Source organism: Callorhinus ursinus, unplaced genomic scaffold, assembly GCF_003265705.2.
Source record: "Callorhinus ursinus isolate GAN/ISIS: 27379988/994484 unplaced genomic scaffold, GSC_fseal_2.0 scaffold116, whole genome shotgun sequence".
Classification (NCBI taxonomy): domain Eukaryota; kingdom Metazoa; phylum Chordata; class Mammalia; order Carnivora; family Otariidae; genus Callorhinus; species Callorhinus ursinus.
Window position 1 is genome coordinate 948910 of NW_027397178.1, and position 72089 is coordinate 1020998.

At 37.2% G+C, this 72089-nt stretch overlaps 2 protein-coding genes across 2 annotated transcripts; one reads left to right on the plus strand and one right to left on the minus strand.

Moving 5' to 3' along the window:
* The first annotated feature begins 25762 nt into the window (after positions 1 to 25762).
* Positions 25763 to 26784, plus strand: LOC112833307 (olfactory receptor 4K15-like). Its single transcript, XM_025884387.1, is given in 3 exon segments — positions 25763 to 25848; positions 25851 to 26063; positions 26066 to 26784. Coding segments are annotated over 3 exon segments (963 nt in total). The 5' UTR covers positions 25763 to 25817.
* A 16231-nt stretch (positions 26785 to 43015) lies between these two features.
* Positions 43016 to 48809, minus strand: LOC112832883 (olfactory receptor 11H6-like). The gene is made up of 2 exons (XM_025883730.1): positions 48761 to 48809; positions 43016 to 43995 (listed from the first exon to the last, which is right to left on the minus strand). Exons 1-2 carry the CDS (start codon positions 48807 to 48809, stop codon positions 43016 to 43018), a joined length of 1029 nt encoding a protein of 342 aa, XP_025739515.1.
* Between the last annotated feature and the right edge of the window lie 23280 nt (positions 48810 to 72089).

The following is a 72089-nucleotide window of genomic DNA, read 5'->3' on the forward strand; positions in this document are numbered from 1 at the left end:
GAAATAACTCACCTGATCCACATGTAACTTCACTGACTAAACAAAGACCACTACTTTTGTAGAAAGACAGAAAAAAAATCCAACGTTCAGAAATGTAAATTTTAATGTCTACTATTCAATGATGACTAGAAACAAGCATAAAAATTTGAACCATACCAGAAGAATTTGAAATGAATAGAAATAGGTTCAGAAAATACCAGATGGTGGAAGTGGAAGAAAATAACTCTAAAAGAATTAGTATAAATATGATGAAGTATATAAAGAAAAATATGAACATAACAAAGAGAGAAATGGAATATATTTAAAATAACAAAATGGAACTCCTAGAGATGAAACATATATTATTGGATGGAGTATCAGTGAATATTATTATTAGAATATTAATACAGATTAGGTACTACAAAAATGATCAGTAAAAACATAGCAAGAGTCATTCTCGAAACAGAAGTACAGACACAAAAATACAAATCGAAAAACTGAGCAGGGTCACAGTGATATGGAGGATAATATCAACTGTTCTAACATATATGAAGTTCAAGGTCTAGTAAGAAAGGAGAAAATGAAGTTATAAAAAAATTATATTTTAAGAAATAGTGACCAAATTTTTCAAATTTGACATAAAATTTTAACAAATAATAGTCAAAAAGCCCTATAAACCTCAAGCAAGATAATTCAAGAGAAAATCATGGCAAGACATATCATAATCCATACTGGAAATCTGCCATAAAGAAAAAGTCCTACAGTAGTCATAGATAAAAGAAAGATCATAAATTGAGGAACCAGGGTAAAATAACTGAAGATTTCTTATTAGAGGGAAAAGAATAGGATTGTTAAAAGTGGAAAAGCACCAAGATACTAACTAATTGTTGATGTAGGAAAAACAAAAAATTAAGGTTCAATAAAGATTTGTTAAGACAAATAAAAATTGAGCAAATATATGGTTGGTAAACTTTCACTATAAAAACACAAAACTAGATGGAGGAGGAGCAAGATGGCAGAGGAGTAGGACACCTAAATTTCATCTGGTCTCAGGAATTCAGCTGAATAGGGATCAAACCATTCTGAACACCTACAAACTCAACAGGTGATCGAAGAGAATAGTAGCAACTCTCTGAACAGAAAAACGACCACTTTCTGGAAGGTAGGACGTATGGAGAAGTGAATCTGAGACGATATTCCAGAAGATAGATGGTGGGGGAGGGGGCCTCCATTAGCCACTACTGGTAAGTGATAGAGCAACAGAGCACAAAATCAGAACTTTTAGAAGTCAGCTCCGCTGAGGACAACGCTCCAGTGGCTAAGCGGGGGTGGGGTGGGGTGGGGGGTGGAACCCTCACTGGCAAGTGTGGTCTCAGGACCCTCGGGGTCACAGAAAGACCGGGGTGCCTGAGTGTGGCAGAGCTCCCAGGTATTGGAGCGGGGAAGCCCGCTGCAGAGACGGAGCCAAGGAGTGGGCTCTCAGCTTGGGGTTGCCATAAACCATGATACACGGCACAGTCAGGCCACTCCAGCAGGGACCCAACAAGTGCCAAATCTGGGGAGACTCCCTTTCCTCCCCCAGGAGGAGCAGCGCAGGAGCACACCACAGGGATCTGTGGAGATCCCTGGAGACTGCACACGGGGTCGTGTGCCAGAGATAGAAACGCTTGGTCATAGGCTGGGTGAGCATGGAGTGAGGCCGGAGACCGGGCAGACAGGAGTGATTGACTGCTTTTCTCTGGGGGCGCACTGAGAAGCGGCACCTGAGTTCTCGGATCTTCTGGGGCAGAGATTGGGAGGCCGCCATTTTCCCTCTTGTCCTCAAAAGCTGAACAGAAAGCTTGCAGGGAACAAAAGCTCCCGAGAGCAAACCAGAGCAGATTACTTAGTCTGGACCAGCAAGGGCAGGGCAATTCCGCCTCTGGCAAAGACATTTGGGAATTACGGCAGCAGGCCCCTCCCCCAAGAAGATCAGCAAGAACAGCCAGCCAAGACCAAGTTTATTGATCAATGAGAATAGCAGAACTCCAGCACTAGGGGAATACTGCACATAGAATTCATGGCTTTTTCCCCATGATTCTTCAGTCTTTCAAAATTAATTTTTTTTGTTTCTTTTTCTTTTTTTTAAATTTTTCTTTTTTCCATTTTTCAACCAACATATTATCAACCCATTTTTTTTAACTTTATTATGTTATGTTAGTCACCATACAGTACATCATTAGTTTTTGATGTGGTGATCAACAATCCATTGTTTTTGTGTAACACCCGATGCTCAATCCGTTTGTTAAAAAATCTTTTTTATTTTTCATTTTTAGAGTCATATTCTATCCCTTCATAGTAGTTAAACTTATTTTTGGTAAATATATAAAAGTTGTTCTGTCTTTAAAATTTTGGGATAGAGTTTCTTATAACAGACCAAAATATACCCTAAATCTCTAGTGTATGGCTTTGTTCTAGTCTCCTGTCTGATCACATTCTCTTTTTTTTTTTAAATCCTCTTTGTTCTTTTTTCAACCAACTTATCAATTCCTTTTATAAAAATCTGTAATTTTCATCTTTACAGTCATATTCCAACCGTTCATCATATTTACACTCATTTTTGTACGTATATAAGTTTCTTTCTTTAAAATTTTGGGAGGCACTTTCTTCTAACAAACCAAAGTATGCCCAAAATCTAATGTGTGGCACTGATCTATGCACCAGCCTGATCATCTTTGATCATATTCTGTTTTTTTTGTGTGTGTGTTTTTATCTTTATCTTTTTCCTTTTTTTTTCTTTTTTCTTTCTTTCCCTTTCTTTCCCCCCAGTTTCAGGTCTCTTCTGATTTGCTTAGTGTATATTTTTCTGGGGTTGTTGTTACCCTCTTAGCATTTTGTTCTCTCATTCATCTATTCTCCTCTGGACAAAATGACAAGATGGAAAAAATCACCTCAAAAAAAAGAACAAGAGGCAGTACTGACTGCCAGGGACCTAACCAATACAAACATTAGTAAGATGTCAGAACTAGAGTTCAGAATGATGATTTTAAAGATACTAGCTGGGCTTGAAAGAAAGCATGGAAGATATTAGAGAAACCCCTTCTGGAGAAATAAAAAAACTAAAATCTAACCAAGTCAAAATCAAAAAAGCTATTAGTGAGGTGCAATCAAAAATGGAGGCTCTAGCGGCTAGGATAAATTGGGCAGAAGAGAGAATTAGTGATATAGAAGACCAAATGATGGAAAATAAAGAAACTGAGAAAAAGAGAGATAAACAACTACTGGATCACAAGGGCAGAATTCGAGAGATAAGTGATACCATAAGACGAAACAGTATTAGAATAATTGGGATACCAGAAGAAGAAGAAAGAAAAAGAGTGGCAGAAGGTATATTGGAGAAAATTATAGCAGAGAACTTCCCTAATTTGGGGAAGGAAACAGGCATCAAAATCCAGGAGGCACAGGGAACCCTCCTAAAATCAATAAAAATAGGTCAACACCCTGACATCTAATTGTAAAACTTACAAGTCTCAGAGACAAAGAGAAAATCCTGAAAGCAGCTTGTGAGAAGAGATCTGTAACCAACAATGATAGAAACAGATTGGCAACAGACCTATCCACAGAGACCTGGCAGGCCAGAAAGGACTGGCATGATATATTCAGAGCACTAAATGAGAAAAATATGCAGGCAAGAATATATCCAGCTAGGTTGTCACTGAAAATAGAAGGAGAGATAAAAGCTTCCAGGACAAACAGAAACTAAGGAAATTTGCATACACGAAACCAGCCCTACAAGAAATATTGCAAGGGGTCCCCTAAGCAAAGAGAGAGCCTAAAAGTAATAGACCAGAAACACAGACAATATACGGTAACAGTCACCTTACAGGACTACAATGGCACTAAATTCATATCTTTCAATAGTTACTCTGAATGTAAATGGGCTAAATGCCCCAATCAACAGACACAGGCTATTAGGCTGGATAAAAAAACAAGACCCATCAATATGCTATCTGCAAGAGACTCATTTTAGACCGAAAGTCACCCCCAAATTGAAAGTGAGGGGGTGGAAAACCATTTACTATGCTAATGGACACCAAAAGAAAGCTGGGGTGGCAGTCCTTCTATCAGACAAATTAGATTTTATTTTATTTTATTATTTTTTTTTAAAGATTTTATGTATTTATTTGAGAGAGAGAGAGAGAGAGAGAATGAGAGACAGAGAGCACGAGAGTGAAGAGGGTCAGAGGGAGAAGCAGACCCCCCGCCGAGCAGGGAGCCCGATGCGGGACTCGATTCCGGGACTCCAGGATCATGACCTGAGCCGAAGGCAGTTGCTTAACCAACTGAGCCACCCAGGCGCCCCGACAAATTAGATTTTAAACCAAAGACTATAATAAGAGATGAGGAAGGAAACCATATCATACTTAAAGGGTGTATCTGACAAGGAGATCAAACAATTGTAAATATCTATGCCCCAAACATGGAAGCAGCCAATTATATAAGCCAATTAATAACAAAAGCAAAGAAACACATAGACAATACAATAATGGGGGAATTTAACACACCCCTGACTGAAATGGACAGATCATCTAGCAAAAGATCAACAAGGAAATAAAGACTTTAAATGACACACTGGACCAAATGGACTTCTCAGATACATTCAGAACACTCCATCCCAAAGCAACAGAATACACATTCTTCTCTAGTGCCCATGGAACATTCTCCAGAAGAGATCACATCCTAGGTCACAGATCAGGTCTCAACTGGTACCAAAATACTGGGATCATTCCCTGCGTATTTTCAGACCACAGTGCTTTGAAACTAGAACTCAATCACAAGAGGAAAGTTGGAAAGAACTCAAATACATGGAGGCTAAAGAGCATCCTACTAAAGAATGAATGGGTCAACCAGGAAATTAAAGAAGAATTAAAAAAATCATGGAAACAAATGAAAATGAAAACAGAACTGTTCAAAATCTTAGGGATGCAGCAAAGGCAGTTCTAAGAGGAAAGTATATAGCAATACAAGCCTTTCTCAAGAAATAAGAAAGGTCTCAAATACACAACCTAACCCTACACCTAAAGGAGCTGGAGAAAAACAGCAAATAAAGCCTAAACCCAGCAGAAGATAAATAATAAAGATCAGAGCAGAAATCAATGGACTAGAAACCAAAAGAACAGTAGAACGAATTTCATTCATTAATGAAACAAGTTTTATTAAACCAGGAGCTGGTTCTTTGAAAGAATTAGCAAGATTGATAAACCCCTGGCCAGACTTATCAAAGAGAAAAAAGAAATGACCCAAATCAACAAAATCATGAATGAAAGAGGAGTGATCTCAACCAACACCAAAGAAATACAAACAATTATAAGAACATATTATGAGCAACTATATGCCAACAAATTAGATAATCTGGAAGAACTGGATGCATTCCTAGAGATGTATCAACTACCAAAACTGAACCAGGAAGAAATAGAAACCTGAACAGACCTATAACCACTAGGGAAATTGAAGCAGTCATCAAAAATTTCCCAACAAACAAAAGCCCAGGGCCAGATGGCTTCCAGGGGAATTCTACCAAACATTTAAAAAATAATTAATACCTATTCTTCTGAAACTGTTCCAAAAAGTAAAAGTGGAAGGAAAACTTCCAAACTCATTTTATGAGGCCACCATTACCTTGATCCCAAAACCAGACAAAGACCCCATCAAAAAGGAGAATTACAGACCAATATCCTTGATGAACTTGGATGCCAAAATTCTCAGCAAAATACTAGCCAATAGGATCCAACAGTACATTAAAAGGATTATTCACCACGACCAAGTGGGATTTATCCCTGGGCTGCAAGCCTGGTTCAACATCCACAAATCAATCAATGTGATACAATACATTAATAATAAAAGAAAGACCCAGAACCATATGATCCTCTGAAGAGATGCAGAAAAAGCATTTGACAAAGGACAGCATCCTTTCTTCATCAAAACTCTTCAGAATATAGGAGGCTACATACCTCAATATCATAAAGCCATCTATGAAAAACCCACAGTGAATATCATTCTCCATGGGGAAAAACTCAGAGCTTTCCCCCTAAGGTCAGGAACATGGCAGGGATGTCCATTATCACTACTGCTATTCAACACAGTATTAGAAGTCCTAGCCATAGCAATCAGACAACAAAAGGAAATTAAAGGCATCCAAATTGGCAAAGAAGAAGTCAAACTCTCACTCTTTGCAGATGATATGATACTTTCTGTGGAAAACCCAAAAGACTCCACCCCAAAACTGCTAGAACTCATACAGGAATTCAGTAAAGTGGCAGGATATAAAATCAATGCACAGAAATCAGTGGCATTCCTATACACCAACAACAAGACAGAAGAAAGAGAAATTAAGGAGTTGATCCCATTTACACTTGCACCCCAAACCATAAGATACCTAGGGAATAAATCTAACCAAAGAGGCAAAGGATCTGTACTCAGAAAACTATAAAATACTCATGAAAGAAATTGAGGAAGGCACAAAGGAATGGAAAAACATTCCATGCTCATGGTTTGGAAGAACAACTATTGTGAAGATGTCCATGCTACCTAGAGCAATCTACACATTCAATGCAACCCCCATCAAAATACCATCTACTTTTTTCAAAGAAATGGAAGAAATAATCCTAAAATTTGTATGGAACCAGAAAAGACCCTGAGTAGCCAGAGGAATGTTGACAAAGAAAAGCAAAGCTGGCGGCATCACAATTCCGGACTTCCAGCTATATTACAAAGCTGTCATCATCAAGACAGTATGGTACTGGCACAAAAACAGACACATAGATCAATGGAACAGAATAGAGAGCCCAGAAATGGACCCTCAACTCTATGGTCAATAATCTTCAACAAAGCAGGAAAGAATGTCCAATGGAAAAAAGACAGTCTCTTCAACAAATGGTGTTGGGAAAATTGGACAGCCACATGCAGAAGAATGAAACTGGACCATTTCCTTACACCACAGTCAAAAATAGACTCCAAATGGTTGAAAGACCTGAATGTGAGACAGGAGTCCATCAAACTCCTCAAGGAGAACACAGGCAGCAACCTCTTCGACCTCAGTCACAGCAACTTCTTCCTAGAAACATCACCAAAGCCAAGGGAAGCAAGGGCAAAAATGAACTACTAGGACATCATCAAGATGAAAATCTTTTGCACAGCAAAGGAAACAGTCAACAAATCCAAAAGACAACCAACAGAGTGGGAGAAGATATTTACAAATGACCTATCAGATAAAGGGCTAGTATCCAAAATCTATATAAAGAACTTATTAAACTAGAACTGCTGTCCCAAAAGACACTCAGTAATCCTTAGGTCTACCTGCCTAAGGTAGCCCATTGAGTGTCTTTTGGGAACATGAAATCGTGTCACTCAATCCCCATCACAATTCCATGAGGAAGCTAGAAATTCTGTCCCTGTTTGACTAATGAAGAAACTGAGGCTTTAAGAAATTGCCTCCTTCCTTTCCCCACAATGAGGCAGAGGCAGGAGTTGAATCCAGGGCTTACCACCCCTGTGGGTCCCACCTCTCACGAAGGCTGCATCCAGATGCTGCAAAAGGGACTTCTCAGCTCTGAGGTTACATGAACCTTTACTCCTGGTACCCAGGGAGAAATCTCCTCCTGCCCAGAAGAAGGCTGGCTTGTACTGGGAGAGGCCCTGGTGCCAAGGCCTGCCATCATCAGACAATAGGCCCAGGCCAAGCCCCCATCGTAAGGGCCACCACTGCCTCCTGACTTCAGTGAGGTCTCCAGGCCTGGGGGTTTGGCTGTGGACCAGTTGCACACCTCTGAGTTCCAGGGAGGAGCAGTGTGGATGGAGCACAGAATCCAGTGGCAGAGAGACAGCAGTTCTAGTCCCTGCTCAGCCTCTTTGTGGCTGGGTGACCCCAGGCGGGCTCTGAGCCTCTGGACCCCATCTGTAAATTGGGGAACGTAACGGGGGGCTGCTAACTGGGTTGTAGGAAGCAATGACTTGTACAGTTCCTGCCTGGTACCTGGAGCACATGGGGGGCCAAGAGGAAAGACAGTCATGTTGGGGACCAATTTATCCTTGTAGCTGTTTTCCACTTGTTGATTTTGGTGTCATCCTTAAGAAACAGATGCCAAACATAAGGTCAGGAAGATTTCTTCTTATGCTTTCTTCTATGAGTTTTATAGTTTTAGCTCTTCAATTTAGCTCTTTGATCCGTTTGAGGTTCATTTTCTGTCTCATCTGAGGTGAGGGGCCACCTTCATTCAGTCATTTATAATTTTATGTATCTGCATGTGTAAGAAGGGACATCTTTGAGTCCGTGTAGTACCTTAGGTTGTCACTTGTAGGGAACTGTCAATAGGTCCCAAAGAAATGGAAGAATAAATAATCCTTAAAGCATTTCACGAAGATTATAAAGGAAGCCCTGAAGGAGATGAACTTGTGTCTTCTGTTGAGGTTGAGAAAGGCCACGCTGCCCTCTGGTGGCCACAGGAGACATTGCAGGAGTGCTGCCTGGCTCCCTGATCTCTCAGCAAGAGAAGACACACTCAACCCTGGACATCTTCAAGGAAACCCAGACAGAGCAAAAACGATTCTGTAAAACTCAGGTTTGTTTTTTTTTGGGGGGGAGGGGATGCCTTCTAGGAAATCTACAAAAAAACAGGCCTCTTCCCAAGTGCAGTATTTTGAGAGGTATTTACTGAGCAGCTGAGTCAGGCCCTAGGCTCCGGGACAGAATAATAGAGACAAGAGGGCTGCCTCCCAAGACACCCAGGATGGAGGGAGAGAGAGTGTTGGGAATAACTGGTCTATGCCACAGCTCTGTATATCCGGTTTAAAGAAAACAGTAAATCAAAACAAACCATATTTATAGATTCCTTTGATTACATTCATCACATACCATTTTCAAAAAAATTTGAAAGCTATCACTCAGCATATCCATATTCTTTCATCTAAACTAGATGGCATCATCCTATATTCCCAGTTACTTTTTTACTTATTAGCAGAACATGATAGGATATAGAGAAACCTTAATGACTACAAAATTCCTTGTAGAACTAACAGATGGGAGGGAGGCAAAAGGAGGAAGAGTAGGGGACCTCGTGTCATCTGGTGCCCTGAATTTAGTAAAATAACTATCAAATCATCCTGAACACCTATGAATTCCACCTGAGATATAAGAAAAGAAATGGCTGGAATTCTACAAATAGAAAAGCGACTACTTTTTGCAAAGTAGGAGTGCGGAGAAGCGAACTGAGGAGAGATATGGGAAGACAAAAGGTGGGGGGAGGGAGCCTGCATCAGCCATCTACCAGAAGGTGATATAGCTCTGGGGGCAAAATCAGAACCTTTAGACATCTGTTCCAGTGAGAGATGGCCCTGCCTGAAAGGTGCTCAGTGGTGAAGAATGGCAGAATCCCAGGTGGGACAGTGTGGTCTCAATGAAATCCCCAGACTCACAGAAAGAACAGGGGTGTCTGAGCCAACAGAGTTCCCAAGCATTGGAGGGGGGAAACCTGTCAGGGTCAGTGAGCTCTGGAGGTGGCTCTCAGCTCGGTTCAGCATCAACTGCAAACGGAGGCCCGATATGGTGAGGCCCAATCTGGTGACCTCTCTCCATGTGGGGACTCTGCAAAGTGCAGGCAAGGGGTGACCCTGCACCTTCCCCAGGGAGGATGTGTGTGGGTGCACACTGCAGGAGTCTGCAGAGTTTGACATACACTGGGATCTTTCAGTACTAGTAATGGAGATCAGGCTGGCCATTTTAATTTTCACCCTCTAAAGAAGTGAGGAAAGACATCAGGGAACAAAAGCCACACAGAGCAATCAGCTTACACTGAGCCTAGCCTGGCTCCCTGGCAAGGGGCAGTGCATCTCCACCCAGGCAAAGACACCTGAGAATCAGCATATCAGGCCCCTTCCCCGAAAGACCAGCTGGAAGAACAGGTGAACAGCAAGTTTATGGACCAAACGGGACTGCAAAACTGCAGTGCTAGGTGAAAACGGTATATAGAACTTGAGGTTTTTTTCTCATGATTCATTTATCTTATGGTTTAAATTTTTCCATTTCTTTTTTTCTCCTTTTTTCCCTTTTCAACTAATTTCTTATCTTATCAACTCTTTGTTTTTAGGTCTTTTTTTAACTTTCATTTTTTATATTTACATTTTATAGATATATTCTTCATTTTTGGCTTCCTTTCACTGTATTCAATTTTATCTATCTATATCTATCTATCATCTATCTATAAGTTTTGCTTCCTTTAAAATTTTGGGATTTATACTCAGGACCAAGTGGATCATGCTGTTTTGCCCACCCTCTGAGATCATTTTCTCTCTTTCCCTCATCCATTCTTCTCTGTGCCCACCAAATGGCTAAGAGGAATTCGGAACAAAAGAACCAGAGGTAATACTCTCTGCCACAGATCTAATCGACATGGATATAAGTAAGGTGTCAGAGCTGGAATTCAGGATAACAATTATAAAGGTACTAGCTGGGCTTGAAAAAAACATAAAAGACACTAGCGAATCTCTTGGTGCAGAAATGAAATCTAATCAGGGTGAAATAAAAAATGCTCTGAGATTCAGTCTGAATTAGATGCTCTGACAACTAAAGTAAATGAGGCAGAAGACAGAGTCAGTGACATAGAATACAACTTGATGGAAAGGGAGAAAGCTGAGAAATAGAGAGAAAAACAACTAATAGACCATGAGGGGAGGCTTTGAGAAATCAGCAGTGTCATAAAATGAAACAATATTAGAATTACTATGGTCCCTGAGGGAGAAGAAAGAGAGAGAGTGCGGGGCAAATCATAGCTGAGAACTTCCCTAATCTGGGGAAGGAAACAGGCATTCAAGTCCAAGAGGTAGAGAGGACACCTCTCCAAATCAATAAAAATAGATAAACCCCAACATATAATAGTGAAGCTTGCAAATTTCAGAGATAAAGAGAAAATCCTGAAAACAGCTCGAGACAAGAGGTTCTTAACTTACAGGGGTAAGAACATTAGACTGGCAACAGACCTATCCACAGAGACCTGGCAGGCCAGAAAGGGCTGGCATGATCTATTCAGGATACTAAATGAGAAAAACATGCAGCCAAGAACACTTTATCCAGCAAGGCTGTCATTCAGAATGGAAGGAGAAATAAAGAGCTTCCAGGACAGAAGGAAACTCAAAGAATATGTGACTACTAAACCACCCTGCAATAAATATTAAGGGTGGTCCTGTAAGTGAAGAGGGACCCCAAAAGTAACATAGACCAGAAAGAAACATTCTATAGAGAGATTTTACAGGTAATACAATGGCACTAAACTCCTATCTTTCTTTTATATATATATATATTTATTTATTTATTTATTTATTTATTTATTTATTTATTTATTTGACAAAGAGAGACACAGCGAGAGAGGGAACACAAGCAGGGAGAGTGGGAGAGGGAGAAGCAGGCTTCCCGTGGAGCAAGGAGCCCGATGCGGGGCTCGATCCCAGGACCCTGGGATCATGACCTGAGCCAAAGGCAGACGCTTAATGACTGAGCCACCCAGGCGCCCCTAAACTCCTATCTTTCAATAGTTACTCTGAATGTCAATGGGTATATGCTCCAATCAAAAGATACAGGGTATCATAATGGATAAAAAAGCAAGACTTCTCCATATGCTGTCTATAAGAGATTCACTTTATACCTAAAGACACTTCAGATTGAAAGTGAGGGGGTGGAGAACCATTTATCATGCTAATGGACCTCAAAAGAAAGCTGAGGTAGAAGTCCTCATATCAGACAAACTGGATTTTAAACTGAGGACTATGGTAAGGGATGAAGAGGAACACCATATCATACTTAAGCGTCTTTCCAACAAGAATATCTAAGAATTATAAATATATATGTTCCTATCTTGGGAGCACCCAATTATACAAACCAATTAATAACCATATAAAGAAAACATTGGTAATAAAGAGGACTTTATCACCCCACTCACAGATCATCAAAGCAGAAGATCAACAAGGAAACAATGGCTTTGAATGACACACTGGATCAGATGGACTTTATAGATATTGACAGAGTATTCCATCCCAATGCAAGAGAATACACACTCTTCTCGAGTGCACATGGAGCAGTCTCCAGAATGCTTGATACTTGGTCACAAATCAGGTTTCAACCACTACCAAAAGATTGGGATTATTGCCTGCATATTTTCAGAGCACAATTCTTTGAAACTTGAACTCAATCAGAAGAGGAAAGTGGAAGGAACACAAACATTTGAAGGTTAAAGAGCATCCTACTAAAGAATAAATGTGTCAATCAGGAAATGAGGATGTATTTAAACAATTCATGGAAATGAATGAAAATAAAACACAACTGTTCAAAACCTTTGGGGTACAACCAAGGAGGTCCTATGAGGGATGTAGACTGCAATATAAATCTTTCTCCAAAAATTACAAAAATCTCAAATACACAAGCAAACATTACAACTAAAGGAGCTGGAGAAAGAACAGCAAATAAAGTCTAAACCAAGGAGGAGAAAAGAAATGAGAAAGATTATAGCAGTAATCAGTGAAACCGAAATCAGAAAAACAGTCGAACAGATCAATGAAACTAGAAACTGGTCCTTTGAAAGAATCAGTAAGATCGATAAACCCCTAGCCAGCCTTCTCAAAAGAAAAGAGAAAGGACTTAAATTAATAAAATCATGAACGAAAGAGGAGAGATCACAACCAACACCAATGAAATACAAATAATTTTAAGAACATATTATGAGCAACTATATGCCAACAAATTAGGTAATCTGGAAGAAATGAATGCATTCTTGGAAATTTAGAAACTACCAAAACTGAAACAGGAAGAAAGAGAAAACCTGAACAGACCCATGATCAGCAAGGAAATTGAACCAGTAATCAAAAGCTTCCCCCCACCCCCCAAAATAAAGAGTCCAGAGCTGGATGCCTTCCCAGGGGAATTCTACCAAATATTTAAAGAGGAACTAATACCCTATTTTTCTGAAGCTATTTAAAAAAAATAGAAATGGAAGGAAAACTTCCAAACTCATTCTATGAGGTCAGCATTACGAAAATTCCAAAACCAAAGACCCCACCAAAAAGGAGAATAAATGACCAATATCTCTGAGGAACATGGATGAAAAAATTCTAAAATACTAACCAATAGGATCCCATAGTACATTAAAAGGATTATTCACCATGTCCAAGTGGGATTTATTCCTGGGCTGCAAGGTGGTTCAATATTTGCAAATCAATCAGCATGATACATCACATTAATAAAAGAAAAGACAAGAATGATAGGATCCTCTCAATTGATGCAGAAAAAGCATTTGACAAAATACAGCATCCTTTCTTGATTAAAACTCTCCACAGTATAGTGATAGAGGGAATATACCTCAATATCATAAAAGCCATCTACAAAATGCCTACAGGAATATCATTCTCAATGGGGAAAAACTGAGAGCTTTTTCCCATAAGGCCAAGAACTGGACACGGATGTCCACTATCACCACTGTTGTTCAACATAGTACTAGAAGTCCTAGACTCAGTAGTCAGACAATAAAAAGAAGTAAAATTCATTCAAATTGGCAAAGAAGAAGTTAAATTCTCACTCTATGCAGATGATATGATACTTTATGTGGAAAACTCAAAAGACTGCACCCCCAAATTGCTATAACTCACACAGGAATGCAGCAACATGGCAGGATATAAAATCAACGCACAGCAATCAGCAGAATTTCTATACACTAACAAGACAGAATAAAGAAGAAATTAAGGACTCAATCCCATTTACAATTGCACCAAAACCCTAAGATACATAGGAGTAAACCTAGCCAAAGAGGTAAAGGATCTGTACTCTAAAATCTATAGAACACTTATGAAGGAAATTAAGGAAGACACAAAGAAATGGAAAAACATTCCATGCTCACGGACTCGAAGAATAAATATCATTAAAATGTCTACGCTACCCAGAGCAATTTACACACTCAATGCAATCCCTATTAAAATACCATCAACATTTTTCAGAGATGGAACAAATAATTCTACAATTTGTATGGAATCAGAAGAGACCCGAAATAGACAGAGGAAGGTTGAAAAAGAAAACCAAACCTGGTGGGATCACAATGCCAGACTTCAAGCTATATGACAAAGCCATAATCATCAAGACAGTATGGTACTGGCACAAAAACAGACACATAGATCAACAGAACAGAACAGAGAACCCAGAAATGGGCCATCAACTCTATGGTCAACTAATCTTCAACAAAGCAGGAAAGACTATCCAATGGAAAAAATACAGTCTTTTCAATAAACGTTGCTGGGAAAATTGGACAGCCACATGCAGAAGAATGAAACTGGAACATTTTCTTACACTATACAGAAAGATAAACTCAAAATGGATAAAAGACCTAAATGTGAGATAGGAATCCATCAAAATCCTTGAGGAGAACACAGGTAGCAACCTCTTTGACTTTGGCTGCACCAACTTCTTGCTAGACACATCTCCAGAGGCAAGGGAAACAAAAGCAAAATGAACTATTGGGGCTTCACCAAGATAAAAAGCTTCTGCACAGCAAGGGGAACAGTCAACAAAACTAAAAGGCAACCTACGGAACAGGAGAAGATATCTGCAAATGTCTTACCAGATAAAGGGGTAGTATCCAGGATCTGTAAAGAACTTATCAATCTCAACAAGGAAATGACAAATAATCCAGTCAAGTAATGGATAGAAGACATGAACAGACATTTCTCCAAAGAAGACAGAAATGGCCAACAGACACAAGAAAAAAATGTGCAACATCACGTGGCATCAGAGAAATATAAACAAAACCACAATGAGATACCACCTCACACCAGTCAGAATGGCTAAAAGTAACAAGACATGAAAACAACAAATATTGGAAGGAAATGTGGAGAAAGGGAACTCTTCTATATTGCTGGTGGGAATGCAAGCTGGTACACCCACTCTGGAGAATGGTATGTAGATACCTGAAGAAGTTCAAAATAGAGCTACCCTAGGACCCACTACCACTATAATTGCACTACTAGGTTGTTACCCCAAAGACACAAATGTAGTGATTTGAAGGGGCAACTGCACACCAATGTTCACAGCAGAAATGTCCATGACAGCCAAACTGTGGAAGGAGCCGAGATGTCCATCAATAGATGGATAAAGAAGATCAAGGATAAGGTGGTGGTGTGAATGTGTGTGTGTGTGTGTGTACATACACAATGAAATATTACTCAGCCATCAGAAAGGATGAATATTTAACATTTACATCGACCTGGATAGAATTGGAGGGCATTATGCTGATCGAAATATGTCAATCAGAGAAAGACAATTATCATATGGTTTCAATCATACATGGAATATAAAAATCAGGGCAGTAGGTCAAAGGTGAGGGAGGGAAAACTGAATGGGAAGTCATCAGAGGGGAGAAAAACCATGAGAAACTCTTAACTAATGGAAACAGACTGAGGGTTGCAGGAGGGGAGGTAGGGGTATGGGGTAATTGGGTAATGGGCATTAAGGAGGGCACATGATGCGATGAGCACTGGGTGTTATATGCAACTGATAAATTATTGAATACTACATCTGAAACTAAGTATGTCCTATATGCTGGCTAATAGAATTTAAATAAAAAATTTAAAAAGCAGATAGAGAAAAAACATATTAAGTTTAGAAAAAAAATTTAGGAATGGTAACTAATTTCTCATTGGAAGTAATGCAAGCAGAAGACAGTCAAGGAATATACTTAAAGAATTGCAGACAGAAAGAATTGCCATCTTAGAATCCTATATCCATCAGGCGCCTGGGTGGCTCAGTCATTGAGCGTCTGCCTTTGGCTCAGGTCATGATCCCAGGGTCCTGGGGTCGAGTCCCACATCGGGCTCCCTGCTTAGGGGGAGGCTTGCTTCTCCCTCTCCCACTCCCTCTGCTTGTGTTCCCTCTCTTGCTGTGTCTCTCTCTGTCAAATAAATAAATAAAATCTTTAAAAAAAAAGAATCCTATATCCATCAAACATATTCTAAAAGCATAATACCGTCTTTTTCAGAAATTACAAAACTGAAAGAATTATATTAGACATATACTACAAGAAATCTTAAAGGAAATCCTTGAAAGAAAAGAAAAATGATACTATTTGTGGAAATCTGGATTTACATTAAACACTAAAGGACATTGGAGAAATATGAGGGCAAACATAAAACTTTCTAATTTTCAAGTTTTCTAAATGATAATTGAGTGTTTAAAGCAAAAACAGTAACAAGATAATGTAGGACTTCAACATATGAAGAAGTAAAATACACAATAATACACAAATGCTTGGAAGGGGAAAAGAAGTACATGTACTATTTTAAGGTTCATATACTATGTGTGAAGTGGTATAATACTACTTAAAGGTATATGTGTTGAGTTAGAAACCTACTATTATAAACTTAAAATGATTAATAAACAGTTAAATATAATAAGCCAACTAAGGAGATAAATTAGAATAAAAGAAACTCAAAAATCAAAAGAAGACAAAAAATAAAAAGAGAGAAGGAAACAACAAAACCAATGGAATAAAAAATAAGATGATGGCAAATCTAACCATATCAATCATCACATTAAGTGAAAACAGTCTAAACACACTTATTAAAATTAAAATTGCCAGACTGGATAAAAAAGCATGTATTAAAGTGAATAAAGCTGATAGTGAATGTGGAGAAAATGAACCCTTGTACACTGTTGGTGGGAACATAATTTGGTACCACCACTATGGAAACAGTAAGTTTCCTCAAAAAATTAAAAAGACAGAGCTAGTATATGATCCAGGAACCCCACTTCTGAGGGTATATCCAAAGGAATCGAAATCATAATCTTGAAGAGATATATATACTCCAATGTTCACTGCAGCGTTATTCACAATAACCAAGACAGGGACCTAAATATCCATTGAATAAAGATAATGTGGTGTATACATACAATGAAATATTATTTAGCCTTAAAGAAAAAAAGAAATCATGCTCTTTGCAATAACACTGATGAATCTGGCCAGAGACAGAAGGACAAGTATAACCTGCTACCACTTATATGAGGAATCTAAACTATGCAAAATCATAGAAGCAGAGAGTAGAATGGAGGTTGCCAGGTACTGGGGGGGGGGGGGGGAAGTATTAGTCTAGTCAAAGGTTACAAAGTTTCAGTTATAAGATGAATAATTTCTGGAGCTCAAACGTACCTCATAATGACTAACATTAACAATGTGTTGTACCTTGAAATCTGCTTAGAGAGTAAATCTTAAGTGTTCTCACCACATATCCACAAAATGGTAACTTTGTGAGGTGATAGAGATTAACTAACTTTATTGTGATTATTTTATACATTAAAATCATCACAATGTATACATTTTATTCCTTTTTTAAATTGAATTTTATTATGTTATGTTAGTCACCAATGTATACTTTAAATTCAAAAAATTTTTAAATTATGTTTCAATAAAATTGGAAAAAATAGTGAAGCTTATAAATAAAAAAGCAAAGTTTCAGTTATACAAGATGAACAGGTCCTAGAGATCTACTGTATAGATAGTTAACAATACTGTATAGTATACTTAAAATCCTGCTAAGAGAGTAATCTTATGTTGAGTGTTCTTATCACAACAAAGTAATAATAAATAAAGTTGGGTGGGAAGAAACTTTCAGAGGTAACAGATATGTTTATGGCATACATTGTGGTGACTGTTTCATGGGTCCATAATTATCTTCAGACTCATCAAGATGCAGAAATTAAATATGTACAAGTTTTGTATATCAATCATATTTCAATAAAAAGTTTTTTTAAAAGATTAAAGCCCCATATCTAACAAAAGCTTAAACCTGTCAAAGTAAATTTGATTAAGAAAATTTATTGTAATTATTGTCTCAAAAATGATATTACATTTATTAAATATTTTGAATAAAAACTTTAAATATAAAAAGAATAGTATTTATATGGTTAAATGTTACAGTATAGTTTAATAAAATGGAAAACAAAGGTTATAGAACAATTTTAAAAAATAAAATACAACCAAGAGTGGAAATGAAATGAGATACTAAGGAAAAGAATTCCAACAGAGATAAGGAAGAGTGGGAAAGGAGCAAAAATAGATAAAATAGAAAAACATAGCAAGATGGTAGTCTTAGAGCAATTTAAATAATTACATTACCTGTAAATGATCTAAGGACTCTACTAAAAGGCAGATATTGCCAGAATGAAGCACAAGCAAGACCCAAATATTTGCTGTCAACAGGAATCCACTTTAAAGACACAAACTACCAACATAAATGGATGGAGGAAAGATAAACAATGCAAGCCGTGATTAATAAGAGAACTGAGGGGTGCCTGGGTGGCTCAGTTGGTTAAGCAACTGCCTTTGGCTCAGGTCATGATCCTGGAGTCCCGGGATCGAGTCCCACATGGGACTCCCTGCTCAGCAAGGAGCCTCCTTCTCCCTCTAACCCTCGCCCCTCTCATGTACTCTCTCTCTCTCATTCTCACTCTCTCAAAATAAATAAATACATCTTTAAAAAAAGGGGGAACTGAGGCAGTCATATCAATATTTGACTCTGAAGACTTCAGATCAACAAATATTATCAAAAATAGAGACATGTCATAATGTTAAAGAGCTTAATCCTTCAAGAAGATGTACCGATCCTAATCTGTTTGTACCTGATATCCAAGCTTTAAAATGTATGGAGGCAAACATTTCTTCTTATCAAATTAGATTTCCCAACTGATTTGAAAGCTAAATACATAAAAACCTGCACATGAATGTTTACAGAAACTATTCATCATCCCCAAAACAAACAAAAAAGGAGCAACTAAGATGTCCTTCAAGAGATAAATGGAAAAAACAAGCTGAGGTATATCCATACAATGGAATACTATACCATAATATCAAAGACTGAGCTTCTAATCCACTCAACAAAATGGATTAATCCTAAATGCATATCATTAAATGAAAGAAGATAGTTGGAAAGTCTACACATGCTATACACTAAACATATGATGTCTGGAAAAGGAAAATCTAAGACACAGAGGACACATTAGTGATTGTTAGGGGTTTGTGGGGGGGGGGAAGTGGTCAAATACAAAGGAAACTTCTATGGTAATGCAACTGGATGGTACTAGAATCAGGACTTCTGTGTTATGAATCCAGAGACTCATAAATGTTCAGTCTTGATTCCAATAATTTTACCCTCAAGAACTTATCCTGAGGAAGCAATTAGAATTTTTAAAGATGACTTTTATATAAATTATTTTAAATCACACCTCTTTTCAACTGGGATAAAATACGTTTATATTTTCTACAATGTGGGAATAAGTATTTTATTGATAAACCGGAACATAATGCAACCATTAAAAATCAAGTTTATAAGTTATATGTGGCAACCAGAGAAAATGGTCATGATTCATGTTTATAGAAACGAAACATAAAAAAAGTACATAAACATAGTGTGATCCTATACATTATGATAAGTTGGGGAATTAAATATAGAGATATGACAGAGCTAGATATCATCTATTATATTGATGATTTAAGCCTGGATGTTTCAAAGGATGGAAATGATGACATTAGCAGAGTTGGTATTTACTATAAAAGAAAATGTGTTAATTTTGGAAATATTAAATTTGTGGTGCAGTGATGTCTTCTGATACACATGAAATCTTAGAATTAGAGGTGTATGCTTACATTCTTTTTCATAAACATGTAAAATCATCTGAATGTATTAAATCTCCCAGCAGGAGATCCTCAGGAGAAAGGAAATTCCAAATGACAGATTTTTAGAGATTATCTATACGAAAAGGGTAGTGGAAAGAACAGATAACAAGGAAGGGTACTGGAAGTACTGGCCAAAGAGTCATTTAGGAGTACTCTAAATTCATGTATTTGGGAAGACATTAAGATTCAGCTTAGCTCTAATCATAATTCAAAATATTCGAAATTGTGGAAGATAAATCAAGGAGAGTAGGAGCGGTGTTACACAAAGTATTAGAAAATATGTCCCCAAACTGAATAGTACAATCTGAGTCAAGAAACTAATTCCTCAAGAATTCATTCAACTTATCTAACAACTTAAGATGCTGGACTAGCTGATTTCTAGTGTTCCTATCAGCATCAAAATTCTACATGAGAATAAGAAGAAAACTTCTTTATCCTTTTATATTCTGTCTTAAATATAAAATAACCTCAGGGAAGGAGAACATCAGAACTTCACCCAACAACAATTTCTTTTCCTAAAAATTTCAACTAAAAAAATTCAAATTTTTGTGAGATTAAGTCGCTTCACTAGAACCTACTCTGTAGGATACAGTGTTTCTGCTGTAAAATGGCTTTCACTGCCCTACACTAGAAACCTTGCCTTGGAAACCAAGCATGTGGCTCTTTTAGAACAATTAAAATACCAAGATGTTTGCACTGCTGTGTACCATGCAAAGGAACAAATATCTTCTCACCAATTTTTGACTCTCCTGGGACAGAAATTGTGCTAAAGCTCTCCTGAAGCAGAAAGGAATAACCAACAAAATTATTCATTGCTTTTCTTTCCACCATGTTACATTTTCTCCAACAGGACAAAGCATTTCCAATAGTCCTGCTCCTTTCTCCATTTGTAAAATCCTCAAGGTGATGCACTGTAACTCTTGTACACAAACAAACTCTCTCACATAATTAGCCCTAATGAAGGTGATTTCTACTATCACAACTCTCCTCTGGGTCTCTTGGTCACTGCAATCTAGTGACGTCAAATCACTAATTAGCTTCTAACTACTTTAATGACTTTTCTTAGATCTATGTGCTGAGGATACTTCAAAGTATAAATGGTGGAGATTAAAGTCTGAAAAGACAAGGGTTCACCTACATTTGCACCCCACCCAATGGATCCTGAAGAATGTTGTTTCTCCCATTGAGTGCAATATAAGGCTAGGGACAAGAAGAGCACTGTTGTTCTGCAGCCTCCTAATTTGGTCACAACAGAGAACAGATAGAGACCATTAGCCCTCACCCTTTCGATTAATCTTTGAATATTCTATGTCCATTTTGCCTATTAGCTGCCCAAATATCTAAGTCTGAGAAGCGACTGAAGGCCATATTTCTTTTCTAATAACAGGATGGGTTTAGCCTTTTAATTGAATATACTTTTATTTCAGTACAACTTTTTATACTTCTGTCATTGAATTAACTTTCGGGGATGGGTCATGCTTTCAAAAGCCAGAGAATTAGAGAATATAAGAATTAAGAAGGAGCCTTCTTCCCTCTTTTTTTGGAAGAGACACAGAGCACCTTGAAGGGTATGTGATTTGCCTAAAATTGTGACACTATTTATCGAGAGGCAGAATTTGAACAGCTATTTTGTATAACTCAGGCTAAAATTTCTTTGGATATCATCTGTTGATTTGGACTTCAGGCTATTTTAAACCTTATAATTTAAAACGCTGTTAATTCATGACTAGAAAATACAAGTAACATGAAAATCTAAATATCTTGCTTGATATATATCCTTCTTGTGAGAAAAAAAAAGAGGATAGCCCATATATGATTACTATCTTTTACAATCTTATTAATACTATGGTAAATTCTTTATATTGCTATTACACAAAATGTCTGATTCAATTATTTGATGATCATATATAACACATACCTGAGAAGCAGCGAACAAAGTTATCTACACTTTGAATGAAGGGGAATTGAGATGAAGAGAAGAAAAAGCCTAAATTGTCCCTAAACATGATTTCGATAAAATGATACAATATTCCCATACCTCTCTTTACAGACCCCAAATCGTGTAACAATTACTATCCTAAGTGATACTTCCTAAAAAATATTCTTGCTGATCTTTAAAAGAAAACTTATATGAAATTGTTGTAGACTGTTGCTGAAACTTCCCCTTATAAACAATGTTTAAATCTCTGAAGCATTTCATCCATACTTCTGAACTTGTAAGAGGAAACTGAAAAAAACATTTTCCTAACATATGACAGTAAATATTCTATACTTGAAGCTGCAGTGGAGACTAAAAAATAATCCTCTTCATGTGATCCTGAGTTGCATATGATTGGTATTGATTTCTAGAGGTCTATGAAACTTATTTGTAATCATCTAGTTTATTGCTATTGAAAATAGAAGCAAGATAGCTATAGTTAGGCTGAATTCCTTGCAAAACTGTGAAACAGGAAATTTTTGCTTTAGTATGTCTTTTTTGTCTACTTCTTTGTCTCTTAGATCCTGAAGTCTCCAAGTACTCCCCCAGCTACTCCAGACCCAAATTCAAATACTGCATTCAGCCTTCTCTCACCTCTATGAAGATAGTCCATCCTGGCTACGGACATCCTCAGTCTCTTTCTTTCTTATTTAAAAGCAAACTTTATGATTCATCTCTACAGAGGCAGGTCTATTTTCTTAGGAGATGTGGAAGTAACAACTAAATACCTACTAAGCGTTAATGACTACAAATTATAGGATATGTCATATACCCCATTTCATCTTAGGTAAGTGAAAGCACTTTGTCAGTATCCTTACAAAGACCACACACTAGCATTTGTCTCCAGTGAGTGTTACAACTCTGACCCAGATTTAGAGAGGGAGGATAAATGGAGTGGCAATGCTGGAAAACTTGTGAAAGATGGATCTCTGATCTGAGAGTTTGCTGGCCTCTTGTAAACAACACTTCTACTTTCTTCACTTAATCCACCAGTCATAATATCCAAGATAGAAGTAGTAGGAAAAGATCTGACAGAATTTCAAAAAGGAGGGACCTGAGGGTCACCTAGTACAACCTGTATTCATGCATTAATTTACTTCCAAATACTACAAGAAATGAAAGATTGGTCTTTGCAAGAACACATCTACTAATTAGAAACTCATTCTTGGATGAGTCAGGTCATACTATCTTTGAGCGCATAAAATTATCAGAAAATACTTTGATTTGAAACAATACATTATTTTATTTTATTATCTTTTAAAGATTTTATTTATTTATTTGACAGAGAGAGTGAGAGAACACAAGCAGAGGGAGCAGCAGAGGGAGAGGGAGAAGCAGGGAGCTTGACTTGGGGCTTGATCCCAGGACCCTGGGATAGACACTTAACAAACTGAGCCACCCAGGCACCCCTATTTCTTTTTTTTTTAAGATTTATTTATTTATTTATTTGAAAGAGAGAGAATGAGAGATAGAGAGCATGAGAGGGAGGAGGGTCAGAGGGAGAAGCAGACTCCCTGCCGAGCAGGGAGCCCGATGTTGGACTCGATCCTGGGACTCCAGGATCATGACCTGAGCCGAAGGCAGTCGCTTAACCAACTGAGCCACCCAGGCGCCCAGGCGCCCCTATTTCTTTAAATTTTATTTATTTATTAAGAGAGCATGTATGAATGCGGAGAGGGGGAGAGGGAGAGAAAGAGAATTCTCAAGCAGATTCTGCACTGTGCGTGGAGCCCAATGTGGGGCTTGACCCTACAACCCTGAGATCATGACCTGAGCCAAAACCAAGAGTCAGATGCCTAACCGACTGAGCCACCCAGGTGCCCTTAACATAGGTTTTTTTTTTTTTTTAATTTTAATAGCTTTATTTTTTCACTATTTTATAGCAGTTTTATTTGGTGTAAAAAGACAGCCTATTTCATTTAAAAGGAATGTTCTAGCCAGTGAAGGAAAATGAGGACTCACCAACTTCATTAAATAAAAAAGGGATGAATATTAGTAAGTGATCTCTCAGGAGGCAAGTTACAAACCTAACTGTTCTATCACCAGTGCACAGTTCAGTGCCCTGAGAGAGTGGGCATGTACTTACTTACACTGACCTGGAAGCACAGAGATTTGCAGAAGATTTATTGGGAGGATGATTCCTGTGGTGATTTTCTCACATAAGTGGATTATGGGTACCTAAGGTACCAGAAAGTCTTCTCTGCCACCCCTTTCTGCTGTGTCTCTAGAAGGTCTCCCTGGGAAATTCATTCCCTGTGCTTAATTTAAGGCTTTGCTCTTTCTGACAGGATACATATGAACCCCTATTAGTTGGTCTTGTTGGGTACAATTTCCTTACCTGCTTCTAGGCATTCATTAGAGTATTTGTGTCAAGGAGTCTAAGAGTCAGGGTATTTCCCAGGGAGAATAGGCCGTGCTGTGAACCTAGAGTTAACTTAAAAACAGGCTACAAAGAAATGAGGAGGAAGGGAGAAACACACGGAGGAGAATGTGGTGGTTCCTCAAAGACAAACTTACTCCATTGCATAGTTTTACCTCAGCCTGTTCTGACTTCAGACTCTGCTGTTAGTCTCTTCTGAAAATCCTAGAGCCATAGTTTTGATATAATTGGTGATGATATATGAATTAATTCTTTGGGGGGAATTTTCTAGAGAATTGGAGATTTGAATATAGGGGTGAGTCCCTGAATTTGGTTCCTGGGAATTAAAATTATTCATCACATGCCCTGTCTTTATGTGTAAATCCTCCAGGGAAACTCAAAGAAACACTAGGCAATTTGCAATTAAAGAAGACATTAATATCAAAAAACTGCAGATAACTAGAAATCAGTAAAATAAAAGACACTGTCTTGCAATGACCTGATTTAGATGTAGAGAGAGATATTTCTTTAAATTTCACATTTTTTATTATTCATTATACAATGTTTCCAAGTTCTAGATAGCTTATAAAAGTATAAATAACATAAAAGGGAGAAAGTGTTGATAAAATAGAATGTAGAATAACTGAGTAAAAAAGAAGAAACATTTTTTTTATGGTCTGGATTTCTTACTATGAATACTATTACTGTACAATATAACTATAATTTTTAAAAGACCCACCACCAAATTAAATGTCAGTCATAATTCAATAATACATCCGTGGCTATTAGCAACAATAGCCGAGCTTAATGAAGCTTAACATCAGGGAATAACTGAAAAGAACAAATGCACTAGATTCCCTTATAAAATAGAACCCCAGGAAGAGATGAGGCACAACTCTAGAAAGAGTTCCAATAAGCTCTAGAGCTTTGGGTTTTGCTAGGTTTTGTATTTTAGTTCATACAATTTTAACTGAATAGAGAAGGGAATAAGACCTAATCACTCAAGGCAATGATTCTGCCTATGAACTCTCACACAATGTAATGGTGTCTCTTTATCTCCTGGATTTCTTTTTTATTAATAAATAAAATATGCACAAAACTACACATGAAAGATCTTGCACATCTTGTAAGTTTTCACAAAGCAAACACTTCCATGTACCTATCAACCACATCAAGAAACAGAACATTATCAGCACTTCAGAAGCCCTTCCTGTCACCTTCCTGTCCCTATTCCTCTTCCAGGATAACCACTCCAGGAGCTTTTTTAATACCATAGATTAGTGTATCCTATTTTAAAACTTTATTTAAATAGGTTCATATAGTATACACTTTTGTGTCTAACTTTTGGGGTCAACATTGTGAAATTGTCTTCCTCTGTGTTAGCCATTCAAAAAATTGTTATATAATTTATTGTAGAAAAAAATGATTTATATTTTGTCTCTGTAACTTCTTAGACTGGATTTCTATAATGTCAAGAAGACATTTCAGATTTTCAACTTCATTTGTAAAGTTAGTAGATTACATTCCTCAAATTCATATAACTGGATATACTAGTGTCAAACGTCTCCTCAAAACTCTCCCCTCCATCCTTCTTTATTATTGTTATTATGCTGCTATATAATTTCTAATGATGAAAATTCAGATACATAAATATAAGTAGAAATTAGAATCTCTAAGGAAGGAAGTGGAACTGGGAAATGAAATCCGTGCTCACTGATTGATCTCTGTCTCTCTCCTATTCAGGTAACAAGATAAGTTCCTTCCAAAATCAATGAATGAGACAAATCATTTCCGAGTGACTGAGTTGTGTTGCTGGGGCTTTCTAATTCCCAGGAGCTCCAACCTTTCTTGTTTCTCATATTTTCACTACTTTACCTAGCAATACTGCTGGGAAACTTTCTTATCATCCTCACTGTAACCTCAGATTCCCGCCGTCATACCCCCATGTACTTTCTGCTTGCAAACCTCTCTTTTATAGATATATGTGTTGCCTCTTTTGCTACCCCCAAAATGATTGCAGAGTGGAGCATAAGACTATTTCTTTTCATGCCTGCCTGTCCCAGATTTTCTTTGTTCATCTTTTTACTGGCAGTGAAATGGTGCTCCTTGTATCCATGGCTTATGACCGTTATGTTGCTATATGCAAACCTCTCCACTACATGACAATAATGAGTTGCTGTGTGTGTATTATTCTTGTTCTCATCTCCTGGCTTGTGGGTTTCATCCATACTATGAGCCAGTTGGCATTTACTGTTAACTTGCCATTTTGTGGCCCGAATCAGTTAGACGGTTTTTTCTGTGACCTCCCTCTAGTGACTAAGCTGGCCTGCATAGACACTTATGTTGTCAGCCTACTTATAGTTGCAGACAGTGGCTTTCTTTCTATGAGCTCCTTTCTCCTCTTGTTTGTCTCCTACACTGTGATACTTATCACTGTTAGGAACTGCTTCTCTGCTAGCATGGCCAAGGCCCGCTCCACACTGACTGCTCATATCACTGTGGTCACACTGTTCTTTGGACCATGCATCTTCATCTATGTGTGGCCCTTCAGCGGTTATTCTGTTGACAAAGTCCTTGCTGTGTTTTACACCATCTTTACTCCCATCTTAAACCCAGTTATCTACACTCCAAGGAACAAAGAAGTGAAGGCAGCTATGTCAAAACTGAAGAGTCAGTATCTGAAGCCTGGCCAGGTTTCTTCAGTCATAAGAAATGTTCTTTTCTTGGAAAAAAGGTAAACTTACACAACTGTAACTACTGTAGCCTTGACTCTAAACAATTACAAATGGAATCACTCTGATGTTAAAGTAATCATTTTGACAAGTGGGAAAGGTGGATTAACTTGATTGAAAGAGTAATTATAATGATAAAAGCTAAAGAATGAACCTTACTGATATTTAGATTCTGTGCTTTTTGTTTCTATTTCCTATTTTTTATTTAGAATTTTTTAATATACAGCCTTTGAATAAATTGAGAAATGGCATTTACTCACATATGATAAATAAAGTGTACCTCTTCCTTTCAAAACTGTACTGCTCAGATGCCAATTATGGAGTAGTAATAGGTATAGATCTCTTTACAACAGTGAAAATAGATCTATTAATATATGTATATAATACACCTAGGTAAGACTGCATTTTACACAGTACTGGGTAACTGACAACACATGAAGATGATTCTATGATTGGTGTTAATGGTACAGCAACATGTAAAATAGCAAGGCTATCCAGCGAAGGCTTTTATAGTCAACACTTTCCCAAATCCTTCAATGCTGCTGCTTAATACATATTATTCATGGAAAATAACTCTCTGAATAAATTTATTCACCAGTGTTTTGTGTTCATTTATGTTAATTTCTGTTTTATTTATTTATTTATTTGAGAGAGAGAAAGAGAATGCACAAGCAGGGGTAGAGGCAGAGGAATAGAAAAAGGGAGAAGCAGACTCTGCTGGGCAGGGAGCTCAATGTGGGGCTCCATCTCAGGCCCCTGGGATCAAGACCTAAACCAGAAGGAGACCCTTAACCTACTGAGCCACCCAGGTGCCCCTCAATTTCTGTTTAATACTGATAAAATAATCTGGGGAATTTCAGAGATATAATTCTTTACTGCTTGTCATGATTATGAGTATGAAACTTCATACAAAACACTCTTTTCCCCATAGGTCTTTGTGATTCCTGTCTTTTCAGATAAGGTAGTTTTTTACATATTAATAGTTGGTAGAAATAATCATTTTTCTATGTGGACTTATTTAGTTAAAATTTTATTTTTACATTCCATAGACAGGTCCATAAAATGACAGAACCCTACTTCAAGAACTTTGGGGTAGCCATGAAATTCCTCCTCCATGATCACTCATGAAAATAAGATTTTCTAGGAATCCTCATTATAGGTTATTTTAGGCCTTTACTCTTTTATTGTATTCACATTTTTCCTCTATTTTTCTACTGTATTCTAGTTTCACAATCTGTTATAATGTTACCAGTTTTCTAGACTCCAATCCTTGGAATCTCCTAAAGGAATTCTATAACTATGATTACTGAAAGAAAAATTAAGTTTTCATTTTTGAGCCAGAGGGTACCAATTTATTATGGACCTAAAGGCAAAAAGAATTCTAGGAGGGACATTTATAGTGATACAGGGCTACATATACAAAGTAGAAAAATGTCTCTGCGCTATTCCTTTTGTTCCACATATGAGTGAAACCACACGATGATTGTCTTTCTCTGCTTGATTTATTTCACTTAGCATAATGCCCTTGGGGGGTGGGGGATGGGGTAACCAGGTAACGGGTATTAAGGAGGGCACGTGTTGTGATGAGCACTGGGTAGTTGTATGCAACTAATGAATTGTCGAAAACTACACATCAAAAACCAGTGATGTACTATATGTTGGCTAAGTGAATATAATAATAATAAAAAGTAGAAAACCATCAAACAAGCTAACCTTACACCTAAAAGAACACCAAAGACCAAAGTTAGCAGAATAAAGGAAATAATAAAGATTAGAGTGGAAATAAATGAAATTGAGAGTAAAAAAAAAAGGTTCAATGAAACCAAGAGCTAGTTCTTTGAAAAGATAATTAAAATTGGTAAATGTATAGCCGGACTAATCAAGAAAAAAGAGAGGACACAAATAAATAAAATCAGAAATAGAGCAGTATCAACTGATACTACAGAAATACAAAGGATTATAAGAGAATACTATTAAAAATTATATGTCAACAAATTGGACGAACTAGAATAAATAGATAAATTCCCCCAAAACTTATATCTAACATCCTAAAAACATCTTCCAAAGCTGAATCAGGAAGAAATTGAAAACCCGAACAAACCAATTAGTAGTAACAAAATTGAATCAACAACCCAAAAATTCCCAGCAAATAAAAGCCCAGGACTGGATGGATTCACAGGGAAATTCTAACGAATATTTATAGAAGAGTAATACTGAGGTGCCTGGGTGGCTGAGTCAGTTAAGGGTCCAACTCAGGTCATGATCTCAGGGTTGTGCGATTGAGCCTACAGTGGGCTCCATGCTGTGTGTGGAATCTGCTTAAGATTCTCTCATCCTCTTTCCCTCACCACTTTCATTCATTATAGAACTGAAAGCCCTAGCCATACCAATCAGACAAGAAAAAAAATAAAAATAAAAGGCAACCATAATGGTAAGGAAGAAGTTCAACTGTCACTATTTGCAAATGACATGATGTTATACATAGAAAACCCTAAAGACTATAGCAAAAAATTATTAGAAGTAATAAATTTAATTCAGCAAAGTTGAAGGATACAAAATTTACACACAAAAATTGGTTGCATTTCTTTTTTTATAATTTTTTATTGTAATGTTAATCACCATACATTACATCATTAGTTTTTGATGCAGGGTTCCATGATTCATTGTTTGTGTATAACACACAGTGCTCCACCCAGAATGTGCCCTCTTTAATACCCATCACCACGCTAACCCATCCCCCACCCTCCTCCCCTCTAGAACCTTCAGTTTGTTTTTCAGAGTCCATCGTCTCGCATGGTTCGTCTCCCCCTCCGACTTACTCCCCTTCATTCTTCCCCTCCTGCTATCTTCTTCTTTTTCTTTTTTCTTAACATATGTTGCATTATTTGTTTCAGAAGTACAGATCTGTGATTCAACAGTCTTGCACAATTCACAGCGCTCACCATAGCACATACCCTCCCCAATGTCTATCACCCAGCCACTCCATCCCTCCCACCCCCCACCACTCCAGCAACCCTCAGTTTGTTTCCTGAGATTAAGAATTCCTCATATCAGTGAGGTCATATGATACATGTCTTTCTCTGACTTATTTCACACAGCATAACACCCTCCAGTTCCATCCATGTCGTTGCAAATGGCAAGATCTCATTCCTTTTGATGGCTACATAATATTCCATTGTGTATATATACCACCTCTTCTTTAACCATTCATCTGTCAATGGACATCTTGGCTCTTCCCACAGTTTGGCTATTGTGGACATTGTTGCTATAAACATTGGGGTGCACGTACACCTTCGGATCCCTACATTTGTATCTTTGTGGTAAATACCCAGTAGTGCAATTGCTGGATCGTATGGTAGCTCTATTTTCAACTTTTTGAGGAACCTCCATACTGTTTTCCAGAGTGGTTGCACCAGCTTGCATTACCACCAACAGTGTAGGAGGGTTCCCCTTTCTCCTCATCCCCGCCAACATTGTCGTTTCCTGACTTGTTAATTTTAGCCATTCTGACTAGTGTGAGGTGGTATCTCATTGAGGTTTTGATTTGGATTTCCCTGGTACCGAGTGAAGTTGAGCACCTTTTCATGTGTCTGTTGGCCATTTGGATGTCTTCTTTGGAAAAATGTCTGTTCATGTCCTCTGCCCATTTCTTGATTGGATTATTTGTTCTTTGGGTATTGAGTTTGATAAGTTCTTTATAGATTTTGGATACTAGCCCTTTATCTGATATGTCATTTGCAAATATCTTCTCCCATTCTGTCGGTTGTCTTTTGGTTTTGTGGACTGTTTCTTTTGCTGTGCAAAAGCTTCTTATCTTGATGAAATCCCAATAGTTCATTTTTGCCCTTGCTTCCCTTGCCTTTGGCGATGTTTCTAGGAAGAAGTTGCTGCGGCTGAGGTCGAAGAGGTTGCTGCCTGTGTTCTCCTTTAGGATTTTGATGGACTCCTGTCTCACGTTTAGGTCTTTCAATCATTTGGAGTCTCTTTTTGTGTGTGGTGTAAGGAAATGGTCCAGTTTCATTCTTCTGCATGTGGCTGTGCAATTTTCCCAACACCATTTGTTGAAGAGACTGTCTTTTTGCCATTGGACATTCTTTCCTGCTTTGTCAAAGATGAGTTGACCATAGAGTTGAGGGTCCATTTGTGGGCTCTCGATTCTGTTCCATTGATCTATGTGTCTGTTTTTGTGCCAGTACCGTACTGTCTTGATGATGACAGCTTTGGAATAGAGCTGAGGGAAGTCTGGAATTGTGATGCCGCCAGCTTTGCTTTTCTTTGTCAACATTCCTCTGGCACTCCGGATCTTTTCTGGTTCCATACAAATTTTAGGATTATTTGTTCCATTTCTTTGAAAAAAGTGGATGGTATTTTGATGGGGATTGCATTGAATGTGTAGACTGCTCTAGGTAGCATGGACATCTTCACAATGTTTGTTCTTCCAATCCATGAGCATGGAACATTTTTCCATTTCTTTGTGTCTTCCTCAATTTCTTTCATGAGTATTTTATAGTTTCTTGAGTACAGATCCTTTGCCTCTTTGGTTAAATTTATTCCTAGGTATCTTATGGTTTTGGGTGCAATTGTAAATGGGATAGACTCCTTGATTTGTCTCTCTTCTGTCTTGTTGTTGGTGTATAAGAATGCCACTGATTTCTGTGCATTGATTTTATATCCTGCTACTTTACTGAATTCCTGGATGAGTTCTAGCAGTTTTGGGGTGGAGTCTTTTGGGTTTTCCACATACAGTATCATATCATCTGCAAAGAGTGAGAGTTTGACTTCCTCTTGCCGATTTGGATGCCTTTGATTTCTTTTTGCTGTCTGATTGCTGTGGCTAGGACTTCTAATACTATGTTGAATAGCAGTGGTGAGAGTGGACGTCCCTGCTGTGTTCCTACCTTAGGGGAAAAGCTCTCAGCTTTTCCCCATTGAGAATGATATTCACTGTAGGTTTTTCATAGATGGCTTTTATGATATTGAGGTATGTTCCCTCTATCCCTATACTCTGAAGAGTTTTGACGAAGAAAGGATGCCGTACTTTGTCAAATGCTTTTTCTGCATCTATTGAGAGGATCATATACATGTTGTTCTTTCTTTTGTTAATGTATTGTATCACGTTGATTGATTTGCGGATGTTGAACCAGCCTTGCAGCCCAGGGGTAAATCCCACTTGGTTGTGGTGAATAATCTTTTTAATGTACTGTTGGATCCTATTGGCTAGTATTTTGGTGAGAATTTTTGCATCCATGTTCATCACGGATATTGGTCTGTAATTCTCCTTTTTGATGGGGTCTTTGTCTGGTTTTGGGATCAAGGTAATGGTGGCCTCATAAAATGAGTTTGGAAGTTTTCCTTCCATTTCTATTTTTTGGAACAGTTTCGGGAGAATAGGTATTATTCTTCTTTAAATGTCTGATACAATTCCCCTGGGAAGCCATCTGGCCCTGGGCTTTTGTTTCTTGGGAGATTCTTGATGACTGCTTCAATTTCCTTCGTGGCTATAGGTGTGTTCAGGTTTTCTATTTCTTCCTTGTTCAATTTGGTAGTTGATACATCTCTAGGAATACACCCATTTCTTCCAGGTTATCTAATTTGCTGGCATAGAGTTGCTCATAATATTTTCTTATAATTGTTTGTATTTCTTTGGTGTTGGTCGTGATCTCTCCTCCTTCATTCATGATTTTGTTGATTTGGGTCATTTCTCTTTTCTTTTTGATAAGTCTGGCCAGGGGTTTATCAATCTTGTTAATTCTTTCAAAGAACCAGCTCCTAGTTTCGTTGATCTGTTCTACTGTTCTTTTGGTTTCTAGTTCATTGATTTCTGCTCTGATCTTTATTATTTCTCTTCTGCTGGGTTTAGGCTTTATTTGCTGCTCTTTCTCCACTCCTTTAGATGTAGGGTTAGGTTGTGTATTTGAGACCTTTCTTGTTTCTTGAGAAAGACTTGTATTGCTATATACTTTCCTCTCAGGACTGCTTTTGCTGTATCCCAAAGATTTTGAACAGTTGTGTTTTCATTTTCATTGGTTTCCATGAATTGTTTTAATTCTTCTTTAATTTCCTGGTTGACCCATTCATTCTTTAGTAGGATGCTCTTTAGCCTCCATGTATTTGAGTTCTTTCCGACTTTCCTCTTGTGATTGAGTTCTAGTTTCAAAGCAGTGTGGTCTGAAAATACGCAGGGAATAATCCCAATCTTTTGGTACCAGTTGAGACCTGATTTGTGACCTAGGATGTGATCAATTCTAGAGAATGTTCCATGGGCACTAGAGAAGAATGTGTATTCTGTTGCTTTGGGATGGAATGTTCTGAATATGTCTGTGAAGTCCATTTGGTCTTCACAGTGTGTCCTTTAAAATCTTTATTTCCTTTTTGATCTTTTGCTTAGATGATCTGTCTATTTCAGTCAGGGGGGTGGTAAAGTCCCCCACTATTATTGTATTGTTGTCAATGTGTTTCTTTGCTTTTGTTATTAATTGCCTTATATAATTGGCTCCTCCCATGTTAGGGGCATAGATATTTACAATTGTTAGATCTTCTTGTTGGATAGACCCTTTAAGTAGGATATAGTGTCCTTCTTCATCTCTTATTACAGTCTTTGTTTTAAAATCTAATTTGTTTGATATAAGGATTGCCACCCCAGCTTCCTTTTGGTGTTTATTAGCATGGTAATGGTTTTCCACCCCCTCACTTTCAATCTGGGGTGTCTTTGGGTCTAAAATGAGTCTCTTGCAGACAGCATATTGATGGGTCTTGTTTTTTAATCCAATCTGATAGCCTGTGTCTTTTGATTGGGGCATTTAGCTCATTTACATTCAGGGTAACTATTGAAAGATATGAATTTAGTGCCATTGTATTGCCTGTAAGGTGACTGTTACTGTATATTGTCTGTGTTCCTTTCTGATCTATGCTGCTTTTAGGCTCTCTCTTTGCTTAGAGGACTCCTTTCAATATTTCTTGTAGGGTGGCTTCGTGTTTGCAAATTCCTTTAGTTTTTGTTTGTCCTGGAAGCTTTTTATCTCTCCTATTTTCAGTGACAGCCTAGCTGGATATAGTATTCTTGGCTGCATATTTTTCTCGTTTAGTGCTCTGAAGATATCATGCCAGTCCTTTCTGGCCTGCCAGGTCTCTGTGGATAGGTCTGTTGCCAATCTAATATTTCTACCATTGTAGGTTACATATCTCTTCTCTCGTGCTGCTTTCAGGATTTTCTCTTTGTCTCTGAGACTTGTAAGTTTTACAATTAGATGTCAGGATGTTGACCTATTTTTATTGAATTTGAGAGGGGTTCTTTGTGCCTCCTGGATTTCGATGCCTGTTTCCTTCCTCACATTAGGGAAGTTCTCCACTATTATTTGCTCCAATATACCTTCTGCCCCTCTCTCTCTTTCTTCTTCTTCTGGGATCCCAATTATTCTAATGTTGTTTCCTCTTATCATATTGATTATCTCTCGAATTCTGCCCTCATGTTCCTGTAGTTGTTTCTCTCTCTTTTTCTCAACCTCTTTATTTTCCATCATTTGGTCTTCTATATCGCTGATTCTCTCTTCTGCCTCATTTATCCTAGCAGTTAGTGCCCCCATTTTTTTTACACCTCATTAATAGCCTTTTTGATTTCGACTTGGTTCGATTTAGTTCTTTTATTTCTCCAGAAAGGGTTTCTCTAATAACTCTCACGATTTTTTCAGGCCCAGCTAGTATCTTTAAAGTCATGATTCTGAATTCTAGGTCTGACATCATACTAATGTCCGTATTGAGTAGGTCCCTGGCTGACGGTACTATCTCTTGTTCTTTTTGCTGAGGTGGTTTTTTTCGTCTTGTCATTTTGCCCAGAGGAGAATAGAGGAATGAGAGAACAAAATGCTAACAGGTTAACAATGTCCCCAGCAAATGTACTCAATACAAATCAGAAAAGACCTCAAACCAGGGGAAAAGAAAGGGAAAGAAAGAAAAAAGAAAGAGAAAAAAACAAAAGACAAAAAGAAAAAGATAAAAACAAAAACAGAACAAAACAAAAAAAAAAACCAGAATATGATCAAATATGATCAGGCTAGTGCATAGATCAGTGCCACACACTACATTTTGGGCATATTTTGGTCCATTAGAAATAAGTGTCTCCTAAAATTTTAAAGGAAGAAAGAGTTATATACACAAAATAAGGGTTGATACAATGAAGGGATGTAAGATAACTGTAAAAATGAAAATTATAAAAGATTTTATAAAAGGAATTGATAAGGTAAGAGGTTGTTTGAAAAAAGAAAGAAGATTTAAAAAAAAAAGAAAAAAAAGGGAGAGAATGTGACCAGGCAGGAGACTAGAACAAAGCCATACACTAGTGATTTAGGGTATATTTTGATCTGTTAGAAGAAACTGTATCTCAAAATTTTAAAAAGAGAACAACTTATATATATATGCCAAAAATAAGGGTAACTACTATGATGGGATAAAATATGATTCTAAAAATGAAAAATAAAAAATGTTTTTTTAAAAGAGGGATTGATACGATGTTGGTTGAAAAAGGGAAAAAGAAAAAATTAAAAAAAAACAGTTAAAAATTAAGTTTGAAAAACTAATGAATCATGGTAAAAAAAAAAAAAAGCCATGAATTCTATGTGCAGTATTCCCCTAGCGCTGGAGTTCTCCCATTCTCCTTGATCGGTAAACTTCGCCTTGGCTCCTGGCTGTTCCTGCTGATCTTTGGGGAAGGGGCCTGTTGCCGTGGTTGCCAAATGTCTTTGCCGGAGGCGGAATTGCCCCGGCCTTTTTGGTCTGGGCTAAACAAGCTGCTCGGGTTTGCTCTCAGGAGCTTTTGTTCCCTGCAAGCTCTCGGTACAGCTTTGGAGGACCAGACTGAAAATGGTGGCCTCCCAATCTCCACCCGGAGGAGCCAAGAACTCGGGGCCCGCTCCTCAGTGCACCTCCAGAGAAAAGCAGTCACTCCCGTCTCCCTGGTCTCCGGCCGCACTCCGTGCTCACCTGGCCTGTGACCAAGCATTTCTATCTCTGGCACCCGACCCTGTGTGGTGTCTCCAAACCCAGCAGATCCCTGTGGTGCACTCCTGCACGGCTCCTCTCCAGGGAGGAAGGGGAGTCTCCCTGGATCTGCCGCTTGTTGGGTCCCTGCTGGAGGAGCAGTGGCCCGACTGGGCAGCGGATCACAGTTTATGGCAACTCCGAGCTGAGAGCCCCTGCCTCGGCTCTGTGTCTGCAGCCAGCTTCCCCGCTCTGATACCTGGGAGGTCTGCCGCACTCAGGCACTCCTGGTCTTTCTGTGACCACGACGGTCCTGAGACCACACTGTCCCGCGAGGTTTCCACCGCTCGCTTAGCAGTGGAGCAACGTCCCTCCTCGAGCCAACTTCTAAAAGTTCCGATTTTGTGCTCCACGGCTCTATCGCTTGCCAGAAGTGGCCGTCGGATGCCCCCTCCCCCGCCGTCTATCCTCCTGAATATCGCCTCGGATTCACTTCTCCGCACGTCCTACCTTCCAGAAAGTGGTCGCTTTTTTGTTCAGAGAGTTGTTGCTATTCCAAATTGGTTGCATTTCTATACACTAATAACGAAGTAGCAGAAAATTAACAGTTCCATTTATGATTGCACCAAAAAGAATAAAATACCTAGAAATAAACTTAACCAAGGAAGTGAAAGACCTGTACTCCAAAATCTATAAATTACTGATGAAAGAAACTGAAGATGATACAAAGAAATGGAGAGATATTCTACATTCATGGATTGGGAGAACAAATACAATTAAATGTCCATGTTACCCAAAGCAATCTACAGAGTCAACGCAATCCCTCTCAAATTACCAGTAGCATTTTTCACAGAAATAGAAAAATACTAAAAATTTCATGGAACTAAAAAGACCTTAAATAGCTAAAGCAATTTTGAGAAAGAAGAAAAAAGCTGGAAGGATCACAATTGCAGATTTCAAGATATACTACAAAGCTGTAGTAATCAAACCAGGTATGGAATTGGCACGTGTGCGCACACGCTTGCATGCACACACACACACACAAAGACACATAGATCAAGGAAGCAGGATAGAGAGCTGAGAAATAAAATCATACTTATATAGTCAAACCATGATGAAGGAGGAAGAATATACAATAGGGAAAAACCAGTCTCTTAAATAAATGGTGCTGGGAAAACTGGACCCCTTTCTTATACCAGACCCAAAAACAAACTTAAAATGGATTTAAGACCTACAAATGAGACCAGAAACCATAAAAATCCTAGAAGCAAGCATTGGCACTAATCTCTTTCCCATTCTCTACAGCAACCTTTTTTCTAGATATGTCCCCTCAGGTAAGGGAAACAAAAGCAAAAATAAACTATCAGGTCTACATTTAAATAAAAAGCTTTTGCTCCACAAAGGAAAAAGTCAATAAAGTGAAAAGGCAACCTACTAAATGGGAGAAGACATCTGTAAGTGATATATCTGATAAGGGGTTAATATACAGAGTGAAAATTTATACAAATGACTATCCCCCAAAAAACAAAAACAAAAACAAAAACAAAAAAACCTCCCAAATAATCTGATTAAACATGGAGGGTCAGAATACATATTTTTCCAAAAAGCATGTACAGATGGCCAGTAGACACATGAAAAGATTCCCACATCACTATTCATCAAGGAAAGGCAAATCAAAGCCACAGTGAGATATCACCTCAGATTACATCACTGTCAGAATGGCTGGAATAAAAAAGACAATAACAAGTGTCGGTGAGAATGTAGGAAGAAAGGAACCCTTGGGCACTGCTATTAGGAATGCAAATTAGTGTAGCCATTGTTGAAAATAGTATGGAGTTTCCTCAGAAAAATTAAAGAAATAACATAGACCCCAGTAATTCTACTATTAGATATTCATTCCCTCCCACCCCCACATCAAAAAACACTGAAAACACTAATTGAAAAAGATATATGCATCCCTATGTTTATTGTAGCATTGTTTACAATAGCCAAGATATGGAAGAAACCTAAGTGTTCACGGATAAATGGATAAAAAAGAGGTGATATACAAACATGCATATACATACATACGGGGGTGATATACATACGATATAATGGAATATTATACAGCCATAAGAAAGGATGAGATCTTGCCATTTGTGGCAAGTAGATGGGCTAGAGGGTATTATGCTAAATGACATAATAAATCAGATGGAGAAAGTTAAGTACCATATGATTTCATTATACGTGGAAAATAAAAGACAAAACAAACAAACAAGCAAAAAAAAAAAAGCAGAAACAGACCCATAAATATACAGAAGAATCTGATGGTAGCAGGGGGTGGGGGGAAGGATATGGGTGGAAGGGCTGAAGTGGGAGATACAGTTTTCCAGTTATGGAATGAAAAATCACAGGGATAAAAAGTACAGCATGGGGAATATGGTCAGTGGTATTGTAAAAGCATTGTATGGTAACATATAGTAGTTACACTTGTGGTGTACCATAGCATAATGTATAGACTTGACAAATCACTACGTTGTACACCTCAAACTAATGTACCAATGTGTATAAAAAAATAAAGATTCCATGATGCAATGTGCAAAAAGCAATAAGCGTAATCATGGCAGTGTCACAGCCTAAAAACATTAGAGATACTCTTTTCAGTATGCTATGTAAACCCAATCCATTTTCCTTTGTTTTTTCAAAATCAGCTTTACTGAGGTATGACTGGCATACAAAAGATGATGGGGATTAGGAAATGCACTTGTGCTAAGCACTGGGTATTGTATGGAAGTACTGAATCACTATATTGTACACCTGAAACTAATACTACACTATATGTTAACTGGAATTTAAATAAAAACTTAAAAAGTTATCCATATTTCATGTGTATCTCTCGATGTCAGAAACAAGTCTGAATCCATGAAGTTATCATCCCTTTATCCCAAGAATGTCTCCTGGATGAAGTGAACAGCTGTTTTAATTCCTTCCTCAAACAGCAATAAGCATGTGATATTCTGCAAGGTGGCCACCATCAGAAATGCTCCTATTGTAACATTTTAATTATACCAACATATCACAATAAAAAAACCTCAGTATACTAATGCTAAGAAATAAAGGATGACAAACTGCATCAAACCATTAAAATATGGCTTTCAAACAGTTATATATGAAAGTGTGAAAATTATTCCTCATATAGCACTGGAAGCAAAATGAACCAAAAGCTTTGTAAATATTACCAACAGTTTAGACACAATAAGGCCTTTTTTTTTACCCATCTCTTGTTTTCTTTATATTTAAAAAACATTATTAGTATATTTCACTATAATTATTATAATAATTCTATTAACTCTATCCTTCCTTTTATGTCATATTCCACAATTGGCCTATTTTTGTTTCTTTTTTTCAACAATTTATTTCTCATCCTGTTCTCCTACCCTGAACCAATGTTTCAAATGTCTCTGAGAAGTAATATTTGAAAATAAATGTTATAAATAATTTAGTTTTAAAGGTTATATCGAGATTTGACAAGCTGAAAGAAATAACCAAATAGGTTTCACGTGAAAATGTGTGCTATGAGATAATCTCTTCAAGAATACCAAGATTGTAAAACAAGAAACAGATGATTATGCGGTGATTCATTTGGCTTTATAAACTGTGAAAAACACCTGAATATACCAAATAGCATTTGGGGAGCTTTTACTTCAAAGTAGTTATTTGGAACTTGCATATGATTTCAGTCTTAGCAAATTCCTATTAAAAGGTCCAAATAAATTCAAAAGTTGTAAACATAATCTGCACTGAAAAAATAATAATACAAATACCCAAAGGAGTAATTTTTGTGACCATGGATTGGACAGTGATTTCTTATACTTGACACCAAAAGCAATAGCACTGCTACGTGTTTAATCCAAAGGATACAAAAATAGAGATTCAAAGGGGCACATGCACCCCAATGTTTACAGCAGCAATGTCCACAATTGCCAAAATATGGAAAGAGCCCAGATGTCCACTAATGGATGAATGGATAAAGAAGATGTGGCATATATATACAATGGAATATTATTACTCAGCCATCAAAAAAATGAAATCTTGCCATTTGCAACAACGTGGATATAACTAGAGAGTATTATGCGAAGCAAAATAAGTCAGTCAGAGAAAGACAAATACTATATGATTTCACTCAGGTGTGGAATTTAAGAAACAAAACAGATGAACATGGGGGAAGGGAAGGAAAATAATATAAGATAAAAACAGAGAGAAAGGAAAACCATAAGAGACTCTTAACTACAGGGAACAAACTGAGTTGCTTGAGGGGAAGTGGGTTGGGGGATGGGATAATTGGGTGATGGGCATTAAGAAGGGCTCTTGATGTAATGATCACTGTGTTATATGCAACTGATGAATCACTAAATTCCACTCTGAAACTAATAATACACTATAGGTTAACTAACTTGAATTTAAATGAAAGTAAATTTAAAAATATATTTAAGGGTGCCTGAGTGGTGTCTGCCTTCGGCTCAGGTCATGATCCCAGGGTCCCGGATCGAGTCCCACATCCGGCTCCCTGCTTGGTGGGAAGTCTGCTTCACCCTTTCCCACTCCCCCTGCTTGTGTTCCTGCTCTCACTATCCCTCCCACTGTCAAATAAATAAAATCTTAAAAAAAAGATATTTAAACAGTACAAAAAAGTCAAAATTTCAAAGGATATATTCAAGAAAGTAAAAAGAGAGCCTACAGATTAGGAGAATATAACTGCAGATTACATATCTGGTAAGGGATTTATGTCCAAAACATATTATTAATACCTTCTACAATTCAACAATAAAAAGACAAATAACCCAATTTAAAAGTGCTCAAAGGATTTGAATATATATTTCCCTAAAGAAGACAAACAAATGGCCAGAATAAGCACATGAAACAATGGCCAATAACATTAGGGGAAATGCTAATGAAAATGAAAAGATACCACTTCACACCTACCAGGATGACTCAAGTCAAAAAGCAAAAAAATAACAAATATGGGTGAAAATACATAGAAAGTTGAAATCCACATTACATACATTGAGGGTATGATATCAAAATGTTGTAGCCTCTTTGGAAAATAGTCTGACAGTTCCTCTAAGTGTTCACTTTACAGTTAACTTATGACACAGCAATTCTACTCACAGGGATCTACCCTAGGGAAATGAAAAAAGGTTCACATAAAGATCATGACTGTTCACAGCAGCATTACTCATAATAGCCACAAACCAGAAACTACTCAAATGTCCAACTGTTGAATGGATAAAAAAATGCTTTATATCCAAAAGATGGAATGTTATACAACCATAAAAAGGAACAAAGTACTGATACATGTATGCTATGACATAAATAAACCTTGTAAACATTATCCTAAGTGAAATAAAGAAGCCAGTCCCAAAAGGCCACATATTGTATGATTTCATTTATATGATGTCCAGAATTGGTAAATACATAGAAATGGAAAGTGGTTGCCAGAATTTGAATAAAGGGAGAGTAGGGTACAGGGAGAGTTACTGGGTAAGGCTTTCTCTGTAGGATAAGGAAAATTCTAGTTGAGAGTACGCAATATAGTATTCTTGAGACTGTGAGGAGAGGTAAATCTAGTAAATCCAGCAACTGCAGCAGTACCTGGCAGTTACTAGTCATTCCACCTTACCTTACAGGAGGCAAAAATAGCATATCAGGAAAAGGCAAACCATGGTTCATCCTAAATAGAGCTCTTTCCAAAGACAGTTCTTAGAAGTAAATATATAAAGGAAAAAAATTAATGGCAACCATCTTGATATAAATATTAAGAGTATTTTCACTAAAACCTGGTGAGAAAGTCGGAAGAAATGCAATTATGATCATTGATGAATCACCTCAACACAAGATAAGAATATATCTTCTCCTGCTTTTAGTATTGACACAAGAATTAACATCTAACTGTTTTCTAAATTCAGCATACATAACTTTTGACTCACTTGAGAAAATTTTAGCAATAAATGTAAAATAAAGGGCAGATTGCATGTATGCATGTGTGTGTGATATTAGCAGCAAATTTTTTTAAAATTTATGTTAATCACCGTACATCATTAGTTTTTGATGTAGTGTTCCATGATTCATTGTTTGCGTATAACACCCAGTGCTCCATTCAATACGTGCCCTCTTTAATACCCATCATCAGGCTAACCCATCCCCCCACCCCCTCCCCTCTAGAACCCTCAGTTTGTTTCTCAGAGTCCATAGTCTCTCATGGTTCGTCTCCCCCTCTGATTTCCCCCCTTCATTTTATCCTTCCTACTATCTTTTTTTTTTTTAACATATAATGTATTATTTGTTTCAGAGGTACAGGTCTGTGATTCAACAGTCTTACACAATTCACAGCACTCACCATAGCACATACCCTCCCCAATGTCTATCACCCAGCCACCTAATCCCTCCCACCCCCCACCACTCCAACAACTCTCAGTTTGTTTCCTGAGATTAAGAAGTCCTCATATCAGTGAGATCATATGGTAAATGTCTTTCTCTGATTGACTTATTTTGCTCAGCATAACATCCTCCAGTTCCATCCATGTCGTTGCAAATGGCAAGATTTCATTCCTTTTGATGACTGCATAATATTCCATTGTATATATATACCACTCCTTCTTTATCCATTCATCTGTCGATGGACATCTTGGCTCTTTCCATAGTTTGGATATTGTGGACATTGCTGCTATAAACATCAGGGAGCATGTACCCCTTCAGATCACTACATTTGTATATAAGGGGTAAATACCCAGTAGTGCAATTGCTGGGTCGTAGGGTAGTTCTATTCTCAACTTTTTGAGGAAGCTTCATACTGTTTTCCAGAGTGGCTGCACCAGCTTGCATTCCCACCAACAGTGTAGGAGGGTTCCCCTTTCTCCACAGCCTCGCCAACATCTGTCGTTTCCTGACTTGTTAATTTTAGCCACTCTGACTGGTGTGAGGTGGTATCTCATTGAGGTTTTGATTTGGATTTCCCTGACTAGAAGCAAAATTTTAGCAAGTATTAAATCTAGGTGTCAGAAAGATTAGTGATCATTTTTCCTTTATTTTTATTCAAATTTGAAAGATTTTACTATTAATAATTTCCCCTAATAAAAAGGAAGAGATGGATACAGTTAGGTTTATAAACATTCTATTACAATGACTGTCCCTCCTCAACACCAAAATATTTAATTCCGTTAATACAACTGAATATCAAGACTTTAATTATCTCACATACATTATTTCAGTTGTGAACAAGAATGCTTCAAATATTTCTTCCATGCCTCTGACTAAATTTCACAATCCTGAAAAACTTTCTCAGAGCTGCCTTCATCTCCTTATTTCGTAGACTGTAGATCAAGGGGTTGAAAAGTGGCGTTAACACAGAATAGAACAAACTCAGAATTTTCTGCATCCCGGCTGGATTGTCTGCTGTTGGGCTTACATATACAACCATGATAGAGCCATAGAAGAGGGACACCACGGCCAGATGGGAGCCACAGGTGGAGAAGGCCTTATGCCGACCTTCTGCTAAGGGGACCCTCAGCACAGCTCTGATTACCAAGGTATAGGAGCTGGTAATGAAGAGGAAGGTGGAGAAAATGAGGACTGAGTTATAGACGGCACAGATGGTCTCAGTGGCAGGAGCTGGCACACAGGACAGCTTCATAAGCATATCTGGGTCACACAGGAAGTGATCAATCTCCTTGGAACAACAAAACAGGAGTTGAGAGATGAGGTAAATAGGCAAGAGGAAGTATAGGAAGCCGCACACCCAGCACCCAGCTCCTATTCTGATGCAGCGCTGAACAGTCATGACAGTGGGGTAGTGCAGGGGCCTGCAGACAGCAAGGTACCTGTCAAAGGCCATGGCAGACAAGAAGAAGGTCTCAGTGGTACCCATGGAGAAGAAGAAGTAGGACTGGAGGAAGCATCCATAGAAGGAGATGGTGCTGGTCTCAGACAGCAAGTTGGCTAGCATATTGGGGACAGTGGAGGTGATAAACCAGATCTCCAGGAAGGAAAAATTGGCCAGCAGGATGTACATTGGAGTTTGTAGTCGATGGTCCCACCTCACAGCACAGATAATGCACAGATTTCCAGTTAGTGTCAGAATATAAGTCCCAGAGAAGACTGAAAAGAGGAGAATCTGAATTTCCCAGGTATAAGGGAAGCCCAAAAGGATGAATTTGCTCACAGAGCTAGAGCAATTATTTATGTTGGAATATTCATTTGTTTGTAATGCTGCAGAAACAATAAATTTCTATAAGATAAATGGCCCTTTAGTATTACTCACTAAGGCAAATGTATTGATTATGGTTATGTCACTCTGCATGTCATTAAAAAGATATCATAACTCATGGAGAAATATCTTCATCATTTTTAGCTATTCATAGTCCTATTCTAGATATAACAAAGTGAACAGATACTTGCCTGTCATCCTGAGGTATACAATCAAATTTAGTTGGTACTGACAATAAGCAATTCTATACACAAAGATCTACAATGTTAGGTCAAGCAGTGAATGAATACAGACTGAATGAATACAGCTAAGAGATAACATTTTTAACATACAATGATATTAAGATAACAATGTTCCATAATCTTTGCTCTATTTGTGAGAGAAATATGTCAAGCTGATTTGAAGATAATATCCAATTTATTAAGTACTATATGCAAGATAATTAACTGTAGTTTTACACTTGATCTTAGCCAAAAGGCCGAGAAGCAATAATTGTTGTTTTATTGTTAGGTTATGGGCAATACTCATATCTATTTTAGAATAGATTATAAGTAAATATTAAAATGAGAAACTAAAAAATTAACAGACGGGAAGCAACAAGTGTTGGCAAAAATGTGGGGAAAGGGGTGGGAATTGGTGGGAATGCAAGCTGGTACAGCCACTTTGGAAAACAGTGTGGAGGTTCCTCAAGATGTTAAAATAGTGCTACCCTACAACTCAGCAATTGCACTACTAGGTATTTACCCCAAAGATACAGATGTAGTGAAAAGAAGGGGCACCTGCACCCCAATGTTCATTGCAGCAATGTCCACAAAAGCCAAACTGTGGAAGGAGCCGAGATGTCCATCGGCAGATGGATGGGTAAAGAAGATGTGGTTCATATATACAATGGAATATTATGCAGCCATCAGAAAGCATGAAAACCCATCATTTACATGGAGATGGATGAAACTGAGAGGATTATGCTAAGTGAAATAAGTCAAGCAGAGAAAGACTATTATCATATTGTTTCGCTCATATTTGGAACATAAGGAATAGTGCAGAGGACCACAGGGGAAAGGAGGGAAAACTGAATGGGAAGAAATCAGAGAGGGAGACAAATCATGAGAGACTTTGGACTCTGGGAAACAAACTGAGGGTAACAGAAGGGAGGTGGTTGGGGGGATGGGGTAACTGGGTATTAAGGAGGGAATGTGTGGTGATGAGCACTGGGTGTTATATGCAACTAATGAATTGTAAACACTACATCAAAAACTAATAAGGTACTATGTGTTGGCTAACTGAGCATCATAAAAAAATAAAAGTATTAGACCTGAAAAAAAAGATTTTAAATATCAACTCCTCCCTTCAGTAGAAATACACTCAAAAATAGTACATGTATACAATATTTTTAAATGTTCACTGCATTTCAGTACTTGGGATGCTGCACAGAAAGTCAAAGAGATCACGATCATTCAATTTTTATCAATGAAGACAGCCCAGGAAAATAGGTATGTTTCCTATTCATAATCCTACAGGAAGGAAATACCACTTTTAAAGTTTCAGCTCTAATGACAAATACTGTCTGAGGATACTTTAAGTTGGTTGTCTAACAATTAGCATTATCATCATCCTTAATTTAAATATGAGAAAGTATAGTATTCAGTGAGGTTCTTCAATGCCATATGATTGGTATGGAGGGTGAGTCTTCAACTCTCAGGTGTTTTATGTGGAAAGGACAGACTCAAAAGTGATAGTCTAGAAAATAGTGGTTCTCATAGTAAGGTCTCTGGTGGTCTCTGAAAATTTTTCAGAGCATTAAGGTCAAAACTAATTTCATAATAATGCTAAGATATTATTTGCTTTATTCACTCTATTTTTTTCTTGATTATTGAATGGAGTTTTCTAGACTGTGCGATGGGTGATCTCCTACCAAAATGTTTGATCTCACAACAAGTGTTTGGTGATTCAAACCAAACAGCATCCTACTGTTTTCTCTTAAACATTAAAGAGATTTATTAAAAATATTTAAAAATATAACACTTTTCATTAATTTTTGTTATTCTGACAAAAATAATTATCTTTAAATTGACATTTATGATAATGTGATTAGTTTATTACTGCTACTTTAAAAGGAATTTATGTATAAACTATTTTTTGTTTTAATTTCTAAGTGGTAAATATGAATAGCTATACCTCATATGAACAAAACCACTTTGGGGTCCTTGATGAGTTTTAAGATTATGGAGGGGTCCTGAAATCAACAAGTTTGAAACACTGTTCTAGATAAATCTTACCTTTCTCAGAATAATTAAATCTTTTTCAACATTCACACATTACAGGACGATGAAGGCTTACTTTGTAAAAATTATATCTATATATAAATAAAATGAAGAGATTATATTTTTTGTTTTGTTATGGTTTTGGTTTGGTATTGCAGAGCATAGATACTTGCATGTTAAACTGCAAATAAAATGTGGTGAGGACACAGCATATTTCAAGAATACAAATCTTTATTATTATTAACTATTGCCACCATGCTGTACATTAGATCTGTAGAACTTATTCATCTTGTAATTGAAGCAAAGTAAAAGTAACTATGGGAGGTGATGGATAGGTTAGTTAGTTTGACTGTGGCCATCATTTTACAATGCATATCAAATCATGTCATTGTACCCTTAAATACATAAAATTTTTATTTGTCAATTATACCTCAATAAAGTAAGAAAAAAATAAACTATAAAATAGGACAATTTAGAAATGAAGAGCAAATAAAGAAAGAAGAGAAATAAATTAATCCATAGTACTAAGGTCTTAATCATGAATTCACACGTATTCATACTATTTAAATTAATGGAATTATATACTTTTAAGGTTTTTTCTTAAAAATAAACTTTGAGGGTGCCTGGGTGGCTCAGTTGGTTAAGCGACTGCCTTTGGCTCAGGTCATGATCCTGGAGTCCTGGGATCGAGTCCCACATCAGGGTCCCTGCTCAGCAGGGAGTCTGCTTCTCCCTCTGACCCTCCCCCCTCTCATGTGCTCTCTCTCCGTCTCTCATTCTCGCTCTCTCAAATAAATAAATAAAATCTTAAAAAAAATAAAATAAAAAAATAAAAATAAACTTTGAAATTTGAAAAGTAATGGACTCCATACTTAGGAAGAACTTTTCAAAGCCAGTAATTTCATCTAAATTCCCAAAGTAATCACAGATAAGAACCCAGACTGATGCCCTAGATTTAGTGTGTGGCACAGTGTTACACAGTTGCAGCCCACGTAAGCCCTCAGTAATCACCTGTTACTTTTGCCATTGACTTTTGAGTTTTCCCTCTTCATGTTTTTCTTCATTTATTCTACTATTTCTGTATGTGTGTGGAAATGTCTCTAAATATCTTAGTGTCTACCTATTTCTCTGTTTCATTTGGCTTCTTTCTATTAAGAGTACATGAATGCATGTGTGTGTGTATGGGTAAATATTTTGTAATTCTTTCCATGTCTATAATTTATTCACATGTGATTATGTCTTCTCCAGATTTCATATAACAGCTGCCTGGAGTCTAGCCTTCTATCCAATCAAGTTCTTTCTCTTGTCTCCTCCCCCAACTTTGTATTTACCTTCTCTTTCTTACTCTCTTTCTCCAGCGTAACTGAATATGTATGAAAGTAAAACATATATGTCATTTTATATATGAACACACATATATACCACACATATTATTTATATTTATGGAAAGAGAGAGAATGGGTTTTTATTAAGATTTTCAAATTGAAAAACTGATGTATGAAATACTGTCTTTCTTTAAAAGGAAATAAATTTTTAAAATATTCATAAAAATCCTCATCTTTGACATATAAAAAAATATTTTCCAGATTGAAATAGAGTGGGATGTGACTACCAAGACTTAAAATACAGAATAGAAAAAATACAGACATCTTTAAAGTAGAATGCTGTGCTACCAATTAGAAAACATCATTAAACAAGGCATAGAAAAGGCAAATCTTAAAGGGATTAACATCATTTTAATTGTATTAAACAAAGTTCTTAAAAACAAAAGATGCCATGAATAATGGGAAAAGAAATGTCAAAACAACTTCAAATAAACAAGTAACATCCATTATGCAAAGAAATCCTATAAATCAATAAGTAAAAGACAAAAAGCATGTTAGAAAAGTGGGTTGTTAATAATGTCTCTGAATGCAAAAGACTTATTAACAATCTGCGATATTTTCCCAAGAAATTTAAGGAACCAAGCGCTATAATAATATTGCCCTTTAGATCGATCTAATACTCTCCTTCATAACACACTCAATGCTTATATGAGGTTCTTCATTAAGATTACAGTTGATACAAAATACCTTACTAGACATTAAAGTCAAATATGTATCATTCATAAAGCTATATCAAAGTTCACTGTTCCTGAAATTCTGCAAAGTATGAATAAAATTTCCTTCTTTCTATCCTCTAAAAATAACAGAAATTAACAGGGAATAGGCAATACATCACGTGAAGTTTCACTGAAGGAAGATGTATTCACATTCACTTATTGGAATTTTCTCTACCTAGGGCCCCCAGCTCTTACATAGAGCAATACAAATGGGGAACTGGCAAACTAAGAGTTCTAATACATTTTTGAAATAACATTTGTTTATAAGCTCTAAAAAAAAGGCCTGGCTTTGATTCTGGAGAAAGAATACTTTCATAATTCATATATTAAGTGGCGGAATATAAAACTAGGGAGGGGTGGAAAGAGGAAATAGAGGAACTTGGAGTTATGTGAGCTTTACCTTACCTGAAGATACAAGATGGGTATCATAGAAATCTGTACAGTTGAACACCATCTTCTGTATCAGAGTGAAAACTCTAGTCTCAGATCTCAGAAAAAGAATAAATATAATAGTGTTCCATGCATTACTGTGGGGATTCATAGAACTGCTGATCCTTTTAGGAGAAGAACATTTTGAAATAAGTCATGGACTTCTTCAGGTTTGCCCTCTTATAGTTCTCTTGCTTACATAAACTGACAAAGCAACAGGATACTTGACAGTTGAAAAGAGAATCATAGTCTCATGATCTACACAGAACCAAATGAACAACTGAAATAGTAAGCCTTTTTACTTTCTGTGAAGATCATCTTTGGGGAGTGGCTCTCTAGAGAGTGAATTTGTAACACAATGGCCCCATTGAACCTGGTTTCCTATTCTCCTTACTCAGCATGCTGGAATTTGTTTCAAATTCAAACACATTTCCTACTTTAATTCACAGATTTTTATTTGGAATAACAAGAGAAATGTAAACACATAGAATGATTTGGGCAGGTATAAGTCTGCTGTTTAACTGTGATAGAAGTAACCTTCTTTCTGAAGATAAAGGAAAAGTTGTGACTCTGGCAGTAAGACCTTGTTCCAAGCTTAGACAAAAGTCTATGGAATATAGGTTAACACAGAGAATAGAGCCTGTGCACTTAAGCATATTAAAGACTCTTCTCTTGTTTCAGACTATTTATCATCTTAACTTCAACTTGTTTGTCCCACCCCAAGCTCACTACCACTACAAACACTGAGATGCATTCTTTAACTATAAATTTCTTTAAATAAGGAAGACATTTATGGAAATTTCCCATGTAGTTAAGTACTTTGATGATACTTTTTAATGGCTCCACAGTATAGCATTAATATTTTATGAATAAACAAAATTTATATAATGATCCCCAAGTTTTTGAGACCTTAGATATAATAACTGGAGCTACAAAGATTTTAAATCTAATATTAACTTATATCTTGAGCAGAATATTTCTAAATAATAGAATATGATCAAAAGAGGTTATTCCTGGGGCGCCTGGGTGGCTCAGGTGTTAAGCGTCTGCTTTCAGCGCAGGTCATGATCCCAGGGTCCTGGGATTGAGCCCTGCATCAGGCTCTCTGCTCAGCAGGAAGCCTGCTTCTCCCTCTCCCTCTGCCTGCTGCTCCCCCTGCTTGTGCTCTCTTCTCTCTCTCTCTCTGTGTCAAATAAATAAATGAAATCTTTAAAAAAAAAGAGGTATTCCTTTAAGAGGTATTCAATATTACATCATATGTGAATATAATATATAAACATAACTTTTTAAAATCATTAATTGATAGAAAAAATACAGGGACATCCTACTAAAGGTAGAAAAAGTAATAGATAAAATTGAACACCCATTTTTTATAAAATTCATAATAAACCAGAAATAGAAGAAAATTTCTCTACTTGGTAAAGAATCGCTTTACCAGAAATAAATGGCCAAAACATTCTATAATAATAAAATGGAAAGCATTCCAATTAAAATCAAGAACAAACAAGAATGGCCACTATGGTAAACAGAGTTATTTTTCCAAGTGATTCACTGTCCTTCTTTATAAAAGGATTGTATACCCATGTCTCACAAATGTTACATTAGGCAATGTAGTTACATTGGTTTGTCTAATGTAGTGTAATACAAATTTAAATGTGCCATTTTTTTAAAGATTTTATTTGTCAGAGAGCGAGCAAGCGAGCAAGAGAGAGAGAGAGAGCATAAGAACAAGCAGCGGGAGGGAGCAGCAGGCAGAGGGAGAAGCAGGCTTCCCGCTGAGCAGGGAGCCCGATGTGGGACTTGATCCCAGGACCCTGGGATCATGACCTGACCTGAAGGGAGATGCTTGACTGACTGAGCCACCCAGGCATCCCATAAATGTGCCATTTCTAATGAAAACCTATAACAACCATAGCTCCTTTTCTTGTGCAATGGAAAAAGTAATTTTCTTTTGTTCTGGATCCAAGAATGAAAGAGAAATATAGAACCAATCACCAACCAACAATGATTAAGAAAGAAAAAGGTAGTTGCTGTAAGTCACTGATATTTACAGGTAATTTTTATGACGATATAATTTGGGAAAAGCAATTGATACCATCAACATAACTGTTCCTATCCACATCAATGAAATGAGACAGAAATAATTTATGGTATGAATATTAGAAGAGAGAAATTTTAATTACTGGCTGAAGAAATGATGTCTATGATGAACAAGAGAACCAATTATATGTTAAACATAAGATGATTCAATAAACTGGCTAGTGATAAATATGCAGAAAATACAGTCTTCATTTTATGGATGCAATAATTTGTAAACTAATGTGGAGAAATTATTTCATTTTCAGTAGCAACACGAATTCAAAATAACCTAGAAAAAAACTTTGCAAGATAACTGTAAGCATTATGAATAACAAATCTTTACATTAGTATATATATAAAAAAAAATCCTGATTAAACTAGGAAAGGCATACCATGTTGCTCAATGGATCAACTAGTTAGTGTCAAGGATAAATAATTAACACAAGCCAATATACATATTCAATGCAATTTAGACAAATCCCAATCAGACTGTGTGAAAAAGATTGTTATAGGTGTTTGAAACTTGACAGAGATTTTAAAATCTTGTTTGAAATAAATTCTCAGGATTTGACATGTATTTTGGAAAAGTAGAATAATGAGGTAAAATTTGGCCTACCATATAAATTATATTTAAATTAAACTACTTAAAACTGTGGTAGGAACTGTTGTAATTAATTGACCAAGTGAGGTCAAAAATCAATCACCCAAACTTAAAGTCAGTAGACTAAATCTTAAACCCTAAGAACCTAAAGAATAAAAATTAAGATGAAAGCACAAATACACAAATTAGCAGAGAGACATGCAAAAGAGTACAGTTCTTTGAAAAAATAATTAAAATGGATAAACCCTAACAATACTGAAAAAGAAAAAAAAACCCCAGATATTAAGGATAATAGAAAACTTTAAAGGGCATCACTACAAATCCTACACACATTAAATGGTTAATAAGAGAATATTATGAACTACTTGAGTATAAATTTATTTTTTGAGACAGAGAGCACAAGAGTGGAGGGGGGGGACTCTGACTGACTGAGCCACCCAGGTACCCCTTGAGTAAATTTTAACTTTTAGACAATAGATAAAAAAACTGAAATGCAGAGTACACAAAACTACAACCATTAAATATAGAAAATTTTAACAATGTTAAGCATATTAATGCTACTGAATCTTTAAGTTAAAACCATCTCCAAAAACTCCAGACCCAAATGGTTTCACTGATGAATGCTTTCAAATATTCATGGAAAATATTTACATGATTATTCCATCTAACACTAGGAGAATACACATTCTTCTTAAGCACATACAGAATATTTTCCAGAGCATATGTTAAGTCACAAAACAAGCCTTAAAATAGGTAGGAAGATTGAAATAATAGTATTTTCTCCAGCCATAATGACATGAAACTAGAAATGAATAGGAAGAAAGCTGGAAAATTCACAGATGTGTGGAAATTAAACAACACACTCCTGAACAACCAATGGGTCAAAGAAGAAATCAAAAGGGAAATAAAAAAATAACCGAAACCTGGGTGGCTCTGTTGGTTAAGAATCCGACTCTTGATTTCAGATCAGGTCATGATCTCAGGTTTGTGAGACTGAGCCCTGCCCCACCTCATATGTGTGCTCTCTCTCTCTCCTCTGTTTTTCTCTCAAGAAATAGAAATTAAAAAAAAGTAAAATAAATGATAATGTGCATACAACATATTGAAACTTATGGGAAGCAGCAAAAGCAGTTCTAAGAGGTTAAATTTACAGTGATAAAGGCACATGTTAAGAAGACAGATATCAAATAATGATTTTACACTTCAAGGAACTAGAAAAAGAATAATTTAAGCCCAAAGTTAATAGAAGAAGGAAATAACAATCAAAGCAGAAACAAGTCAGAGAACAGAAACTCAATATAAATGATCAAAAAAACTAAGAGCTGTTTTTTTTTTAAAGTTAAAGAAAACTGACAAAGTCTTAGCTAGACTAAGAAAAAGGGAAGACTCAAATAAAATCTGAAATAAAAGGGGAGACATTATAAATGATACAACAGAGATATAAAAGAATTGGAAGAGACTACTATGAATAATTGCATGCCAACAAATTGGGTAACCTAGAAGAAATGGATAAATTCTGGAAAAACTACAGTTTATCAACACTGAATCATGAAGAAATAGAAAACCTGAATATACCAATAACAAGTGAAGAGATTGCATCAGTAACCAAATGCTCCCAACGAAGAAAAGCACAGGACCAGACAGTTTCACTGGTAAACACTACCAAATATTAAAGAGGAACTGACAGACTTCTAGGGAAGATGGAGTAGAAGGATCTAAAGCTCACCTCATCCTATAGATGCAATTAGGTAACACACATCAATGTAAAAATACACCAGAAAATGACCCGAAGACTGGTAGAAGAGACTCTCCACAACTAACTGCAGAAAATAGGCCACATAGAAGAGGGTAGGAAGGGCAGAGACAAGACTGGAAGCCAAAATGATCCATGGGACTCTCTGCAGGAGGGAATGATCCAGCAGGTATGGAGAGGAGAGAGGACCAGGCCCCCACAATGGGCACCTCAGGCAAAAGGGACCCACACAGGGAAGAAGAATTCCCAGAACATTTGGCTTTGAAAACCAGAGGAGCCTAAAAATCAATGGGGCTTAACATCTGGAACTAAAAATCAGTGTTCTTGCTCTGAGAGAGCCAAGAAGGTGGAGACCCCACACTTAAAGGGACAGCACCACAAACAGCCCCACTGAGATACAGCACAGAAGCAGCTAAGTTTAAAAAATGCCTGGGGTATATGGAAAGATTTATTTACTAATCTAAGAGCATGTATTGGAGGGGCAAAGGATCTTTGGGAGACTTCTCTGAGAATCAGAGTGGGCTGGCACCATTTACTTCCCCTACACCCTAGCCTAGATACAAGGACACCTGCAGGAATCAGCACAGTGCCAACATTCCCCCTTAGCTTGCTAACAGCATGCTGCACCCCAGCACACTTCTGCAGATCTGCCCCCTCCAATCCAGCTGGCCTTGGTAGGATTTTTTCCAGGTGGCTACATGTCCCTTCACATAGCTGATCACTGTGGACCTTGCTGGCACCACATCCTCCACCCCTGTGATCTCCTGTGGTCCTGCCCCCTCCAATATGCCCCTGGATAGAGCTCATCTAAAGTAGTGCCACAAGCCCAGCAATTTGTAAGTAGCCCTGAAAGGGGCCAGGACTACTTCAAAGTGACTCCTGTACCAAAGAGAGGAAGATAACCACACACACCAGTCTAACTGTGACCCTAGCACTGGACTTAAGGCAGACATCAGGTCTGACAGTAGGTCCCACCCACCAATGAAAGCTTCTCAAGGGACAACACAGGGAATGTATACTGCAGTTCATAGTTACTGTATCTCTGATAAACACCTGGTCTGGCTCAACTTAGGCCAAGGCAGCCCACTGACAACACAGCAGCCAAACCTTGCCCACAACAGGCAAAAAGAACCACTGCACACAACTAGACTGAAGGTAAAACTGGCTCAGCTGCAACAGCAGGGCACATACAACACAATAGGAGACACTCCTGAAGCACCAGGTTCTGGTGAATAGAGGGCAATATATTGCAGGGCACCCCCAGACCTCTTCTTTATAACACCACTACTTTCAAGAGCAGGAGATGTAGCTCACTTTCCTAACACATAGACACAGACACATAGAGTTAGAGAAAATGAGGAGACAGAGAAATATGTCCGAAATGAAAGAACAGGACAAAAATCACAGCAAGATTCCTAAGCAAAACAGATATAATATGTCTGATAAAGAATTTAAAGTAATGATCATAAAGGTACTCACTGGACTTGAGAAAAGAGTGGAGGACCTCTGTGAGACGCTCAAGAAACAGAGAGAAAATATAAAAAAATGACCAATCAGAGATGAAGAACTCAATAACTTAAACTGAAAATACACTACAGGGAATAAGTAGTAGACTAGAAGAAGCAGAAGAATGGAGCAGTGACCTGGAGGACAGGTAATGGAAAGCAATCAAGCTGAACAAGAGAGAGAAAAAATAATAATAAAGAATGAAAACAGACTAAGAGATTTCAGTAACACCATCAAGCATAGTAACATTCACACTGTAGAGATCCCAGAAGGAGTGAGAGAGAAGGGGCAGAAAATTTGAAGAAATAATACCTAAAAATTTCCTGAATTTGGGGAATTCAGATCCAGGAACCACAGAGAGCCCCCAACAAAATCATCCAAGGAGGTCCACACCAAGACACATAGTAATTAAGTGACAAGAAGTAATTATAAAGAGAACATTTTAAAAGCAACAAGAGAAAAGAAAAGAGCTACATACAAGGAAAACTCCTTTACACTGTCAGCTTTTTTTCAGCAGAAACATTAGAGGCCAGAAGAGAGTGGCATGATATATTCAAAGTGCTGAAGGAAAAAAGAAATGTAACCAAGAATACTCCATCCAGCAAGGCTATCATTTAGATACATGTGAGACAGGAATCCATCAAAATCCTAGAGGAGAACATAGGCAGCAACCTCTTCGACCTTGGCTTGGCTGCAGCAACTTCGTGCTAGACATGTCTCCAGAGGCAAGGGAAACAAAAGCAAAAATTAACTACTGGGACTTCACCAGGATAAAAAAGCTTTTGCACAGCAAAGGAAACAATCAACAAAACTAAAAGGCAACCTATAGAATTGGAGAAGATATTCATAAATGACTTATCAGATAAAGGGTCGGTATCCAAAATCTTTACAGAAAATGTCAAACTCAACACCCAAAAAGCAAAAAAAATCCAGTCAAGAAATGGGTAGAAGAATGAACAGACATTTCACCAGATAAGACTTAACAAATGGCTAAAAGACACATGAAAAAAATGCTCCACAGGACTTGGCATCAGGGAAATACAAATCAAAACCACAATGAGATATGACCTCACACCTGTCACAATGGCTAAAATTAATAAGTCAGGAAACAACAGATGTTGATGAGGATGTGGAGAAAGGGGAACCCTATTACACTGTTGGTGGGAATGCAAGCTGGTGCAGCCACTCTGGAAAACAGTATGGAAGTTCCACAAAAAGTTAAAAATAGAGCTATCCTACGACCCAGCAATTGCACTACTAGGTATTTATTCAAAAGATACAAACACAGTGATTTGAAGGGGCACATGCACCCCAATGTTTATAGCAACAATGTCCACAATAGCCAAACTATGGAAAAAGTCTAGATATTCATTGACAAGATGAATGGATAAAGATGATGTGGTATGTATGTGTGTATATATAAGCACACATACAATGGAGTATTACTCACCCATCAAAAAGAACGAAATATTGCCATTTGCAATGATGTGGATGGAACTAGATGCTAAGCAAAATAAGTCAGTCAGAGAAAGACAAATATCATATGATTTCACTCATGTGGAATTTAAGAAACAAAACAGATGAACATTGGAAAAGGGAAGGAAAAGAATAAAAAACAAAAAGAGGCAAACCATAAGAGACTCTTAACTATAGAAACAAACAGTGTTGCTAGAGGGAAGGTGGTTGGGGGGATGGGGTAAGTGGGTGATGGGCATTAAGGAGGGCACTTGATGTAATGAGCACTGGGTATTATATGAAACTGATGAATCACTAAATTCTACCCTTGAAACTAATAATACATTTTATGCTAACTAAACTGAATTTAAATAAAAAAATTTAAAAAGGGGAAATTTGGAGACAGAGGCAGACACACAGAGAGGAAAGATGATATGAGGACATAGGGAGAAGACAGCCATCTATAAGCCAAAAAACACCTGAGGCTACAGAAGCCAGGGGAGAGGCCTGGAACAGACTCCCCCTCAGATCCCTCAGAAGGGACCAACCTTGCTGACACATCAATCTTGGACTCCCAGCCTCCAGACCTCTGAGACAATAAATGTCTTGGTTTGAGCCAGAGAGAGAGAGAGGGAGAGTGAGAGCTTCCCAGACTAACAAAAGTTAAAGGAACTCATCACAACTGAATCAAGCCTATGAGAAACGGCAAAGAGGACTCTTTGAGGGGAAAGACCATAAGTAGGAGTAGGAAAAGTAGAAAGCACAAAAGCAGTAAAAATAAGTATATCTATAAAAGTCTGCCAAGGGATTCACAATGTAAAAGGATATAAAGTACGACACCAAATACTTAAATGTCAGGGGGAGAGAAGCAAAGAAGGGCCCAAACTTAAGCAGTGATCAGCTTAATATAGACTGCTACATGCATAATATGTTATACATGAATCTAATGGTAGCCACAAATCAAAAACCAGTAAGAGATATGCCACAAAGAGAGAGAGAGAGAGAGAGAGAGAAAGGAATCTAAGCATATCACTAAAGAAAGCCAGTAAATCACAAGAGAAGACAGCAAGAGAAGAAAGGAACAGAGAAGAACTGCAGAAACAATCATAAAATGAGTAACAAAATGGCAGTAAGTACATACCTATCAATAATTATGGTGAGTGTAAATGGACTAAATGCTCTAATCAAAAGACACAGGGTGATGGAATAGAAAAAAAGCAACTCCATTCATACGTTGCCTAAGAGACTCATTTCAGACTTAAAGACACATGCAGATTGAAAGTAAAGGACTAGAAAACCATTTATCAAGCAAATGGAAATGAAAAGCTGGGGTAGCAATGTTTGTATCAGACAAAATAGACTTTAAAACAAAGACCATAACAAGAGACAAAGAGGGCCACTAAATAATCATCAAGGGAACAATCCAACAAGAAGTATAACAATTGTAAATATTCATGCATCCGACATGGGAGCACCCAAATACATAAGGCAGCTAAGAACAAACATAAGGGAAGTTACATACAGTAAAGGATAATAGTAGGGGACTTTAATACCCCACTCAACATCAATGGATAAAAAACGTGGAAACACATGTTGAATGACACACTGGACCAGATGGATCTAACAAATGTATTCAGAACATTCCAGCCTAAAACAGCAGAATACACATTTTTTTTTCAAGTGCACATGGAACATTCTCTAGAATATAATACATATTAGACCATGAAACAAGTCTCCGAAAATTTAAGAAGACTGAAGTAATGCCATCTATTATTTCTGACCACAACGTTATGAAACTCGAAATCAACTGCAAGAAAAAATCTGGGAAGAAAAACCTACTGAAAGAGAGATGACATTTGCAATGACATATCCAATAAAGGGTAGGTATCCAAAATATACAAAGAACTCATAAAACTGAACACCGAAAAACCCCACAAATAACCCTTAAAAATGGGCAGAGGATATGGAAAGACATTTCTCCAAAGAAGACATACAGATGGCCACCAGACATATGAAAAGATGCTCAACAGCCATCATCATCAGGGAAATGAAAATCAAAACCATAATGAGGTATTACCTCACACCTGTAAGAATGGCTAAAAGCAAAAACACAAGAAACAACAAATGTAGTTTTATTGGTGGGAACACAAACCAGTTTGTGTGTGTTTCATTGATTCCCCTACTGAGCATTTACCCAAAGAATACAAAAACACTAATTCAAAAAGATATATGCACCCCTATGTTTACTGCAGCATTATTTATGATAGTGAAGATATGGAAGCAACCTGTGTCCATTGATAGATGAATTGATAAAGAAGATGTGGTACATATACTTAATGCGATATTATTCCTCAACCATAAAAAATAATGAAATATTTATATTTGCAACAACATGGATGGATCTAGAGGGTATAATGCTAAGTGAAAAAAAGAGAAAGACAAATACCATATGACTCCGCTCATATGCAGAATTTAAGAAACAAATGAACAACAACAAAAAAAGGGACAAACCAAGAAACATACTCTTAACTATAGGGAACAAACTGATGGTTACCAGAGAGGAGGTGAGTGGGGATGGGTGAAACAGGTGAAGAAGATTAAGAGTGCACTTATCATGATAAGCACTGAAGTAATATAAAAGTATAGAATTATTGAATCACTATATTGTACATCTGAAACTATGTAACATGGAATGTTAACTATACTGGAATTCAAATAAATAAAAAAGAAGAATTGACACCAATTCGTCTTAAACTTTTTCAAAAACTCAAGAGAAAGGTACACTCAAATCCATTTTACAAAACCAGCATTACCCTGATACCAAAATCACATAAGCATGCCACAAGAAAAAAAAAAAAAAAAAAACTACAGGAAAATGTCTCTGATGAATATAGGTGCAAAAATCCTAACAAAATACTGAATTCAAAAGTACAATAAAGCAATTGTACACCATGATCAAGGATTTATCCCTGAGATGCAAGGATGGTTCAATATATATGTTCAATAAGTGATACACTATATTAACAAAATGATAGATAAAAGTCAAATGATCAAATCAAAAAGCATTTACAAAAGACAACATCTTTTCAAGCTAAAAACTCAGCAATTTGTGTATAGAAGCAATGTACCACAATCTAATAAAGGCCACAAATGACAAAGCCACAGAAAACATCATATTCAATGGTGAAAGATTGAAAGCTTCTCTGTTAAGTTCAGGAAATACTATCATCTGTGCCTACTGTCATCACTACTCTTCAACATAGTACTGGAAATCCCATACAGAACAGTTAGAAAGGAAAAAAGAAATAAAAGGCATCCAAATAGGAAAGGAAGAAGTAAAACTGTATCTGTTTACAGATGACATGAACATTCATATATATGTATCATATATATATATATATCATGTATCATATATATATTCCTAAAGACTCCAGCAAAAAACCAATTAGAACTAATAAATGAATTCAATAAAGTTGCAGGATACAGAATCAACATACGAAACTCAGTTGTATGTACTGTCTGAAAGAGATAAAAGAAACCTATCCCAATTACAACAGCATTGAAAACTATAAAACACTTACTTATAAATTTAACCAAGGAGGTGAAAGGCCTATATACTGAAAACCATAAGACACTGATTAAAGAGACTGAAGAAGACAACCATAAATGAAAATATATCCTGTGTATAGGACTGAAAGAATATTATAAAATATTGTAAATTAATACTGTGAAAACCACCCAAAAAACTATACATTCAATGCAATATGGATCAAAATTCCAATGACATTTCTTTGTGAAAAAAAATCCGAAAATTTGTATGGAACCATAAAAGACCCCGAATAGCTAAAGCAATCCTGAGAAAGAAACCAAAGCTGCAGGTATCACTGTTGATTTCAAGCTATGTTGCAAAGCTACAGTAATCAAAACAGTATGGGACTAGCATAAACACGCATACAGACCGGTGGAATAGAATGACATGGATGAATCTGGAGGATTCATTATGCTAAAGAAATAAATCAGAAATAGACAAATTCTGTATGTTATCACTTATACATGGAATTTTTTTCAAAGCCAATTTTACAGAAGGAGAATAGAATGTTGGTTGCCAGAGGTTGGGTGGGGGGGAGGTGGATATGGGGTGATGTATATCAAAGGGCACATATTTTCAGTTATAAGAAAAGTTCTGAGGGTCTAATGTACAGTATGGTGACTATGGTTAATAATACGTTAAGAGTAGGTCTTAAGCATTCTTCATACATACACAAAAATAGTTAACTTTGTTAACTATGACAAGTAATGGATGTGTTAATTATTTTCATCTTGGTAATCACTCTGCAATGCATAAATATATCAAAACATTTCACATTGTATAAACATACAATTATATTTGTCAAAAAAAGACCCCCCCCAAAAAAATACATTTCTTAAATCCCAGGAGTTAGTGGGAGGGCCAATATCATGTCATGTTTAAGCATTTAGTTCCAGGTTGAAATCCTCACCATGTGATCCCCATTAAGCCATTTACCAGCTGTATTGCCATGAGGTTACTGGATATCTCTAATCTCAGGAAAACTATAATTGGTTGTAAAGAGTCAATGAAGTAATGTGAAACAAGCAATAGCATATTGCTTGCTCAAAGTCTCAACCTAAAAACACTGGAGATAAACTTTTCAATATGCTATGTACACCCAAACCATTTTTCTTTTTACTTTAAAAAAAATCACTTTACTGAGGTATGACTGGCAAACAAAAGCTGTGCCTATTTAATGTGTACAACTTGATGTTTGGAGATAAGTTTACATGCATGAAATCATCACCACAATCTATTCCCTAAACATATCCATTACCTTCAAAGTTTCCCCTCACTCTCTTTATTATTTTTCTGTGTGTGTGTGTGGTAAGGAAACGTAACATAAGATCTACCCTCTTAGCAATTTTTAAGTATACAATACAGTATTACTAACTATAGACACCATTATGTACGATAGTCCTCTAGGAAATATTCATCTTATGTAACTGAAACTTTTTATCCCTTGATTAATACCTGTTCTCTCTTCCCCCAGTCCCGGGCAACAACTGTTCTACTGTCTGTTTCTATTGGTTTGATTATTTTAAATTCCTCATCTAAGTGGTATCAGATAGCATTAATCCTCTTGTATCTGGCTTATTTCATTTAGCATCATCTCTTCTAAGGTTTATCCAATGTTGTCATAAATGTCAGGGTTTCTTCCTTCTTAAGGCTGATTAATATTCCATTCTATGTATATAATATACCACATTTTCTTTATCCACTCATCCATTGATGGACATTTAGCTTGTTTCTATGTCTTGGCTTTTATGAATAAGGCTGTAATATACAAAAAATGTTTAGAGAGCCTTTTGAGATCTCTTTGAGATCCTGATTTCAACTCTTGGATACATACCCAGAAGTTGGATTGCTGGCTTATGTGTTAGTTCTCTTTTAAGTTTTTTGAAGACCTTCAATACTGTTTTTCCTGGGGCTATACCAATTTACATTCCCAGCAATGGTGTACAGGGGATCCCTTTTCTCCACATCCTCACCAATACTTACTATCTTTTTTTGGGGGGGGTGTTTTGTTTTGTTTTGGATAATGGCCATCCTAATAGGTGTGCAGGGATATCTCATTGTGGCTATGATGTGCATTTCCCATACTACCTTTTCCCATTGTGTACTCTTGGCACCTTTGTCAAAGGTTAGTTGACTCTGTGCATGCATTTATTTCTAGGCTCTCTATCTGTTCTACTCAACTATAAGTCTGTATTTCAGGAAAAAAGAGAGGAGTATTTAAATCTCTGATTAAAACTGTAAGTTGACCTATTTCTCCTTATAATTCTCTAAATTTTGCTTTATGAATTTGAAACTTTGCTTTTAAGGCCATGAATGTTTCAGGTTTTTAATCTCCCCTGATTTAATTTTTATTTTACCCCAAATCCTTAAGTATATTGATAATAGATTTTTTAAGACTACCATCTTCCATTCCATAATTCCTATCGTACCTATTTTATTGACTGATTTTTGTCTCCTGTTTGAGTCTTATTTTCCTGCCTGTACACATATCTAGTAATTTATATTGGATGCTTCACATCATGGTATCATCTGTAGATTATTTATATTTTGTTATCTTCTAATGTTTAAGATGTTTTTCAATGCTTTTAAGTATTATAAGCCTTCTTGTTCAAATAGCTAAAATGCAATAAAATTATTTCAGGAAAGTGCAGAATATTTGGATACTTTTCAAACGCATCACAATATTTCCTATTTTATCTCTATTCACAATATTTCCTATTTTATTTCTATTTTAATGTCATTCATTCTTTGTCTTTCATAATGAGCTAACATTTAGGATTATATTGTCAAATCATACTTACATGAATCAGTGATCTTACCCATTATAAGCTTTTATTAAAAATAATTATGGGTTAGAGGGGGCGGAGCAAGATGGCGGAGGAGTAGGAGACCTAGATTTCGTCTGGTCTCAGGAATTCAGCTGAATAGGGAGCAAACCATTCTGAACACCTATGAACTCAACAGGAGATCAAAGAGGAGAGTAGCAACAACTGTCTGAACAGAGAAGCGACCACTTACTGGAAGGTAGGACATGGGGAGAAGTGAATCTGAGGCGATATTAGGGAGGATAGACGGCAGGGGAGGGGGCCTCCGTCGGCTGCTTCTGGCAAGTGATAGAGCCTGGGAGCACAAAATCGGACCTTTTAGAAGTTGGCTCCGCTGAGGGACATCGCTGCAGTGGCTAAGCTGGGGGTGGAAACCTCATGGGACAGTGTGGTCTCAGGACCCTTGGGGTCACAGAAAGACCAGGGGTGCCTGAGTGCGGCAGAGCTCCCAGGTATCAGAGCAGGGAAGCCGGCGGCAGAGACAGAGCTGAGGCGCGGGCTCTCAGCTCGGGGTTGCCATAAACTGTGATCCACAGCCCAGTCGGGCCACTGTTCCTCCAGCAGGGACCCAAGAGCTGTAGAGCCGGGGAGACTCCCCTTCCTCCCCCAGGAGGAGCGGCACAGGAATGCACCGCAGGGATCTGCTGGGTTTGGAGACTCCACATGGGGTCAGGTGCCAGAGATACAAATGCTCAGTCACAGGCCGGGTGAGCACGGAGTGCGGCCGGAGACCAAGGAGACGGGAGTGACTGCTTTTCTCTGGATGTGCACTGAGGAGCAGGCCCCGAGTTCTCGGCTACTCCGGGTGGAGATTGGGAGTCCACCATTATCAGTCTGGTCCTCCAAAGCTGTACCGAGAGCTTGCCAGGAACAAAAGCTCCTGAGAGCAAGCCCGAGCAGCTTGCTTAGCCCAACCGACAAGGGCGGGGCAATTCAGCCTCCGGCAAAGACATCTGGAAACCACAGCAATAGGCCCCTCTCCCAGAAGATCAGCATGAAGGCCAGCAAGCCAAGACCAAGTTTACCAATCAAGGAGAACGGGAGAACTCCAGCGCTAGGGGAATACTGCATATAGAATTCATGGCTTTTTTTTCCCATGATTCATTAGTTCATCAAAGTTAATTTTTTTAACTGTTTTTTTTTTAATTTTTCTTTTTCCCTTTATCAACCAACATCTTATCAATCCCTTTAAAAAAAAACATTTTTTTATTTTTCATTTTTAGAGTCATATTTTATCCCTCATAGTAGTTACCGTTATTTTTGGCATATATATATGTTGTTCTCTCTTTAAAATTTTGAGATACAGTTTCTCCTAACAGATCAAAATATACCATAAATCAATAGTGTATGGCTTTGTTCTAGTCTCCTGCCTGATCACATTCTCTCCCCCCCCTTTTTTTTAAATCTTTCTTTTTTCAAACAACTTATCTTATCAATTCATTTTATAAAATCTTTTATAATTTTCATCCTTACAGTCATCTTCCATCCCTTCATTGTATCAACCCTTATTTTGTACATATATGTCTTTCTTCCTTTAAAATTTTAGGTAGCACTTTTTTCTAACAGACCAAAATACGCCCAAAATCTAGTGTGTGGCACTGATCTATGCACTAGCCTGATCATATTTGATCATATTCTGCTTTTTTTTGTATTGTTCTGTTTTTCTTTTTATCTTTTTATCTTTTTTTTTCTTTTCTCTTTCTTTTTTCTTTCTTTCCCTTTCTTTTCCCCTGGTTTCAGGTCTTTTCTGATTTGTATAGAGTATATTTGCTGGGGACGTTGTAAACCTGTTAGCATTTTGTTCTCTCATTCATCTATTCTCCTCTGGACAAAATGACAAGACGAAAAAAATCACCTCAGCAAAAAGAACAAGAGGTAGTACCGTCAGCCAGGGACCTATTCAATACGGACATTAGTACGATGTCGGACCTAGAGTTCAGAATCATGATTTTAAAGATACTAGCTGGGCTTGAAAAAAGCGTGGAAGTTATTAGAGAAACCCTTTCTGGAGAAATAAAAGAACTAAAATCTAACTAAGTCGAAATCAAAAAGTCTATTGATGAGGTGCAATAAAAAATGGGGGCACTAACTGCTAGGATAAATGAGGCAGAAGAGAGAATCAGTGATATAGAAGAAAAATGATGGAAAATAAAGAGGCTGAGAAAAAGAGAGATAAACAACTACAGGATCACGAGGGCAGAATTTGAGAGATAAGCGATACAATAAGATGAAACAACATTAGAATAATTGGGATCCCAAAGAAGAAGAAAGAGAGAGAGGGGCAGAAGGTATATTGGAGCAAATAATAGCAGAGAACTTTCCTAATGTGAGGAAGGAAACAGGCATCAAAATCCAGGAGGCACAGAGAACCCCTCTCAAAATCAATAATAATAGGTCAACACCCCAACATCTAATAGTAAAACTTACAAGTCTCAGAGACAAAGAGAAAATCCTGAAAGCAGCTCGGGAAAAGAGATATGTAACCTACAATGGTAGAAATATTAGATTGGCAACAGACCTATCCACAGAGACCTGGCAGGCCAGAAAGGACTGGCAAGATAGCTTCAGAGCACTAAACGAGAAAAATATGCAGCCAAGAATACTATATCCAGCTAGGCTGTCATTGAAAATAGAAGGAGAGATAAAAAGCTTCCAGAACAAAAAAAATTAAAGGAATTTGCAAACATGAAACCAGCCGTCCAAGAAATCTTGAAAGGGATCCTCTAACCAAAGAGAGAGCCTAAAAGCAGCATAGATCAGAAAGGAACAAAGACAATATACAGTAACAGTCACCTTACAGGCAATACAATGGCACTAAATTCATACCTTTCAATAGTTACCCTGAATGTAAATGGGCTAAATGCCCCAATCAAAAGACACAGGCTATCAGATTGGATTAAAAAACAAGACCCATCGATATGCTGTCTGCAAGAGACTCATTTTAGACCCAAAGACACCCCCAGATTGAAAGTGAGGGGGTGGAAAACCATTTACCATGCTAATGGACACCAAAAGAAAGCTGGGGTGGCAATCCTTCTATCAGAAAAATTAGATTTTAAATCAAAGATTGTAATAAGAGATGAGGAAGGATATTATATCCTACTTAAAGGGTCTATCCAACAAGAAGATCTAACAATTGTAAATATCTATGGCCCTAACATGAGAGCAGCCAATTATATAAGCCAATTAATAACAAAAGCAAAGAAACACATTGACAACAATACAAAAATAGTGGGGGACTTTAACACCACCCTGAATGAAATGGACAGATCATCTAAGCAAAAGATCAACAAGGAAATAAAGACTTTAAATGACACACTGGACCAAATGGACTTCACAGACATATTCAGAACATTCCATCCCAAAGCAACGGAATACACATTCTTTTCTAGTGCCCATGGAACATTCTCCAGAATTGATCCCATCCTAGGTCACAAATCTGGTTTCAACAGGTACCAAAAGATTGGGATTATTCCCTGCATATTTTCAGACCACAATGCTTTGAAACTAGAACTCAAACACAAGAGGAAAGTCGGAAAGAACTCAAATACATGGAGGCTAAAGAGCATCCTAGTAAAGAATGAATGGGTCAACCAGGAAATTAAGGAAGAATTAAAAAAAATTCATGGAAACCAATGAAAATGAAAATACAACTGTTCAAAATCTTTGGGATACAGCAAAGGCAGTCCTGAGAGGAAAGTATATAGCAATACAAGTCTTTCTCAAGAAACAAGAAAGGTCTCAAATACACAACCTAACCCTACACCTAAAGGAGCTGGAGAGAGAACAGCAAATAAAGCCTAAACCCAGCAGAAGAGAAATAATAAAGATCAGAGCAGAAATCAATGAACTAGAAACCAAAAGAAAGTAGAACAGATCAACGAAACTAGGAGCTGGTCCTTTGAAAGAATTACAAGATTGATAAACCCCTGGCCAGACTTATCAAAAAGAAAAGAGAAAGGACCCAAATCAACAAAATCATGAATGAAAGAGGAGAGATCACAACCAACACCAAAGAAATACAAACAATTATAAGAACATATTATGAGCAACTCTATGCCAGCAAATTAGATAACCTGGAAGAAATGGGTGCATTCCTAGAGATGTATCAACTACCAAAACTGAACCAGGAAGAAATAGAAAACCTGATCACACCTATAACCACTAAGGAAATTGAAGCAGTCATCAAAAATCTCCCAAGAAACAAAAGCCCAGAGCCAGATGGCTTCCCAGGGAATTCTATCAGACATTTAAAGAATTAATACCTATTCTCCTGAAACTGTTCCAAAAAATAGAAATGGAAGGAAAACTTCCAAACTCATTTTATGAGGCCAGCATTACCCTGATCCCAAAACCAGACAAAGACCCCATCAAAAAGGAGAATAACGGACCAATATCCTTGATGAACATGGATGCAAAAATTCTCACCAAAATACTAGCCAATAGGATCCAACAGTACATTAAAAGGATTATTAACGACCAAGTGGGATTTATCCCTGGGCTGCAAGCCTGGTTCAACATCCGCAAATCAATCAACGTGATACAAAACATTAACAAAAGAAAGAACAAGAATCATATGATTCTCTCAATAGATGCAGAAAAAGCATTTGACAAAGTACAGCATCCTTTCTTGATCAAAACTCTTGAGTATAGGGATAGAGGGTACATACCTCAATATCATAAAAGCCATCTATGAAAAACCTACAGCGAATATCATTCTCAATGGGGAAAAGCTGAGAGCTTGTCCCCTAAGGTCAGGAACACGGCAGGGACGTCCACTCTCACCACTGCTATTCAACATAGTATTAGAAGTCCTAGCCACAGCAATCAGACAACAAAAAGAAATCAAAGGCATCCAGATCGGCAAGGAGGAAGTCAAACTCTCACTCTTTGCAGATGATATGATACTCTATGTGGAAAACCCAAAAGACTGCACCCCAAAACTGCTAGAACTCATCCAGGAATTCAGTAAAGTAGCAGGGTATAAAATCAATGCACAGAAATCAGTGGCATTCCTATACACGAACAACAAGACAGAAGAGAGACAAATCAAGGAGTCGATCCCATTTACAATTGCACCCAAAACCATACGATACTTAGGAATAAATCTAACCAAAGAGGCAAAGGATCTGTACTCAGAAAACTATAAAATACTCATGAAAGAAATTGAAGAAGACACAAAGAAGTGGAAAAACGTTCCATGCTCATGGATTGGGAGAACCAACATTGTGAAGAAGTCCATGCTACCTAGAGCAATCTACACATTCAATGCAATCCCCATCAAAATACCATCCACCTTTTTCAAAGAAATGGAACAAATAATCCTAAAATTTGTATGGAACCAGAAGAGACCCAGAATAGCCAGAGGAATACTGAAAAAGAAAAGCAAAGCTGGCGGCATCACAATTCCGGACTTCCAGCTCTATTCCAAAGCTGTCATCATCAAGACAGTATGGTACTGGCACAAAAACAGACACATAGATCAATGGAACAGAATCGAAAGCCCAGAAATGGACCCTCAACTCTATGGTCAACTTATCTTTGACAAAGCAGGAAAGAATGTCCAATGGAAAAGAGACAGTCTCTTCAACAAATGGTGTTGGGAAAATTGGACAGCCACATGCAGAAGAATGAAACTGGACCATTTCCTTAAACCACACACAAAAATAGACTCCAAATGGTCAAAAGACCTAAACGTGAGACAGGAGTCCATCCAAATCCTAAAGGAGAACACAGGTAGCAACCTTTTTGACCTTAGCCGCAGCAACTTCTTCCTAGAAACATCACCAAAGGCACAGGAAGCCAGGGCAAAAACGAACTATTGGGATTTCATCAAGATAAAAAGCTTTTGCACAGCAAAAGAAACAGTCCACAAAACCAAAAGACAACTGACAGAATGGGAGAAAATATTTGCAAATGATATATCAGATAAAGGGCTAGTATCCAAAATCTATAAAGAACTTATCAAACTCAACACCCAAAGAACAAATAATCCAATCAAGAAATGGGCAGAAGACATGAACAGACCTTTTTTCCAAAGAAGACATCCAAATGGCCAACAGGCACATGAAAAAGTGCTCAACATCGCTCGGCATCAGGGAAATCCAAATCAAAACCTCAATGAGATACCACTTCACACCCGTCAGAATGGCTAAAATTAACAATCAGGGAATGACAGATGTTGGCGGGGATGTGGAGAAAGGGGAACCCTCCTACACTGTTTGTGGGAATGCAAGCTGGTGCAACCCCTCAGGAAAACAGTATGGAGGTTCCTCAAACAGTTGAAATTAGAGCTACCATTCGATCCAGCAATTGCACTACTGGGTATTTACCCCAAAGATACAAATGTAGGGACCCGAAGGGGTACGTGCACCCCAATGTTTATAGCAGCAATGTCCACAATAGCCAAACTGTGGAAAGAGCCAAGATGTCCATCGACAGATGAATGGATAAAGAAGATGTGGCATATATACACAATGGAATATTATGCAGCCATCAAAAGGAATGAGATCTTGCCATTTGCAACGACGTGGATGGAACTGGAGGGTGTTATGCTGAGGGAAATAAGTCCATCAGAGAAAGACATGTATCATATGACCTCACTGATATGAGGAGTTCTTAATCTCAGGAACAAACTGAGGGTTGCTGGAGTTGTCGGGGGTGGGAGGGATGGGGTGGCTGGGTGATAGACATTGGGGAAGATATGTGCTACGGTGAGCGCTGTGAATTGTGTAAGACTGTTGAATCACAGATCTGTACTTCTGAAACAAATAACGCAACATATCTTAAGAAAAAAGAAAAAGAAGAAAGTAGCAGGAGAGGAAGAATGAAGGGGAGTAAGTCAGAGGGGGAGACGAACCAGGAGTGATGATGGACTCTGAAAAACAAACTGAGGTTTCTAGAGGGGAGGAGGGTAGGGGGATGGGTTAGCCTGGTAATGGGTATTAAAGAGGGCACAGTCTGCATGGAGCACTGGGTGTTATGAACAAACAATGAATCATGGAACACTACACCAAAACAAATTATGTAATATATGGTGATTAACATAACAATAAAAAATAAAAAAAGAATAATAAAATAATAGATGATCTACGTGTTATCAGTACTTTATTACAGCATACCCATGTTTTAAAAATATCATATATCACTTGAAAGAGTTAGAGCTACATGTATTACATGGAAGAACATCCATGAATCTCTTCTCTTTTCCTATGTTCCCCACCCCACACAGTGGTATAGAGGTGGCAGAGAAAGAAAGGAGAGATTTTTGCTTTTACATAGTCTTCTAATTTGGAAAAATAAAATCTAAAGTCGAAAATTCTGATTAGAGAAGGTGCTCCATATGGAAAAATCGTGAAAGAAAAGGTGTACTGTTTTTGGCAAGGCACCTGCAGCCAAACTTTGCTTAATGTTTCATTATCCTTCCATCAGCTTTAATACTTCAGTGTAGGGAACACTTAATTCCCAATATAACCCAGCTGACATTATTCCAACTATCTTTTTTCTTCTCTTTTCTATCCATTGGCTTTTACCCTTACATCCCACTATCACCCCCAAACACACGTTTCTGTGTTCTGTAATTCCTGGCAAAAGGTTGAGGTTACATTTTTTTTTTTTATGATTCCCTTTGTTATTTGACTGCAAGTATCTGAATCCCTAACTCCCTAAACATCAAAATTTCCTAACAAGGGCCAGTGCAACCAAGGGGTTCTATCAAATTTATTTAAAGTCTTGGTTCTATAGTGTCTAGGATGGCTCTGTTTTGTTAGCATGCTAGGCATGTGTGACTGCAAGACCTAAGAATCTACATTTTCAGACACATGTGTAATCGGACTGAAAATCCATTATACTGAAAGCCTTATTCATGCTCCTGTCATCTGTACCCACTTGCAAAATCACTATTTAATGGTGCTTATGGTATTTTACAGTAATGTATCACATTGCATATATAATAGCATATCAATTATATAAATTAAGTGATGCATTTAACAAAGGTTTTAAGAATATATGACTAGTTAAAGTTAACAGTGTCTCCGTTTTGCTGTTGGATGACTATTTTCTTCATGTTCTTCATCTTTCTAAATTTTAGCAATAAGCATTATTTTTGTATTCAGAAAAAAATTTAAAACATTAGAACTTATATAGTAAAATACTCTTGTAAACCAAATCCATTACTGAAAACTCGTTTTCCATAAGTCTGAGATTTGATGTACACATAAACAACAATTATTACTCTCAAAAAAAGTTACATGGGTTATAATTAAGGGGAATTTTTAGCTGAAATATAGTAACTGTAAATTAATAACTAAGTTGCAGAAAAAGAACAAATTCCAAATATCTATTTTTTTTCATATAAAATAGTCCTAGGACCTGTGGATATGCATAACCACACAATGTCACAGAAAGTTCAAGTATTTATCATAAATATAAAAGTTCACTGTAGCGAATTTGAAGCTATGAATAAGTAAAAAGGAAGTCCCAACTGTAAAAGTCAACATTTATGAACATTGTTCCTTGACCTTTAATCTAGTGGCTTATAGTTTTACTTTTCTGGGTATAAAGATTCTGTCCTATTTTAAATGTACTTTGCTGTCTTTTTCCCTTTATTACATATTCATTTTCTCAGGTTAATGAATCTTTTTGCAAACATCATTTTAACAAAATAATATTTACATTTTGGGGTATTTCTTCATACTATTTCTTACTATTTACAATTGTTAAAGAACACATTTCTATTAACATACATAAATTTTATTGTTTTATTTAAACTGAAATTCATATAGTTTAACATTAATTTTCTTTTTCAAAACTTTTATTTTTGTTGAATTGCCTAAATAAAGATACTCACTTTATAGAGGAGGCATAAACGATGATAAGACAAAGGAAACTCACCAGTATTTAAACTTTAAATTACTATGTCTCTTAGTTGCTAAAAATATTGCTCTGTGCATTGTAGAACTGTAGAATCTGAGTCAACAGCAGCTATCATGGCCCCCACATTCCTCATGGGACAGTCACCTATTTCATCACATACAGAAGTGATGCTTCCAGCCACTGCTCATATGAATGCATAAAAAATACAAACACACACACACTCCCTGGAATGCTAATTCTTTTATCTTAGAGAAATAATTTCTTTTTACTCAATTTGATAAGACAAAAAAGGTAGTCACCTGAATGTGTAAATAACACTTTTATCATTCTGTTTTTATCATTAAGAGCACAACCTGCACCCACATTTCCACAGCTAGTACAGAAGATGAGAAACATGTCATACACAATAAGCCGGAGAGATATGTATTCTAGATGGGCATTCAGGAAACTTATGTAAGGGTCAATGGACTAGCAATAAGCTCAAAGTGAAATGATCCTTCCTCCAGCCATGTGCACAGGGTACATAGTTATGGTGATAGAGAAGGGCACAGGGTTACTACAGCAGCCTAACCATTTACATAAGGTGATTTCCCATCCCAAGGAAAATCTCTACAGATCCCAAT

What these genes read in the sequence shown, in the direction of transcription:
- LOC112832883 (XM_025883730.1), bottom strand. Translation starts at nt 48,809, where the DNA reads ATGGTGTTCAACTGTACAGATTTCTATGATACCCATCTTGTATCTTCA. An exon ending in TACCCATCTTGTATCTTCAG is followed by an intron (nt 43,996 to 48,760) that starts GTAAGGTAAAGC and finishes TTGTTTCTGCAG; the next exon opens with CATTACAAACAAATGAATAT.